General features: G+C 34.7%; 5 protein-coding genes and 1 long non-coding RNA gene across 7 annotated transcripts in view; 2 read left to right on the top strand and 4 right to left on the bottom strand.

The window, feature by feature from the left end:
* The window catches only part of LOC146164434 (uncharacterized), a 6,206-nt gene extending 5,896 nt beyond the window's left edge, over positions 1-310 (top strand). For both annotated transcript variants that reach the window (XM_083382015.1, XM_083382016.1), the window contains one exon: positions 85-310. In XM_083382015.1, coding sequence (XP_083238141.1) covers positions 85-168 — 84 coding nt within the window. In that variant the 3' untranslated portion in view covers positions 169-310. The remainder of the gene's footprint in view (positions 1-84) is intronic.
* A 9,023-nt stretch (positions 311-9,333) lies between these two features.
* On the bottom strand, positions 9,334-11,107 carry LOC146164433 (uncharacterized). Its single transcript, XM_083383219.1, has one exon. It carries the CDS (start codon positions 10,706-10,708, stop codon positions 9,434-9,436), a length of 1,275 nt encoding a protein of 424 aa, XP_083239345.1. The 5' UTR covers positions 10,709-11,107; the 3' UTR covers positions 9,334-9,433.
* Positions 11,108-18,143: 7,036 nt separating this feature from the next.
* Positions 18,144-24,372, bottom strand: LOC146164432 (uncharacterized). The gene is made up of 8 exons (XM_083383220.1): positions 24,123-24,372; positions 22,594-22,722; positions 22,140-22,316; positions 20,955-21,063; positions 20,560-20,674; positions 19,871-20,151; positions 19,541-19,725; positions 18,144-19,366 (listed from the first exon to the last, which is right to left on the bottom strand). The coding sequence occupies exons 1-8, from the start codon at positions 24,181-24,183 to the stop codon at positions 19,254-19,256; spliced, it is 1,170 nt and encodes a 389-aa protein (XP_083239346.1). The 5' UTR covers positions 24,184-24,372; the 3' UTR covers positions 18,144-19,253.
* A 5,264-nt stretch (positions 24,373-29,636) lies between these two features.
* On the top strand, positions 29,637-32,553 carry LOC146164431 (uncharacterized). The gene is made up of 5 exons (XR_014494612.1): positions 29,637-30,657; positions 30,859-30,965; positions 31,081-31,156; positions 31,432-31,531; positions 32,167-32,553. It is a non-coding gene; the product is annotated as an uncharacterized LOC146164431 (long non-coding RNA).
* A 2,085-nt stretch (positions 32,554-34,638) lies between these two features.
* LOC146164430 (uncharacterized) lies at positions 34,639-36,236 on the bottom strand. Its single transcript, XM_083380726.1, has 2 exons — positions 35,057-36,236; positions 34,639-34,754 (listed from the first exon to the last, which is right to left on the bottom strand). The coding sequence occupies exons 1-2, from the start codon at positions 36,234-36,236 to the stop codon at positions 34,639-34,641; spliced, it is 1,296 nt and encodes a 431-aa protein (XP_083236852.1).
* A 16,149-nt stretch (positions 36,237-52,385) lies between these two features.
* LOC146164429 (uncharacterized) lies at positions 52,386-59,079 on the bottom strand. The gene is made up of 8 exons (XM_083381827.1): positions 58,920-59,079; positions 56,814-56,942; positions 56,344-56,520; positions 55,171-55,279; positions 54,800-54,914; positions 54,098-54,378; positions 53,769-53,953; positions 52,386-53,594 (listed from the first exon to the last, which is right to left on the bottom strand). Exons 1-8 carry the CDS (start codon positions 58,978-58,980, stop codon positions 53,482-53,484), a joined length of 1,170 nt encoding a protein of 389 aa, XP_083237953.1. The 5' UTR covers positions 58,981-59,079; the 3' UTR covers positions 52,386-53,481.
* Positions 59,080-66,017: the final 6,938 nt, after the last annotated feature.

Raw genomic sequence — 66,017 nt, 5'->3', positions numbered from 1 at the left:
CTCCGCAGCCCTGTTAAGCAACCATATTGAATTTGTCAATTAAGAATTAAAAATTATTGTTGTTGTTAATTCTTATCGTTACAGAAACAAAACAAGACTTGTGACAGCAGCAACACCTCTATCAGCAGTGGAAGTGGAACTTTTCCATATCTTTCTTCTGAGGAGTGAGGAGCAATAACGTCCATATATTTGATGTTTTTTGGTTTGTCCGCGTACAACTTTTCATATCGTGTGCTCCTAATTTTAATAAATAAAGACCTTGAGTACTACGCTGTATTGTGATTAATTGAATATTATCCATGGCGTAATATTGCAGACATTTTTAGTAATGAACGTAAATTATTATGTTTTTTTTCGCATAGACATTGTTTTTACTTACATTTACATTGTCACCATAATAACGTGTTGATGACTGTTTATGCAGGCAAAAATCCTTCTCATGTAACTTAAAAATGTTGTTTACACATTTACGGAAAAAATACGTTTGTTTGGAAGTTATTAAAAACGTTTCTTGCGCAACAATTTAACGTAATGGCGACATAGTTAAATAAAGCTATTAAGGACGTTTACCACAACGTTAGTTTAACGTTTCTGGCTGTCTACACGTTTACGTAAAAACAACGTTTGTTTTGAATGTCATAAAAACGTTTCGACTGGCATTAGGTAACGTTACGAGGACGTATATAAAAAAGTTATTAGGACGTTGATGGAACGTTAACAGTTACGTTTACCACAACGTTATTTTAACGTTTCTGGCTGTCTACACATTTACGTTAAAACAACGAACCAGAATAACGTGACTACAACTTTTTTTTGATGTGAATATAACGTTTAAACAACGTCAAATTGTTTGCTGGGAGGCCAATTCTTCCTACAGCGATATACCATTTTGCCATAGAATGTTGAAAGATGTTACCATGGTTTGTATACACGAAACTAAAGCAACATCAACTACAGTTCATTGTCAGCTGCAGATACAAAAGGTCACATATCTTGCCCTACCGAACATGCCTTTTATATTTAAAGTTGGATAATAATAAATTTTGCTTTATGCGCTTCATTCGCTTTGTCCAGTTGGGTTGTTTTGTCGAGTAGGATTTACTTATCTTTTTCGCGCCGCACGCGAATCTAATTTTGTTTGTAGAATGTCCTAGACCAGGGGTCGGCAACCTTTTTGTAGTCGCGGGCCAAAACCAACCTCAGAAAGGTCTCTGCGGGCCGCACAAAATGTTAACTAAGAATTATGTTATTAAAATGTTAAAACTACCGTGAATCAGGCGGACCTCGGATCTTTTTTGCGCCTAAAAACGCGTTTAATTACATTTAAGGAGGCAGCAATAAAGTATTGGCGCAAAGCGCGAATAAAATGCGTTTGTTTGGTTTAAAATCCAAGTCCACACATCGTCATCCATACTACTAATGAACAGTGTAATAAAACTACTTTGAGGAAACGCAATAACATTAGTTAATAGTTGAGTGGTGGTTAACCTTTTAAAGTCAGGGCACACCTGGCGAGCGAAGCGTGCGCGATTTCATTTTGGTATAATGCCATTCCTTGCACGTTTTCATTAGCCTACATTGCCGACAATAAAAAATAAAAAAAGCTAAAAAATGTATGTCCAATATTTGTGAATACGTTTTCCGTTTGTCCGCGACGCACTTGGCAGCCTTCCACGGCACAACGGTAAAGAAGCGCTGATCTATATTTCAAAAGACAGCGTCAAAACGTAAACAAACCGAATGGAGAAGGATCATTCGAAAATTTTTCGCACATACGTAGTTAAAATAGTTAAAAAGTATTTGAAATGGAATCGTGCCTAGTTTGTCAAAGAGGCGGCGGGCCGGACGAATTTAATCGGCGGGCCGGATCCGGCCCGCGGGCCGTAGGTTGCCGACCCCTGTCCTAGACTATTTTGATAAAAGCGTTTTGTCCAAAGACCCTGGCGTCCCATTACACCCTCGAAAATTAGAGTTAGAGCAACTTAAACGATATAAAGGTGTTTTGCGATTTACGCGAACCGATAACATCTTTGTAGCTTTTGTACTAAAAATAACACCTGTCTAATCTAGAACTTTAACAAAATTAACGAACTGTGAAGTGTTCTAAAGATTACTTTTATGAGCTCCTGTTTAAATGTATGTTTGTTACTTTACATTTTGACATACCTTTGTGAATTGAAGTTATGACATAACTTAGTGACGTCATCTCGTCAACCAATTGTCATTCATTTAAAATTCAAAACAGAGACTAGACTTCAATTGAACTTGCACAAAAATGACTAATCTTAGCGGCTCTTTGTTTATGTTTTACCTGAAAATTTTTGGAAATTTCGAAGAAAACTTTGTGAGCCAGAACACTTGACCAAAATACCATTTCATGTAGGCACCAACTTCAACAGACGCCTGATATCAACGCTAAGCAAAACTTCGTCTAGTTCTAGATGATGCTAATCAGTCAGAGAATAGCAGTTTTACCCGGTTTTAACAATGATTATTCATATTTGTGTAAACAGATTATCTTATTAATGAATTTCAAAGCCAAAAGGTCGATTAGATCGACGTTATCTTGAATAAGACGTTTCGATATGTATTATCAAGATGTTGTCGATCTAATCGACGTTTTTGTCATTGAAATTCATTATAAAGCTACATTACAGATTCATGCATATATTTTACCCATTAATAATAAAACTCAAAGTTGAAAAACCAGAGTAAAACAGGATCAAACAGTTTTTTAAAAAGGAATATATATTGCGCCTATACTGGCATCGTCAGTTCCTTATTCAAATAGAATCTGTCTGATCCTGTTTTACTCTGGTTTTTAAACTTTGAGTTTTATTATTTATATACGCGTCAGCGGAACAGTGATCGACAAGCAGAAACCTGCTGCCAATGGTTTTGGATTCCATAAAGATACGCCCTTCTATATATTTTACCCAAGTACTCTTCTTCTATAACTGTGGTTGGCATTTCTCAGTAGGCCCACGAGCGAAACAATCCAGGCCGTGCAACAAAAATAAGCTGAGTTTCGGCAAAACCATGGCTACTCATTGTAAACTAACATGTACTTTTTAACTTATTGTCACATCACCGTGAGCAACAGAAAACATCTTTGTTAGTACCAAAATTAAGTCATTCAATATTTATGTTGATTTGTTGCTCTGTGTGTCTAGCTTGAATCATATTGCTCGCCGCGATAGAATTGCAGCATTATAGTTGAATAGTTTAACATAACATTATGGAAAAACAAACATACACAAGGAAATTTAAGTGCGGTATGAACAAATATTCTGCTTCCGTCGCCAACTTTGATTTAATAACCAAATAAATATAGTTTTTCACATTCAAGTATCAGGAATTTAAAAACATTAAATACTCCTAATGTAAATATTGTAGTGGTACAAAGTTTCCAAAAATAACGTTTTTAAAGGGAATTTTAAGGGGAAGAAAGTTAACCAACGCAAAAAGTGTACTATTCATACAACTTCTCTTAGATACCACGCGAATCCTATTGTTAACTACTGAAGCGGGTTACAGAAACAATAAACAAAGTCAGTATTGGTTCATATGATACTGCATAAAAGTTTTTCATTTGAATATGGTTAGTGTTTTCTTCTTTAAAACACAACCAAACCGGTAAGCAATGTTTTAAAACATCAAACGTGTACCATTAAAAGTGGCCCATGTGCCGAGGAAACCTTCTTTAAATTTTCGTAAATGTTTTGAAAAATTTATTTAAACATTTATTTTAAACTGTCTTAAAATCTATATCATAGCGTTTACCTAAACTTGTGTCGTCTAGTTTATTGCTTTTTTTAAAGTGTCTTTATATTTGAAATGAATTCAAAATAAAACGCCAAGAACAAATTACTCTCTGAGCTCGGAGTTCTTTCAATAACCTTTGTGTGCCTATTGCCTGATTGACAAAATAATCTCACTACAAACCATCCATTGTATCACACCTCACCGTAGCGTGGAAAAATACCGAATGTTTTTGTGAGTCATGGAAAAAAAAATATTTTCTTTATGTCTTGTCTTGACATTGCGCAAGGAGAAATTCCTTCAGGTAGTTTCGCTTTCGATCCGTGGTTGGAAATGTCACGCTAAAACTTGTCTGGAATTTCATTGTTATAAATGGGGTAGGCTACCTACATCGTCATGCATCGTTTTTTTTTAATTGTCTGTAAACACTAAATTAGGCTATCGTTGAAAGTGTTTGAGACCTTAAATTACTCTTCTATTCGTCTCCTATAGAGAAATCAAAAATTGGATTTATTTTTTAGGCCTTTTTTTATAAATTTGTAACAGTTGCTACACAGCCCATAAACGTATGGCATCACACCTTTCTTAGGAACTAACATACTGATCTTCATCTCGGAAAATACATAACTTACTTGTTATAATACCTGAAGGCTGTTGGCAAAGCCGATTGAACGATTGTTTGCACTGAGCTACAGCAAATTAAACAATGTGGTATAATGCAGTGGTTCTCAACCTTTTTTAGCTTACGGACCGGTAAAATTTCAAAAAAAGTTTTGCGGACCGGTGGACCTTCAAAAACCAAAATCAACTCAAAATGTAATTACGACAAAAGTATATGCAACTTAAAGCAAATAAGGGAAACGTCAAAAAAGCAATTTGCTTCGGTCTTTTTGACATCATAGGCGTTTTACGTACAACACTTGCGCCATTGTGACGAACAATAAAGTCCCAAGTAGTAGACCATTAACGTTATGTTGCGTCACAAAGCAGCAAACTACGGAACAAGTTCTACATTTAATGACAAGCTTTTAACATCTTATATAAAATTGTAATATATTTGGCGGACCGGCGGGGAAGTTGATGCGGACCGGCACCGGTCCGCGGACCGGCGGTTGAGAACCACAGGTACAATGTACAATAAGCGAAGCATCATTATATTTCAATCTCTAGCTAAATAATTAAGATTTTAGCTGTCGTTCTGCTGGGTCTTCTATATCAGCAATAAGAAAGTCTGGGTCTTTCCATACCGCGATGTAACCACCACAACTCTTTCTGAATGGTATATGACACCTGGTGAAACTTTAAAAAGTCCCCTTGTAAAGCGTATTTGTCTCTCGGTCACAGTAAAAATAAAAAAGAACATCCTACTGAAACCCCCCTTTAATAGGTTGTGGAAAAAAAACATGTTTATCAACGCGCTGGGAGCCGACCTGCGCACGACTACAAATTCGTATTAATATAATACAGACTTTTTATGACATATTTTCTAAAAATGTAACAAACATTGCTGTGGGGTAATTAAATAAAAGGGAAGTGGCCTGTATTACCACGTAGACCAGTGGTTTTCAACCTGGGGGTCGCGACTCCCAGGTGGTTCGTTTGCCTTTTCTCTGGGGGTCGCGAAGACGACGATTTAATACCAATCACTATTACGAGAATGTCAATTAATTGCCATAAAAAATATTTGTAGATATTAGTGAATGTTGTTGACAGTGAATGTTTAACCATCAGCAGCCAGGAAGAAAGTTTCGAAACTGTTATTTTAACAGAGTGTGGGCTTACTATTAAGTTCCCGGTATCACTCATAGATAGCCTACGGCAGTGCTTTTCAACCTTTTCTGGAGGTACACACTTTTACGTTTACTGAAGAACTTGTACAGTACACACACCAGCCCTTGTAATTGGTCCAACAACTAAGTGAAAACTCTAACCTGTAATCCAAGTTGCAATTACTTATATTATTCTCAAATTCAATAAAGACAGAAATCAGAAGCTAAACAAGTGTTTACTGTACTGAAAAAAAACTGCTATCCATTGTCGCAACAACGGCGTTGTGACAATAACTAGTTATTGCATCACAATAACCATTTTATTACGAAAAATATTTTGGGTATGATGTCAAGTAGAGCCAGATCTCAGGTGTGCCCTGGAACTTGAGTTTTATTGTTAAGACGTTGCCACATTTATATTTAAAGATTATTTTTCTGTGTTTAACTTTTAAACTTGGCCACAGTTAATGAGGTGCTTCAAATATATTTTAAGTATCCAAGACTGGTAGTGGGGTCATTCCATCCTTAATTTAAAGGCCCGGAACCCATGTTCTTAGATTTTCTTTAAACTTAGTACAATTGAAGATCTCTTTTAAAAAATAAGAATGCAAAAAATCTGAGCGTTCTATGATAAGCGGTTTCGAAGATATGACAGTTTAAAATATTTTACCACTAGGTGGAAATGGGTATTTTTTGATTCCGCTTGAGCACTTTTTGCTCTGTTGTGGCTTAATTTTGCAGTAGAAGCCTGCAGTAAAATTCTATTCCACCATTTATGAGGTTGCTAATTTCAAAAATGATGATTAAAACTATATGTGATGAATTCTTCTACATGTAATTTACATTTAAAGTTTTCTGACTTCCGAAGACTTTTCCGAAGCTCTCTGCAATTTTTTTACAATTTTTATACTGGAAAAATAATCTTGAGACATCATAGTATTTGGAATTTTTAAAGTGATTCTTGGTTATTTGCAATTAGTAATTGGTTTTTATGTTTTAAATTTGTGTTAGTTAAAAAAAATTTAAAACACTAAAAAGTTATAACTGATAACTAGAGGCAGTAAAAGTCATACTTTTTTGGTGTAAAATCAAATAAATATTGTTATGAGCTTCATGTAAGAAGGTTTACGGTCATATTCGCTGTTTTAGGTCATAAAATATGACCTTTTTATTTTACTTAAACTTTTAAGATTTGGTCCTAGTAATTTTGTAGATAAAGTTAAAGCAGTCCCCTCTAGAAGTATTGCAATGAAAGTTCTCATGCTGAATTTCATGAAGCATGATTTTCATTGTTTTCTGTACTTTAATGCTTACTGTTTGATTTCAATTTACATTGTGACATCATCTTGACATGTTGAATATTATAAACACTTGCCATAGGTCAGCCAGGGTTGCCAGTTAAGATTTTTTAAAGCCAAATTTGAAAATTTAGGCTTTTTTTGAACCTCTTTGGATTTTATTTTTTCAAAAAAAAGCATGAAATTTGGCTTTTTTAGGCTTTTTTCGTTTTATTCCAAAATGTCATGAGTGTTATGTTAAGAAGAGATCAAAATAACACAAAAAGTGAAAAAAATTCCAAAAAATATCGCAAAAAGAGAAAAATTGCTAAGAAAAAATTGCGAAAACAAAAAAAATGGCCAAGAAAAAATTCCAAAAAGAGAAAAAAATTAAGAAAATTTGCCACAAAAAGAGAACTTCAATGTACCAGCATGACCATTTATTGCATTTTTTATTTATTTAAGGAAAAACATAGGCTTGTTAGAGTTTGTAGTAGATTGGCTTTTTTTGGCCTTTTTTTAGAGTGAGTTTGGCTTTTTTTATTTTTTACATCTGGCAACCCTGAGGTCAGCCCGTACAGTCAGTTAGATCAGAGTTATAACTTCAGAAATTTGTGGAAGAGATAGCAAAATTTGCAACCACCACAAAAAGCAGTTAGGGGACTACTTTTTATCTAGAAAGATGAAGTGCACTGATGTGTATGGAAGACATAAGAAAAAAAAGCCTATAGGTAGCCGAATCATCAGTTTGGATATGGCACTCTACCTGAAATCACAGGAAATTAACAGAATACCAGGAGACAAATTGTGTCGAAATTGCTGGGGCTTGTAGTTCAAAAATATGTAGGTTGAAAAAGATCCTTCTGGTAAGTCATCAGATTCAAGTACAACAGAAAGTTTAGAGGATTCTTTTAACCAATCTAATTCATTAAAAAGGTCAAATGAAGTACTAAAGCTATTGGGAAAATCACCAGTTAAACTACATTCCCTCAAAAAATGCCAACGCCTATCTTATGTTCAAAACACGGTATCTATGTAGTCCGGAACATCCAGGAAAATTTATCACTTGCAATACCAACAGAAAATGAAGAACAAGCATCAACTTCACAGTCAAAAAAACAACAAGAGGAAAATGCAATTAAAGCAAATGATTTGGATATTTTAATGAACGAGCTTAAAGAAAAAATAGTAACTGCTAATCGTGACGAAAAACTTTCCATTTTGACATTAAAGCTGCACTCCTGGCATTTTGAAAAAACTCGTAAATTTTTTGGAGTGTCTAATTATTATGTTTCGCAATCGGCTAATTTAAGACTGGAGAAAGGAATTTTGGCAAAACCAGACCCCATTGGAGCTAAATATAAACTAAAAGATGAAACAAAACAGCTGATTAAAGATTTTTATTTGGATGATAACCATTCATTTTTTAGAATCCTGCCTGGCCGAAAGGATTTTGTTAGCATAAGACCGAACATACATGAGCAAAAACGCCTTTTGCTGTGTAATATTGATGAACTATATGTATTGTTTAGACAAAAACATCCCTCTCAAAGTATGTTCATCCATGTTTTATAGCCTTCAACCAAAACAATGTATTACTGTATCAGCAACAGGACAAAATCTCTTCTAAATTTCATACTTTTGAATAAAATTGTAACTATTAATTTTTTCTAGAATCCTGTAAAGAATGTTAAATGTAAATATTTTTGCCAATGTATATTGTATGTCAGTACAATAGTTGTACACGAAGTTGTAACCGTGTAGCGTATCAATTGATTTAAAGTGTCACCATTTTTTATTGTTGTATTTTAATTTGTTCCACAATTTGCATGAATTTGAAACTTAATAACCAACTACTAATTGCAAATAACCAATAATCACTTTAAAAATTCCAAATACTATGATGTCTCAAGATTATTTTTCCAGCATAAAAATTGAAAAAAAATTGCAGAGAGCTTCGGAAAAGTCTTCGGAAGTCAGAAAACTTTAAATGTAAATTACATGTAGAAGAATTCATCACATATTGTTTTTATTATCATTTTTGAAATTAGCAACCTCATAAATGGTGGAATAGCATTTTACTGCGGGCTTCTACTGCAAAATTAAGCCCCAACAGAGCTAAAAGCGCTCAAGCGGAACCAAAAAATACCCATTTCCACCTAGTGGTAAAATATTTTAAACTGTCATATCTTCGAAACCGCTTATCATAGAACGCTCAGATTTTTTGCATTCTTATTTTTTAAAAGAGATCTTCAATTAACTAAAATTTAAAGAAAATCTGAAAACATGGGTGGACAAATTTCTGAAAACTTTAAATTAAGGATGGAATGACCCAGTGGTAATAACTTAAAGTGAAATATGTTGACTGTTCTCTTTCGTACATCACTGTATGTACAACATTGGCCACTTTATGCAGCGCTGTAAGTGTAACAGTTGCAAAACAGAAAATGGACAATTTTTGGTACTTATAGATATTGGCTAGTATGTATTCAGCTATCAAATTAGCAACACAGTGCTTCGTCAAATGTCAATGTACACCTGAAATAAATTGTTTTAGAATTTACCCTGAATTTCTGTCATAATAACCACATTTTTACAATCACACTAAATGTAAACTACTTTGTATTATACAAATCCAAAATCAGGGTATCCAAATTTTTCCAGAACCATTGCTAAATTACACATCAACCGAAAAAAACATTTTTTTGCTTTTAACTTACCTGAGCCCCTATCAGCTGCATAACCTCTAGATGAATGGTGATAATCTTTAGACATTCCATTATCAGCATAGCCAATATTTCCTGTGCGACCAACATCTTTTGTTGGCAGATATTCACTTTTATGGACTGGAGATTTGTCGAAAGTTGCTCGTGAGGCAGTGTAGGTGCTACGACCTCTTGGTGGAGAACCCAAATCACCACTATTTGCTCCAGCATATCTACTTGTAAACTCATCTGGAGAAGGATCTCTCACATGTCTTGATGTTGGCGGCGAATAAGATGTATCAACAAATTCTCTTCGATCTTGATAATCCAGATCTCTTGAAGCATCTACCCTCCTACTTATAACAGGTGAGTATTCTCTTACTCCATGCTCTCCACGTTGAATCACAGGTGGAGAATAGTCCCTCCTAGCATCCATTCTGCGAGATCTTACAGGACTTTCTTCCCTGTAAGGTACCCTGGCAACTGGACTTCTTGACCGAGCATGTGATTCATAACGCCCACCATAAGGATCCCTTGACAGAATTTCAGTACCGTAGCGAGCAGTAGCATCATCTCTTCTGTCACTATAGCGATAGCTGTCTGCACCTGAATCAGCCCTTCGATAGTCATAACCAGTTGACCTGGTATCTGAAGCCATTCTCGAGTCGCTGTATCCTCCAGAATGGGAATATCCCCCTCTGCGAGAATCTCTATCATCAGCTTTGTATACACCACGAGAATCACCATAACTGCTTCTTCTGGTATCGTTGTAGCCACTGTCCCGACCTCCTGCCCTGTAGTCATCAAAACCACGGCTAGGCCTTCCCCTGCCATATGATTCATCGTAACGATCTGACCGACCAGAAAAACTTCTGCTGTCTCCTCGTCCACCACCTCGGTAACCTCCACGACGTGGCCTATCCCCAAATGAAGCTTGTTTTTCTGCTTTTCTGACAGTTACACATCTTCCTTGAATTTCGACACCATGCATTCGGCGAATTGCTTCATCAGCAGAAGATTGGTCCTTGAATGATAAAAATGCGAAACCCCTTGAGCGATTGGTTTCCCGGTCTTTCATCACCATTACTTGTACAACTTCCCCAAACATGTTAAAACTTTTTTCCAACACTTCTTCATCACAATTGTGGTCTAGACCACCAATAAAAATTCTTCCTCCAATTTCTTCACGGCTCATTTTATTGATATAATTTTTTCAGTAAAATACTAAACACAGGCTAACTAAATCAGTACAAAAATACAACAACCCAAACATAACAACATTTCTCTACTGTAGCAAATCCCTAATTTCCATAGTAATGTGCAAACTTAACAGGGCTTAATTTTGGGCTTCAATTCTAAAATTCTCTTTAAGTCATGTATATTTGGAACTGATGGTGTTGTCTTTACTTAATTTGTAACTATATTCTCCTGTGTTATTCGAAAGTATTGGATGTCATCAATGGTCAATGGGTTATGGAACTACATCAAGAAATATTATTTCTGGTACCAATGACAATGTTTCAACTTTCAGTAAAGAATAACTTTAGTATTTATAAGGCACATTAAACTATTTTAGTGGCCAGCAAGCATGACATTGTTCCTTGAAAATATGATAATTATATTTCTGATATAGCAAATTGGAAAAGTTAATAATCCATAACTGTTGCATCAAAATAACTGAACTCTATTTACCCTTATGAAACGTAAATTTACAGAATATAAAGATTTTTACTATTAATTGGAGAGTCTTGTTTGTATGAGCACTATTCATGCTGTATATAATGTAAACATACCAAAATCAAGTGTAGGTAGTGCTCAGTTGCATTTCTCATTAACCTTTGTTTTTAAAGCCATAAAGATTCTGCATTTCAGATATTTTAGTCAAACTTATTGCCAATATGTAGAACATGATCAATTACAGGAGAGCGTAAAAGGCATGTATGACATTCATGTAATCAATTACAGGAGAGCATGGCAAATTCCGAAGGAAAATGATAAATACTTTTTGATTTATCAAAAATGTCATGTATTTACTGATATAACTGGCTTTTAAAATAAGCTTCTTTCCTTCACCATCATACATTAGTGCCATGGATTACCTATTTTCATTTATTTTTTACCGAATTCCTCCTGCTGCCACTGGGAGTTTTTATCAATTCATTCACAAATATAGGCCAGATTCAGATAATCAAAATACAAATGTTCAGACTATCAATCAATCAATCAACAGAACAACTTTCAAATGATCAAATTCAAACCAAGCTTTATATGTCATATAACCAAGCCTTTAACTTACCATCATAGCAAATAACTTATCTGTATACTTAATTCCATTTTTTATCAAATCAGTAATATTGTACATGTTGAACAAAGTTGCACTTGATTTAGTACAACTTTCCGTAGTTCCACAAACACAGATTTTTATAATCGTCAAAACAATACTTTTCCTATGAGAGATGATAAATTGGGTTGTTTAAACAGCCAAACAACCACCAACTGCAGTAGTTTACACGGCCAGATTTAGTAAAATTAGTTTTGAGCAAGAATCCTCAAAAAATTTAGGAAAATTTCGAAGCATTACATAGACATAATTTATGAATAAAATGAAATTAATTCATGCTATTTGTCTTACGTTTCGTTTATTTACAAAGTTTTCTAATGATAATTGGTTGCTAAAGTTTATTGTTACACTTCTGTTTAGTATTTAGAATTAGGAAACCACAACATAGGATGAAAAAATGAGATCCCAAATATAATATAATTAATGTGGGTAGTTGATTACAACATTTGTAAGTGTCCATGGCTCTGCAAATTTGATTTATTGCTAAGGCTGAGGACAGTTATGCCTATACTGACGTTCCATACCAAAAAAGTGTTACAAAAGCTTTACATAAGAATAGGACAAAAATTGGATCTTTATAGGAATTTATCAAGCTCTTATAGTTACAACAGACCCAAGCATTACTAGGCCATTTTCATGGTCTCTATGTGCGGCAATAGGAGTAGGTAGTTTTGGCTCTAACTTCATGTCGAAGTATTTTTGTTCTCTGATGTGGGGTATTAAAAGTTGACACACCCAAAATTGAAAAAATACTGTTTTAATTGTCTTAGATCAAAATCTAAAGCCTTTCGGGTGGACACTTTTAAGTTCAATACAAAGACGAGCTGGGCAAATAGTCATTCCTTATCTTTTTTCTAAAACTTTGATCACCTCATTTCAGGGAGAATTAAAGCTTAATAACACTTCAGAATATAAAAATTTAGAAAGATTCTATTTGCCTGGAAATCTGGTACGGTAGCCAATTCATCAGACTTATAGAAAAGGTATCTTCACATAATTATGGGTTAAGAGTATTGGTAATCAAAAAATGCCAAAAATATAATAATACTGACCAACCCAAACACAAACCAAGACCCTAAACTAAATATTGTGTTTTGATGTAATAATTATTTGAATGTTGGGGACAATCTTAAGTTCGGGTGGGCATAAAATTAATTATGGCGATGGTGGGGTTTTTCCATTGAATACATTTGCCCACCCCTACTATATACCAATGCAAATATTGTGTTGTATTTACAAAATTATATATATATAATTGAGAAGGGAGTTAGGTTGAAACCACTTGAAACAAATAACGCATTCACTGATTTGGTGGTTTTCACCTGACTGTGTTTAAGGATTTTTGTAAATACTGCATAATATTTGCATTAGTTTACAGGTTAGTCGTAGCCCATATTTAGAGGTCTGAGTTCGGATTGCACCCAGCTTAATATTAGTAAATTTAGTTTTCCAAGTGTTGTATTTTTTTTATAAAGGGGATAAATAACAAAAAAATGTATAACTGGGAAATTTAGCTAAATAATAAGACCTATCCAAACCCACACCCTGACTCAAATAATGTGAGTTGCTTTAATACCTAATTAAACGCATTGTGCGCTAATACACCAATGTGTTATGTAACAATAAACATTGGAGCAAAACTATTTAAAGCCCAAAATCATTTGGGCTTTTTGCCAGCGTTCAAACAATAATTAAATTAACACAAACTATTTCCGTTATGGTGCACGTTTGGGTTTGGGCCAGTCTGCATTCTGGGGCAGGTGTACACCTAAATTTTTCATATATTGAAAATTGATTGTGTACCATACTTTTAATTTGGTTGGGGTTCAATATGGGGTTGACAGACTAATATCCTATTCCATTTTGTTATGTGTACAAAAAAAAACTTAACTACTTTCAAGCGACTTCAAGAGATATTAAAACCAATCTGTAGAAAGGCATACTGCTACATTTGCATAACTAATAGACTTTACGGTACTTTGGTTCAGCAGTGGGAATAATTCTGATGAACATTGTTCTTTTTCAACAGGTAATCAAAAATAGCAACTAGATCATCCTAAAAAAACAACATTCACAACTTCCTCTAAATATTGTTTAGCAGTTTGAGAGAGTAGATGGACTTCCAGGCGTTGTGCAACTTCTGGTAACTTTTCAATATATGCATGTGCAAAGAAAGTGGAATTTTACTGCTTTTAAATTGTGCAAACATATAACAAATTATATTGGGTAATTAAATTTTATCAAAAGGACTAATTGATTTCAGGTCAAACCAGATTTTAAAACACAACAATCTTTCATTAAGTCAGATATTTTTCTAAAGCTAATAAAAGCATTGTTTAGCACATAGTTGTTGCATTTTTTTTTAACAGTTAACATCCACGATAAAATAAATTTTATCTAGAAAAATCTACATTTTTCACAAAATAATCTAAAAAGTCTTTTTGAAAATTAATTTCAACATTTGTACTAAAAAATCATAATGCTGTATCTAGCTACATCAAGGCCACTGTGGAAAGTATGACAGAGGCACCCGTGAGATTTTTTGGCGCTCTTTCACTATTGTACGTGAAAAGTTATGCAAAAAAAAATAAAAATACCGCATACCACAACGCATATTGTTTGGGTTAGGGTGCGGGTTAGCGTTTGGGTGAGGGTGGGTCAAGTAATATTATGTTTATTCATAATAATAACTTGTCCAACCCTCAACCAAACGCTAACCCTAACCCAAACAATATGTGTTGTGGTATGCGGAATTTGAAGAAAAATTTTTTTTTTTTTTTACGTACAATAGTGAAAGAGCGCCGATTTTTTCAACCTTTCACGAAAAACTTCAGTGTCACCCCTCTTTATATGTTTACAGAGCAAATTTTTGTATTTTAAATAAAAAAAAAACACATTCATAATCCAAATTGTATAATCCTACATCTAGACTTGAATCCAAATTGAAATAATCTAGATTGGCGTTTGGCAACTATGTTAACTTGTTAAGCAATGAGCTTATAGCACGCTCTGTAAAATAAAATTGGCAGAAGTACGTCAAGTCTGATGGGAATTTATAACAACCTTTTAAATGCAATTAAACTACAAATTATAATTCTTCAGGTCGTATTATTGAGTTTGTTTACCTCTTATTCTACGTTTTTGCATTAATTAGTTAAAAAAAAAAGGCAAACTATAACATAGGAAAAATACCAGTTGACGTTTTATGCCATAGGAATACGTTCGTTTCACTGATCTCTATAAAACCTTTTTATATAGATCAGTGGTTCGTTTACGTTTAGTATTCTATGCCGTGAATGTCGATCACTGATCTCTACGGTTTGTCGGTGGCTTTATCACAGTTTGCTACACTTTATTCCATGGATCAGCGTTTTTATTAGCATTTTACTTCGGACAGATACCGGCTTAATACTCCTATATTTTTTACTTCGACCAGTTTTTACAAATTATTTTTTTATGAATAAGGCAGGGAATCAAACCGAACTCGAACTGGCTTGGGGCTTACTTTTTCCCGACCCTTAGCAGAACTCAAACCAAAACAAAAGTAGTTCACTTAAGAATAAAGTCACAACTTTAAAGAGGCATATTAATTGTACCACACAATAAAGTATTTGGCGCAAATGAAGTTTATAATACAAATAAGGTCTTATGCAATGCAGACTGTAGAACAGTGGTTCTCAACCTTTTTGTACCCGTGGCCCCTTTTTGATGCTTTTATAGATGTAGTTGATAATGAGTACTCATTTAATTGCCTTTTGTGTCGCGATGTACCAAACTTACAACTACAATGTAGATGCTACATTCAAATTGAAATGTTCATCTTCTGCTTCTAACATACAAGCACTCCAATTGGTTCCTTGAGTAACAGACAAGACTTTATTCGATACTGCAATTCATAATAACGAAATCTGCTTCAGTCACAAAAGCACTCGAGTTTGATGTCTGGGTAAAAGCCATAAAAGCCATTTTATATTGATTGAACACGCTATTTACAGACGAGATTCAGTTAACAAAATTTCTGCGAACAAAGAAGGATTTACGTCATTAATTCTTAAGGGCTCTGCACACCAGACGCGGTTGACGGTGACGGCTGGCGATAAGCGGCGGCAACGGTTAATCGCGTTTCTTCCGCGCGACGTTTGCACAAAAACGGCGTTCACACCAGCTGTGCGTTTGGCGCCAACGCGGCGACGAAGAAGTGTTTTTGTCTTGCAAACACAGCGGGATAGGAAATGGATCATCTTGTACTGAACAAAGGCTTTGCCAAAGTCAAAAGGGCACGAAAAGTAACGGCAAGGGCGGATCCCTCAAAACCTTCTTTGCACTTATTTCTGACACGAAACATACAATTTTTACGTCAAAACGCGATTGCGAAACAGCCTCTGACTTCCGTTAAATGACAACAGTTTTGGGAAACTGATTTATGTTTACACCGCGGCGTGGATCGGCGTTTTGAAAACATATGCAAACGGATGTTAATGCCTTGACGCATAAAAATTGGTGTCAAAAAATTGAATCTTGCACATTTGCTGCAAGAATAACGCAAACATTGAAAGGGATTGCAAAGAGTTTAGGCCATAGATTTTTACGGAAAATTTTCCGTTACGACACAGCGATTAAAACAAAAATTCTCTGTAGCAAAACAACAATTAACGAAGTGGCTGCTATACTTTAAAATAGTCGCGGACCGCGATTAACCAAGCCTGAGGGGTTAAGTCTGTCGGCTCGCGTATACCGTATCGTATAGTCACCTTATGAAGATGGAATACATTTAAAATGTTTTTCAATGTAATTGAAAACTTAATTTGATAGTATAATAAACTGAACGACAATTTCAAAATCTCACTACAGCTTTTGTTAATTTTGTAAATGCCGATTTTGCGCTAATTAAACAATTTTAGGTTTTTTCTCTTCCAAATGATTAGACTATAGTTGGCAACCGACACATCCATCAAATTGAGGTAAAAAGTGTTCATAAATGGCCGTGAAACGCTAACTAGCACCTTTCTCCATAAGCCGTATTGCAAATTTTAAGCACTTTTGGTCCTCCTCAAGATGACGGACGCGCTTTCTAATTGGCTTCAATTTTCTACCACTATAGCTACGCATCAAGCTTTCGTAGAGAAGCCTATACTTTGAGCTACTATAAATCGCATGAAAAAAAATAGATGACGTCACAGAGTTTAGGTCATAATGTGACGTCACAAACTTACGTCAACACGTGGCGTCACAAAGTTAATCTAAACTTGACATCATAAAAAAGTAATCTTTAGAAAACTATACACATTTCGTTCATTTGTTAAAGTTCTAGGTTGGATTTAGTGTGTACTTTCAATACTAGAGCTATACTTAACAAGGATGTTATCAACTCGCGCAATTTGATGTTATCGACTCGCGCGATTATATTGTTTAAGTTGCCAAAACTTTCATTTTAGATGGTGCGAGTAGACGCAGTACGTCGCCTTTGAGTTAAAACAAAATTCTCCAAATAGGTCAAGACGTACTAGAAAAAAAAAACGCATTTAGGTAGTTAAAATAGGCAAAACAAAACAGTTTGGGGGAAGGATAGCCACATGGCCGCGCGATTTTTTTTTGCCGTAAGCTAAAAAGTGATCTGTTCGAGAATCACTAATTATTGTGACCAACAACTCTTTTCGAATATGGAGCTTCAAGTTTTTTTTCTGATACATATGTTCGGAATCCTACCACAACTCAGCCCTTTCCATAATTGTTTATAATATTTACAAATTTACCAAAATTCCGTTAAAAAATGAACTCTGTGCACCTTCACAGAATGATAGACTGGCTGTCAAATACATCATGCTTGTCGTTAAAACTCCATGATAATTGGGCATCAAAAATTTCGAAAGAATGAAAAAATAAATTCGTATTTGGAATACTTTTAGAAGCAGCTGCGATAAGTTTTATCATTTATCCGCTTTAAGTTGACAAAAATTGTAATTTAAATAGGGCCGGCATAGTATTAATGTTTTTTTGATATTTGAAAACTGGGAAACATTCCGAAAAGTGTGCAAACGCATTTGGTAGTTTTCCAAACTTTCGTGATAGAGCGCCACATGCATGGCGCCTTAAAGCTGAAACAATTCCCTTTAACATTCTAAAACACACTACCATAAGCCAAATAGGATTCCCGCCAAAAGCGATATTTGCGGTTGGTCGTTTAAACAGGTAAAATGTCCAAAAGTGCATTTAATACAAAATGACCTGTGTATTGAACGAAAATGCTGCGAAAAATAAGTATACGTAAAGATTCTTCGGAAAGAAAAGTTTACTTGGTTTCTTTAAATAAAATATTGTGCAATAAATCTAACGGAATGCCCCGGCTGTACCGGTGGGATTTTTTTACGACCTTGACTTCTATCTATACAACGGCAATCGGTTAAGTTCGTTAGTATAGCTGTCAATCACGCAGCTAATTAAAACTGAACTACGAAAACGCAGCCTAGTATAAAACTAGTAGCTCTAATTAACATCAAAATGACAGCTATCTCGTTCGAGGTTCGAATCTGTTTTTTTACAATTTAGGTTTGAAGTGCTTGTGTAAAACCTTTAACAAATTTCAAAACACCGCTTTTTGGTGATATCAGGTTTTGGAAAAAAATATAGATAAACTCTCAAATTCTGTTGTTTTTTACGATGATAAGAAACCTTGAATACGACAGAGCATTATACTAAACACTAACTAGGCTATAAAAGAACAAGTGTTTTACTTTGGTAACAAGGTACAATACAGGTTATATATACAAAGCATCATGTATTTCACGGCTACATTCTATATTCCTAACGTGATCAGATTTTAGGCCTACATATCTTGCTGAGAAAAGTGAAAATGAGTACGGTACAAAATACGTGCTTTAAAACATACGCAGCCAAATACATAAAAAGATATAAAAAAAACGTGTTCATGTACTTCTATAAATGTAAATTATGTTTAACAGTGACAAAAATGCTTTAACACATGAGCCGATCATTTCTTTTGCACTGAGAACCATTCCAGGATGTATATGCTGGTATTTGTTTTAGAGATCGACCTTAAATTAATGTTTCGCCAAAAAACATAATTTACAAGACAAATTTCTAGAACGGATAAGACATTTCCTTGAAGGGAGGGTCACTGATGTGAAAATTACCATGAAGAAATCTGCTGTTTCTGCTGTTGGTCAGATAAAATGTATAAATTTTATCCTAAGCTAATTTAAAATTGTTGGTAGAACTATCGTATATTTAAAGACAAAAAATCGCAACGGAAATTTACAGCTCTGGATCAAAAGAAATCGTGGGATTTTCCTGAATCACATGAAAAGCAAGTCATAATTAAATACTGGTATAGATTACATAATCGATTGTAAAATTAAACATCACTACATATTACAAATTATTACAAGACCAATGCTGAGGCGACTGAAAGAATCCCAGCGTAAAACGAGTAAACAATCTCCCTGTGTAGATTCACTGCCGAGGAAGTTGTGGTCATTGCTACTGTAGTTGCATCTAAAAACAAATTTGCAGATCATGAGGACTATATCGTATGTAAAAAAATAAACTCGATAGTGGCATTTAAGTAATTTTCTCGACCCAAAAACTACCGTTTAAAACATAAAATATCGTTATACAATACAGTACCAACTGATTCATCAATGCTCAAATTACACATTTCAAATATACCAGTGCAGCCTGGAAGCTGGAAGGAAAGTAGATAGCTTTCAACGATGTTGAAAGCCGTTTCGATATCATCATAGAGGGGTGTGTAAGGTCCAGGTATTAAACCCTTGATGAGCAGTAGTGCGGCGGTTTTGCTGCAACGTGTCTGCCAGGCGTTTTTAACTTGAATCAAAATAGCATCTACTTCGCTGTGAACAACAAAAAGTATGATATTCTTATAGGCATGGAACGGAAAGTAAATCCAATAGATTTTTAACCGGTTAGGATTACTTAATAAAAGTTGTATCTAATAAAGTGTAATTATTTTGCCTGCCCAAAAAATATTTAACTTACGTGCAAAGTTCATCATGTGAAGAGGCAGCAAGAATTTTTGGTAGAGCGTCAATTGACCATTTTATCAGGTCGTTTAAGATGTTATTATCGCATACTGGTTCCCCCAAGGTCAGGTTAAGGTTAACAGTGTTTATTAGATCCGTTAGATTTTGCAACAGAACTGCATTGTTATTAAGGCAAACAGCTTGAAGAATTTGCTCTTTAAGAGTGTCGTTTAAGTTGGGGATAAGGTTAAAAATAGCATCGATATTACTGAAAGTCGCTGCATACTGAAGCACCATCTACAAAAAAATACGTTAACCTATTAGAAAAAATGAATAAAATGGGTAAATGGTATTTACATAAAGAAATATAACATGTTACGTAGCCTATGTTGCATTTTTATATAGTGTCGTAATGTTGTAAAAATATATTGTAGTTTGTAGCTAATGCATTGTGATTTGACTACGTTTCGCGTATGAAATACCTTAATATTATATCCAAGTTCCACACAAAAAATATAAACATTTTACTCGTAAATCACATTTAAGGAAATATCTCCTGCCCAATTTACTAAATTCGCAAATCATCGCAAGTGTGTGTAGCACAACGCAATTATAATTAAATTTGTCCCTAATCCAAGTTACAATTAGTTTTTACAATTGTATGCGTTCCAAACAAGTTTTGTTTTACTTTAAAACATTACTTGCCGGGTATTGCGAAGATAATGCAAACGGAATAGAATCTAAAATGGAAGGGCAATGTTGACCCAGGCACTTGTTGAGCAGGGTAATACCGCATGTCATCCCATTGTTAATATGAATTCTGAGAAAACAAAAACATAAAAGGTAGGTTATGCAATTGAATATCTCACCCTAGTTAAATGTTTAATGTATTCCACTTTGTCAAATTGCCTATCTTGCTTACTTTTTAATCAGGCGTAATGTGATTCAATATGTTATGATACATTGGTCGGTAAAGTTATGATATTAACATGACCTTAATTACGGTTTGTCGACCAAAATAATTTGTATAACTAAAATACTTTTGGCAGTTTTTACGCATACTTGACGTTTGAGTATTTTATCACCTTTTGTTAACTTACTTGCAAGTCGCAGTCCCATCAGAGTATGGCAAACCGTTCACGAAGGAATTGAGGCATTGATCGACAGCGAAAGCTTCTTTAAGTGTGCAACCAGGAAGGATTGGTATATCTGAAATGGTAAACCAAAACTTGCGATTTCAAGGTCCATTTAACATAACTTTTATAAATTTGACATTTTGTAACTTTGTTATTGTAGCTCGTCGTTAAAAACAGTGATTTTAAACAATAAAGCTCGAACTTGAATAAAGATATGGTTAATAGCAGTTTAAAGTTAAAAATTCACTTGAAAGGCTTGTCAGTGTGATAGCAAGAGCATATTTTTCAGCGTGATTTCTTTGTAAACCTTAAAATGTATTTGCTTTTTACTTTATTAAGCCACGTAAAATAATTACACAAAAACACAAATTACAACCAAAGGTTAATGTTAATTCACAACGAGAAAGGTGCGAGAAACTGCTAGAAAAATCGTCTGAAAAACCATGACTAACACGTCACAATGACGTAATGTGTATTTGGTTCGGGCTACAAAGTTCAAAACTCCTATAGACATATATACTGGGAGTTGCAAAAAAAGTTTGTCGGAACGAATCGATTAATCCAGGATGACGTCAAAAATAAATATATAAATAAATAAATAAAGCTGTTATCGTTTTGGATGTAACAAGGCTAGCCCAATAGCACACCGTTTTTTCTTCTTCCTGTATATAAAATGTAATGTATTTGCTTTGGATCAGTGTTAGAAATAATCTCTTAAGAAGTTTTCATATCGCGAAAAGAAAGAAGATAAATCGAAAATATTTATATAAAATATATATATATATAAATAAATTGGCTATATTAATTATAGTCGTTCAGTGTAAATTACACAACAAGTAATTAATTTATTCCTGTTGTCCGGTCCTTCAATTTCATACCTATAGGCTAAAAGTAAACATAAAAATATGGCCTTGTAAGTAATAACAAGTATGGCCTTTTAAGTAAAGTAAGAAAATGACATATAAGGTAAACACTAAGGAAAATACCTATAGCAAAACACTAAGAAAAATACCTATAGCAAAACGCTTAAAGGAGTCAAAAGTTAAATAAGTTTCGCTTTTGCGATGATAGTAAAACTGTTTTTAGTAAACAGAGTGCAAATGTTATGTATCATGTAAAATGTAACGCCAAGACAAGGAAACAACCTACCGTCAGTGGGTGGCGTTGCGGAGCATCCAGCTGGAAGAATCCAGTTGTTGCAAGTAAATGTGTTACATTGACTTGTGTTGCACGTGTCGTAGGTGCTAACTTGGAAATCGGTTGCAGTTTGTTGACATGTGGGGGTGGGGGTTGCTGGCGTAACACAAGATCCAAATTCCTGAAACGCTGTTTAAAAAAGTATATCACTTGAAAGAATTGTCCAACCAATAACTGTATAAATAGCTAGGTGTTTTAATTGGACATTTCAAAAGTTCAATGCTATCCGTTTGCAAACAATGAAGTTACATAAACACCAATTTCTCAAGGCCTGTACATTCCAAACAGGTATCTGCTCATTGAATAGTGTAATCAGTTTGCTTTTTTATTAACTTTACTTTTAGCAGATTACGCCCCATCAGATGTTTTGCAATGTTGTTTAGTTTTACCTTTGGTTTTCACCTACCTCCGGCACCAAGGTTGTAAACAGAATGTCTGCATTGTTGGGTTGTATCATTACATATTTGACCCTGCCACTTGTTGAACACGCCTGAAGAATTGGTGGTTCTTTGACCGCTTAAACAAACAAGTTGGGCTGAAACATTTTAAGAAGTGCCATTATATTACGTGGGAATATGATAAGTATAGGTGTATGGAAACAGGAATAAAATATTGCTTAGAATGTTAGACCAAATCAAACGTTTGTGCTGAGGTAACCCAGTTTCGACTTTTTAGTACTCGCAAGTTATTACTAACGCATAAGGGTGGCGTCTTAGTAATAAATGCACTTCTATCAGTTATTCTTTTAATAGGATGCAGAATTAGTGAAATTGAACACTAAATCTATTGTAACAAAAACAGAATTTGGAGTTTGCTTCCTTCCCTAAACATATAAATGCGACGAAGCGGAACGGCCGTGCGAAACAGCATATTCATGAGAACAAAATCCTTGACTTTAAACAATTTTTTAAATTAAACTGATTTTAAATTAAGAGTAGGGATATCGGATACTTGACATTTTATTCCGACACCGATATCCGACATTTTAGACAAAAAAAATCACAATCTGATCCGATCCAAAATTACGTCATTTCTATGCTCAAACAAGTAATACAATGAAATTGAAACGTTTAACGGCAATTAACGGCAAATATATATATATATATAAATATATATAAATAATATTTATTGTTCGTGTCCACTACAAACAAATACAATAAAAAGTAGTATTTATTCGGTTTAAGTACACTACGGCTTACGATACACGAATGTGTAATGTAGCTTGATAACGAACCCAAAGCCAAAAAGGTCGAATAAATCGACCTCGTCGTGATACCTACTTGTATTATCATCATTTTGTCGAGTTTATAAAAGTTTTATAAAGGCTATTTAGTCAACAAAATGCTGGTATTTTATCATATAGTTTAGATCAGGGGTCGGCAACCTTTTTCTAGTCTCGGGCCAAAACCAAACGTAAACAAACCGGATGTAGAAAGTATTTCGCACTCACGTAGTTAAAATAGTCAAAAAGTATTTTAAATGGACTCGTGCTTAGTTTGTCAAAGAGGCGGCCCGCCAATGTGGAAGTACGGCATTGGACACCAGAAAAGATTCGCGCTTTGTTTAATATAAGTATAAATACCCATTTTTTGGATTGGATTTGCAAAACTGTTATAGTTTAAAAGCCCATTTTTTGGAATGGGTTTGCAAAAAAAATTTAACTTAGTTGAAGTACGGCATTGGACACCACAAAAAGAATCACGCTTTGTTTAATATAAGTATTTTGGATTGGGTTTGCAAAAAAATTATAGTGAAAAGCAATAAATTCGCGTTAGGAACAAAATAAATTTTATGTCGAGGAAAATATAAAATAACATATTAGTTACAGGTACGACGTACATACAATAGCTATTTTATCAGAAAGCCGTTTTGGATCGTCCTGATTCACTTTACCACAGTGTTAAAGTAAAACGCCTTACTCATTTTCTACCATACCTTGAGAGTGACAAATGGCAACCACAGAGAACATAAAAATATAGGCTGTCTTCATCGCCATTACGAAATGATGGTCAATTGAATAATTTAATTTAAAAATAGTACAAATATACTACTTTTTCTGCAAAAAAGTGATTACCGATAATGTACATAATTTCGTTTGGCTGAAGTATTTAAAGTTTAAAGCATAGCTCTTCTTTAATAAAATTAATAAACAGTTTGCTACAAATGCTGTGTAGACCTACAGACCTACAATAAATTGCAAAGAATATTGACACAGATTACTTCACACTAATATTTCATAACCTTAATATATATATATATATATATATATATAAATAAGTAAACTAATTATTTTGGCCTTCAACTAGAATTTAGCCTGTTCATTGCTGTGCTGACTAAAGATAGGTGAAACACATATATAGCTGGTGCTGGGACTTTCCGAAATAAGTCGACAAAGGGCCTTTCTTCATACAGAGGAATAGAGTGACTCAAGCTTGAAAAACACTTACTCTGGATAAACAATAAACCTTTATTATATTTTATTTGGATTGGGCGTCGTACGTTTTGATTTCTAAATTTATCCGCTCTTTTTATTTGATTAGGTATTGTACCGCCACAATTAAGGTGGCTGTTTCAAAGGAAAATGCCGAATTCTCCCTTCAATTCAAACAAAAAACTTATTTATCTTCACTCCTACTTCAACCACCCTTATTTGCGAGAAAACCTAATTTTTGAATGTGTTAGACCGGTAAAAGAAAAGACGCAGTGCGTCCTATATGGAACTTTCTAAAATGAATGTTTTGCAAACTTTATAAGTTATATTTGCGTTTTGTTTTTCGTATTTTTGATATGAACATTATACACAAAAAGTATGACCGTATATAAATTACTATTAAATGAAATAAAATAAATGAACGATAAAATATATCAGGCTACTGGAATTAAGTATTGTTTTAAAGGTTTTCATTGTGGCTTTAAGCTAACGCTCTTACCCTTTCTAAGATGCAATTTTACCCAAATTTATCTGGTAAATACATTTTTGCGCGAAACCATAACGTCTTTGTATTAGCGATTGTGTAGTATGCAACATCGCTCTTCAAACTTTACTAAGATACGTACGGTCGTACTGTTTCCGCGAACATTCCAAGCTTATAAAATCAGTCTTTTAAATGTAAAGTTTTCAAATACGCAATTTGAAAAAACGCAACTTTTCGCAATTTTCGTCAAATACGCAATTTTTTCACGCTTCGCGCCCATTTTTCCCAGTCTCAACAACACTCCATTTCATTTGCGCATAAGTCCGACTATAGTAGCAAGTTTCTGAAGCTTATTAGTCTTTGACCATGCTTTGCGACGTCATTTTTTAACATTTTATGCCCCGATCAAACAAAAATGGTTGATCCGCTCCTGTAACCTTAAGTTTGTGGCCCGCAAAGAACATGCATGAAATATTGTGGCCCGCGATGCTGTCAACCTTGGACCACCCTGTTATAATATAAGCGTACTGATCCCGGTTGTTGTGTTTTACGACAAATAATAACATAGACAAACAACTCCAGGTTAAAAGCCCTGGTACCAGCAAACCGATGAACACAATAAGTTTATAGGCTACAACTGCCACAACAATCGCGATTTAGTGTGTTGTGCTATTTACCTCGAGCTGCAAAAGGGCGCTCTTTCTGTTCCACTTCCATTAATATAATCGTTCAATAAAATAGTTATCAGTTCATCATATTTAGTACATATATACTTATGGCGTAGTCGGTATTCGGAAACAATTATTATTTGTATTTAGCTAAGTGCAGTTTAGCTACGATGGAGCGTCATTTCAGTGCAGATTTCTGCTTTACCAAAGTAACGCGAAAATAGTGAACAAACCTGTCTAACGCACAAGTCAAGATCCCGCGAGGCTGTTACAACGAGATGCAAATTCCACGGTCTAATTAACACGTGATTGAAATCTTCTTCCTTCGTTTCTTAGCACTAATGCGAAACGTGTTACTGAAAGTGATAGTTTCGCACAGCTTTTAACATCAGAGTGGTAAATTTTTAACCCATCTCCAAAATTGCGTCAACTCGTAAATAGTGTGTATGGTTTTGGTAACTATAAGACCTTAGCAAACCATCTAATTTCTTCATTTAGTTGACATTGATTCCAAACAAAGGCCAATTCTTCTTACAACGATATACCATTTTGCCATAGAATGTTTAAAGATGTTACCATGGTTTGTATACACGAAACTAAAGCAACATCAACTACAGTTCATTGTCAGCTGCAGATACAAAAGGTCACATACCTTGCCCTACCAAACATGCCATTTAAAGTAGGATAATAATAAATTTTGCTTTATGCGCTTCATTCGCTTTGTCCAGTTGTATTGTGTTGTCGAGTAGGATTTACTTATCTTTTTCGCGCCGCACGCGAATCTAATTTTGTTTGTACAATGTCCTAGACCAGGGGTCGGCAACCTTTTTGTAGTCGCGGGCCAAAACCAACCTCAGAAAGGTCTCTGCGGGCCGCACAAAATGTTAACTAAGAATTATGTTATTAAAATGTTAAAACTACCGTGAATTAGGCGGACCTCGGATCTTTTTTGCGCCTAAAAACGCGTTTAATTACATTTAAGGAGGCAGTAATAAAGTATTGGCGCAAAGCGCGAATAAAATGCGTTTGTTTGGTTTAAAATCCGAGTCCACACATCGTCATCCATACTACTAATGAACAGTGTAATAAAACTACTTTGAGGAAACGCAATAACATTAGTTAATCTAGTTGAGTGGTGGTTAACCTTTTAAAGTTCGGGCACACCTGGCGAGCGAAGCGTGCGCGATTTTATTTTGGTATAACGCCATTCCTTGCAAGTTTTCATTAGCCTACATTGCCGACAATAAAAAATAAAAAAAGCTAAAAAATGTATGTCCAATATTTGTGAATACGTTTTCCGTTTGTCCGCGACGCACTTGGCAGCCTTCCACGGCGCAACGGTAAAGAAGCGCTGATCTATATTTCAAAAGACAGCGTCAAAACGTAAACAAACCGAATGGAGAAGGATCATTCGCGCGAAGCGCGATAATTTTTCGCACATACGTAGTTAAAATAGTTAAAAAGTATTTGAAATGGAATCGTGCCTAGTTTGTCAAAGAGGCGGCGGGCCGGACGCATTTAATCGGCGGGCCGGCCCGCGGGCCGTAGGTTGCCGACCCCTGTCCTAGACTATTTTGATAAAAGCGTTTTGTCCAAAGACCCTGGCGTCCCATTACACCCTCGAAAATTAGAGTTAGAGCAACTTAAACGATATAAAGGTGTTTTGCGATTTACGCGAACCGATAACATCTTTGTAGCTTTTGTACTAAAAATAACACCTGTCTAATCTAGAACTACAAAATTAACGAACTGTGAAGTGTTCTAAAGATTACTTTTTATGAGCTCCTGTTTAAATGTATGTTTGATACTTTACATTTTGACATACCTTTGTGAATTGACGTTATGACATAACTTAGTGACGTCATCTCGTCAACCAATTGTCATTCATTTAAAATTCAAAACAGAGACTAGACTTCAATTGAACTTGCACAAAACCGACTAATCTTAGCGGCTCTTTGTTTATGTTTTACCTGAAAATTTTTGGAAATTTCGGAGAAAAATTTGTGAGTCAGAACACTTGACCAAAAGACCATTTCATGTATAGGCACCAACTTCAACAGACGCCTGATATAAACGCTAAGCAAAACTTCGTCTAGTTCTAGATGATGCTAATCAGTTAGAGAATAGCAGTTTTACCCGGTTTTAACAATGATTATTCATATTTGTGTAAACAGATTATCTTATTAATGAATTTGAAAGCCAAAAGGTCGATTAGATCGACGTCATCTTGAATAAGACGTTTCGATATGTATCATCAAGATGTTGTCGATCTAATCGACGTTTTTGTCATTGAAATTCATTATAAAGCTACATTACAGATTCATGCATATATTTTACCCATAAATAATAAAACTCAAAGTTTAAAAACCAGAGTAAAACAGGATCAAACAGTTTTTAAAAAAGGAATACATATTGCGCCTATACTGGCATCGTCAGTTCCTTATTCAAATAGAATCTGTCTGATCCTGTTTTACTCTGGTTTTTAAACTTTGAGTTTTATTATTTATATACGCGTCAGCGGAACGGTGATCGACAAGCAGAAACCTGCTGCCAATGGTTTTGGATTCCATAAAGATACGCCCTTCTATATATTCTACCCAAGTACTCTTCTTCTATAACTGTGGTTGGAATTTCTCAGTAGGCCAACGAGCGAAACAATCCAGGCCGTGCAACAAAAATAAGCTGAGTTTCGGCAAAACCATGGCTACTCATTGTAAACTAACATGTACTTTTTAACTTATTGTCACATCACCGTGAGCAACAGAAAACATCTTTGTTAGTACCAAAATTAAGTCATTCATTATTTATGTTGATTTGTTGCTCTGTGTGTCTAGCTTGAATCATATTGCTCGCCGCGATAGAATTACAGCATTATAGTTGAATAGTTTAACATAACATTATGGAAAAACAAACATACACAAGGATATTTAAGTGCGGTATGAACAAATATTCTGCTTCCGTCGCCAACTTTAATTTAATAACCAAATAAATATAGTTTTTCACATTCAAGTATCAGGAATTTAAAAAAGTTAAATACTCCTAATGTAAATATTGTAGTGGTACAAAGTTTCCAAAAATAACGTTTTTAAAGGGAATTTTAAGGGGGAGAAAGTTAACCAACGCAAAAAGTGTACTATTCATACAACTTCTCTTAGATACCACGCGAATCCTATTGTTAACTACTGAAGCGGGTTACAGAAACAATAAACAAAGTCAGTATTGGTTCATGATACTGCATAAAAGTTTTTCATTTGAATATGGTTAGTGTTTTCTTCTTTAAAACACAACCAAACCGGTAAGCAATGTTTAAAAACATCAAACGTGTACCATTAAAAGTGGCCCATGTGCCGAGGAAAACTTCTTTAAAATTTCGTAAATGTTTTGAAAAATTTATTTAAACATTTATTTTAAACTGTCTTAAAATCTATATCATAGCGTTTACCTAAACTTGTGTCGTCTAGTTTATTGCTTTTTTTAAAGTGTCTTTATATTTGAAATGAATTCAAAATAAAACGCCAAGAACAAATTACTCTCTGAGCTCGGAGTTCTTTCAATAACTTTTGTGTGCCTATTGCCTGATTGACAAAATAATCTCACTACAAACCATCCATTGTATCACACCTCACCTCACCGTAGCGTGGAAAAATACCGAATGTTTTTGTGAGTCATGAAAAAAAACTATTTTCTTTATGTCTTGTCTTGACATTGCGCAAGGAGAAATTCCTTCAGGTAGTTTCGCTTTCGATCCGTGGTTGGAAATGTCACGCTAAAACTTGTCTGGAATTTCATTGTTATAAATGGGGTAGGCTATCACTGTCAGAACGGTGTTTAAATTTGAACACCAAAACGGTCTATACACGTTTAAAATCTAAACACTTAAACACCTAATTTAAACACCTTTGTGTTTAATTTTAGTTTTGGTGTTTAAATTATAAACACCTGAACGATTTTATGTTAAACACCTGATATTTTAACGTGTTTAACAACGATTATTGGGTGATTTTAAGCACAATTGACGAATTTAAACAGGTTTACGATTAAACACTTCATAATTTAACACGTCAATTATTAGACATGTTTATAGCTCAAGTCATTTATGTTGACGTTATAAGATGTTGATTAGGGGTATTGGTATTTTAAAGCACTGAACAGTTGTTTTATGTACGATTTCGTCAAATATTTAACTATACAAGTTTGCATGTATGATCGATTGATCGTACCAGATCACAATAAACGGAATGACTTAAATTATGGTTTCACTTAACATCTGTACGGCTTATTAGGCGTCATTTCATTTTTTTAATATAACGACAATCATAAAAATACGGGTTTGTGTTCTTGACGTGCCATTAAATCCAATATTTGATTTCATTATGTAGCTTGCGAATAACTTTGTACCACCCAAGTAAAAAGCGAAGCTGTGCGGTTGCGCCGCCATGACCTACTTAAATTGCGCCAGCAATAAAATGCGTGACGAACACAATCTTTGGGAAGGACTTTTTTCTAGGGCAATGCTGTATCGCCGTGAAGCTTATATATTTTTCAAGTTTAAATTGTTTAACGTATGACGAACAGTAAGTATTATTTATTAAATGTTTGATTTACGATATATTTTAACTATTTATAGTAAATTTTGTTTTGTTATAGAACAAGTTTTTGTCATATTGTACATATTAAGTACATTCAATAAATCAACTCATGATTGAAATTATTTGAAATTGATTCGGTCCGATGAACATCAACAAAGCATATCCACTGGTCTGTGACTGTGACCAACGCGGGAATTCAAAATGCCGAAAAAAAGTTTAACTTTTAACCAGTACAAGTTATACATTACAGTTAAAGACGGTTTTGCGTATTTTTGGCTTTCGAGTTACTAAGATTGAGGTAAAACAAATACTAATGTGTATAGTGGTGATTTATATATATATTATTTATTTTAATTTGCTTTTTCATAAATGTGTAGTGATAATGTTTTGTTAGCTGTGCAAGACGCTTGAAGACGGGCAGGTCTAGAGTGTGAAATTTATGTTTAAAAAAAGTTTTCCAAGCGAAAACGAAATGTCTGAAATTGGATTTTTGTTTCAGAATTTTAGGTATTTCATTCATAAATCCAAAAGCAATGAAAGTTGTAAGACTACTTCATAATAGTTTGGTGCCATACACATGTAGACATGGAAAATTAAACGAAACAGGTTTGTAAGCTATTTCTTGTCTAAAGTAGCACTTTAATTATTCTGTTAACAAGCAAGTATGCTTTTATTAAATCATTATTATTAAAGGTATTTAGATTACACTGCTTTGTTTCAGGGCAATCAATAACAGCAAACCATTTGCTCTTTTCAACCTCAGAAAAACTTGGTTCACAGGAGATTAGGTTAAAAATGTAAGTAAATTTTACTTACATGTTTTACATTAATATAGTTTATTCCCATTTGGCTTTTATTTTGTTAGTAGCAGCCAGCAAATTATTTTTTTTTATCTCTGTAAAATTTCTGAAGTACTTTAATATGTGTTTTAGTTTCAATTTATCATTTCCATAGTTTAAATCTTACATTGAAGCTTTAAATGTAAAATTTAATATGTAGTACTTTTGGTATGCTACTGACGCTTTAATAAAATGATATAGTTTACATAATTAGAGTTTTTATTTATTTACAGGAATTTTAACTGCAGTGTAAGATGGTAAAATAAAAGTCTGTGACAAAGTTCAAGTGGAAAACAACAAAAGAGTATAGATCTACTAAAATTGATACACAAGGTAAACAAACTAAAATTTTCTTCTTCCCAAGTTCATTTATCGAACCTTAAAATTTGTGGTAAATACATATAATTAAATAGATATTTAATTTATGTGTTGTGTTCCATAACTTGTGTATAATGTTTGATCTGCATGTCCCAGTAATGGGCGACTTTTTTTGGTCAGATTGTTTATCACTAGTTTAAGCAATTATTTTGATAAAACATAATGGTCAATGCAATATTCTGGCTCACATATTTACTTTTTATCTGAAATTATTTAAAGATTTAATTGGGTTTTTATAGTAGGGTGAACCTTTTTTTTAATTGTAGTGGGTCATAAAGATATTAATACAATAAAAATGAACTTGTTTTGTAATCATTGCGATGTCTTTAGGTTACAGTGTAACATAAATAATACATTTTCTAATGCTATGCTCAAAGAGTACATTGCCACCAAACCTAGTAAATGTCATAATAATATGCTTTTGTAGTGATTGGTGACAAACTAAAACATATTTTTATGACATGACATGTAGTGGTTCTGGTGAATAACTTGAAAAATTTACTATGAGCAAATGAATAAAGAGTTGTTCAGTGATAGTGTATAATTTAATCACTGCAGTGTATTATATTGATCTAAATTTTATTTCTTAGGCAGCCATGCTCAACTCGTCTTCTAAAAAGAAAAACTCTTCGAGGCCTTTATTGGGCAAACCTTTGGAGTGGACGGCACAGCAGCTTTTCTGCATTGGTATATTAGTGGATGGAATGGACATTAAATTTGTGGAAGAACAACACTTGTTGAACAAATTGTTAAATTATATTTCATTGATATTCGAGCCTGTTAATATACACGGGATTTAAGTTATCCATCCTACTGCTCTGTGTTTTTATATGTTTTAAACAATGTACGAAAGGCCCCACCTTGAAAATTTGCCAAACATAACAATTATAAATATTAAAAAAAGGTTTCAAATTTGTAAAATATCTTCTTTTTCTCTGTTTTTCTTTTTATCACATACGCATTTTGTTTGCATAAACACCTGCATTGTATTAAAAATGCGATATTTATATTATTATTCGTTTTGTTTGGTAAAATAAAATTGTATACCTCATAATATATTGTAAAATTTGTTTGGAAACACTGAATACTAGCATTAAACACCTGGCAGAATAAACAAAGCCTAAACACCTGGAATTTAAACATGTTGAATTTTAAACGTGCTGACATTTCGCCCCTTTCAGGTGTTTAATTTTGGTGTTTAACCGAATGACAGTGATACCTACATCGTCATGCATCGTTTTTTTTTAATTGTCTGTAAACACTAAATTAGGCTATCGTTGAAAGTGTTTGAGACCTTAAATTACTCTTCTATTCGTCTCCTATAGAGAAATCAAAAATTGGATTTATTTTTTAGGCTTTTTTTATAAATTTGTAACAGTTGCTACACAGCCCATAAACGTATGGCATCACACCTTTCTTAGGAACTAACATACTGATCTTCATCTCGGAAAATATTTCGAACTTACTTGTTATAATACCTGAAGGCTGTTAGCAAAGCCGATTGAACGATTGTTTGCACTGAGCTACAGCAAATTAAACAATGTGGTATAATGCAGTGGTTCTTAACCTTTTTTAGCTTACGGACCGGTAAAATTTCAAAAAAAGTTTTGCGGACCGGTGGACCTTCAAAAACCAAAATGTAATTACGACAAAAGTATATGCAACTTAAAGCAAATAAGGGAAACGTCAAAAAAGCAATTTGCTTCGGTCTTTTTGACATCATAGGCGTTTTACGTACAACACTTGCACCATTGTGACGAACAATAAAGTCCCAAGTAGTAGACCATTAACGTTATGTTGCGTCACAAAGCAGCAAATTACGGAACTGTCGAAGTTCTACATTTAATGACAAGCTTTTAACATCTTATATAAAATTGTAATATATTTGGCGGACCGGCGGGGAAGTTGATGCGGACCGGCACCGGCGGTTGAGAACCACAGGTACAATGTACAATAAGCGAAGCATCATTATATTTCAATCTCTAGCTAAATAATTAAGATTTTAGCTGTCGTTCTGCTGGGTCTTCTATATCAGCAATAAGAAAGTCTGGGTCTTTCCATACCGCGATGTAACCACCACAACTCTTTCTGAATGGTATATGACACCTGGTGAAACTTTAAAAAGTCCCCTTGTAAAGCGTATTTGTCTCTCGGTCACAGTAAAAATAAAAAAGAACATCCTACTGAAACCCCCCTTTAATAGGAACATGTTTATCAACGCGCTGGGAGCCGACCTGCGCACGACTACAAATTCGTATTAATATAATACAGACTTTTTATGACATATTTCCTAAAAATGTAACAAACATTGCTGTGGGGGAATTAAATAAAAGGGAAGTGGCCCGATTACCACGTAGACCAGTGGTTTTCAACCTGGGGGTCGCGACTCCCAGGTGGTTCGTTTGCCTTTTCTCTGGGGGTCGCGAAGACGACGATTTAATACCAATCACTATTACGAGAATGTCAATTAATTGCCATAAAAAATATTTGTAGATATTAGTGAATGTTGTTGACAGTGAATGTTTAACCATCAGCAGCCAGGAAGAAAGTTTCGAAACTGTTATTTTAACAGAGTGTGGGCTTACTATTAAGTTCCCGGTATCACTCATAGATAGCCTACGGCAGTGCTTTTCAACCTTTTCTGGAGGTACACACTTTTACGTTTACTGAAGAACTTGTACAGTACACACACCAGCCCTTGCAATTGGTCCAACAACTAAGTGAAAACTCTAACCTGTAATCCAAGTTGCAATTACTTATATTGCGCTATATGTTTATTCTCAAATTCAATAAAGACAGAAATCAGAAGCTAAACAAGTGTTTACTGTACTGAAAAAAAACTGCTATCCATTGTCGCAACAACGGCGTTGTGACAATAACTAGTTATTGCATCACAATAACCATTTTATTACGAAAAATATTTTGGGTATGATGTCAAGTAGAGCCAGATCTCAGGTGTGCCCTGGAACTTGAGTTTTATTGTTAAGACGTTGCCACATTTATATTTAAAGATTATTTTTCTGTGTTTAACTTTTAAACTTGGCCACAGTTAATGAGGTGCTTCAAATATATTTTAAGTATCCAAGACACTGGTAGTGGTAATAACTTAAAGTGAAATATGTTGACTGTCCTCTTTCGTACATCACTGTATGTACAACATTGGCCACTTTATGCAGCGCTGTAAGTGTAACAGTTGCAAAACAGAAAATGGACAATTTTTGGTACTTATAGATATTGGCTAGTATGTATTCAGCTATCAAATTAGCAACACAGTGCTTCGTCAAATGTCAATGTACACCTGAAATAAATTGTTTTAGAATTTACCCTGAATTTCTGTCATAATAACCACATTTTTACAATCACACTAAATGTAAACTACTTTGTATTATACAAATCCAAAATCAGGGTATCCAAATTTTTCCAGAACCATTGCTAAATTACACATCAACCGAAAAAAACATTTTTTTGCTTTTAACTTACCTGAGCCCCTATCAGCTGCATAACCTCTAGATGAATGGTGATAATCTTTAGACATTCCATTATCAGCATAGCCACTATCTCTTGTGCGACCAACATCTTTTCTTGGCAGATATTCACTTTTATGGACTGGAGATTTGTCGAAAGTTGCTCGTGAGGCAGTGTAGGTGCTACGACCTCTTGGTGGAGAACCCAAATCACCACTATTTGCTCCAGCATATCTACTTGTAAACTCATCTGGAGAAGGATCTCTCACACGTCTTGATGTTGGCGGCGAATAAGATGTATCAACAAATTCTCTTCGATCTTGATAATCCAGATCTCTTGAAGCATCTACCCTCCTACTTATAACAGGTGAGTATTCTCTTACTCCATGCTCTCCACGTTGAATCACAGGTGGAGAATAGTCCCTCCTAGCATCCATTCTGCGAGATCTTACAGGACTTTCTTCCCTGTAAGGTACCCTGGCAACTGGACTTCTTGACCGAGCATGTGATTCATAACGCCCACCATAAGGATCCCTTGACAGAATTTCAGTACCGTAGCGAGCAGTAGCATCATCCCTTCTGTCACTATAGCGATAGCTGTCTGCACCTGAATCAGCCCTTCGATAGTCATAACCAGTTGACCTGGTATCTGAAGCCATTCTCGAGTCGCTGTATCCTCCAGAATGGGAATATCCCCCTCTGCGAGAATCTCTATCATCAGCTTTGTATACACCACGAGAATCACCATAACTGCTTCTTCTGGTATCGTTGTAGCCACTGTCCCGACCTCCTGCCCTGTAGTCATCAAAACCACGGCTAGGCCTTCCCCTGCCATATGATTCATCGTAACGATCTGACCGACCAGAAAAACTTCTGCTGTCTCCTCGTCCACCACCTCGGTAACCTCCACGACGTGGCCTATCCCCAAATGAAGCTTGTTTTTCTGCTTTTCTGACAGTTACACATCTTCCTTGAATTTCGACACCATGCATTCGGCGAATTGCTTCATCAGCAGAAGATTGGTCCTTGAATGATAAAAATGCGAAACCCCTTGAGCGATTGGTTTCCTGGTCTTTCATCACCATTACTTGTACAACTTCCCCAAACATGTTAAAACTTTTTTCCAACACTTCTTCATCACAATTGTGGTCTAGACCACCAATAAAAATTCTTCCTACAATTTCTTCACGGCTCATTTTATTGATATAATTTTTTCAGTAAAATACTAAACACAGGCTAACTAAATCAGTACAAAAATACAACAACCCAAACATAACAACATTTCTCTACTGTAGCAAATCCCTAATTTCCATAGTAATGTGCAAACTTAACAGGGCTTAATTTTGGGCTTCAATTCTAAAATTCTCTTTAAGTCATGTATATTTGGAACTGATGGTGTTGTCTTTACTTAATTTGTAACTATATTCTCCTGTGTTATTCGAAAGTATTGGATGTCATCAATGGTCAATGGGTTATGGAACTACATCAAGAAATATTATTTCTGGTACCAATGACAATGTTTCAACTTTCAGTAAAGAATAACTTTAGTATTTATAAGGCACATTAAACTATTTTAGTGGCCAGCAAGCATGACATTGTTCCTTGAAAATATGATAATTATATTTCTGATATAGCAAATTGGAAAAGTTAATAATCCATAACTGTTGCATCAAAATAACTGAACTCTATTTACCCTTATGAAACGTAAATTTACAGAATATAAAGATTTTTACTATTAATTGGAGAGTCTTGTTTGTATGAGCACTATTCATGCTGTATATAATGTTAACGTACCAAAATCAAGTGTAGGTAGTGCTCAGTTGCATTTCTCATTAACCTTTGTTTTTAAAGCCATAAAGATTCTGCATTTCAGATATTTTAGTCAAACTTATTGCCAATATGTAGAACATGATCAATTGCAGGAGAGCGTAAAAGGCATGTATGACATTCATGTAATCAATTACAGGAGAGCATGGCAAATTCCGAAGGAAAATGATAAATACTTTTTGATTTATCAAAAATGTCATGTATTTACTGATATAACTGGCTTTTAAAATAAGCTTCTTTCCTTCACCATCATACATTAGTGCCATGGATTACCTATTTTCATTTGTTTTTTACCGAATTCCTCCTGCTGCCACTGGGAGTTTTTATCAATTCATTCACAAATATAGGCCAGATTCAGATAATCAAAATACAAATGTTCAGACTATCAATCAATCAATCAACAGAACAACTTTCAAATGATCAAATTCAAACCAAGCTTTATATGTCATATAACCAAGCCTTTAACTTACCATCATAGCAAATAACTTATCTGTATACTTAATTCCATTTTTTATCAAATCAGTAATATTGTACATGTTGAACAAAGTTGCACTTGATTTAGTACAACTTTCCGTAGTTCCACAAACACAGATTTTTATAATCGTCAAAACAATACTTTTCCTATGAGAGATGATAAATTGGGTTGTTTAAACAGCCAAACAACCACCAACTGCAGTAGTTTACACGGCCAGATTTAGTAAGATTAGTTTTGAGCAAGAATCCTTAAAAAATTTAGGAAAATTTCGAAGCATTACATAGACATAATTTATGAATAAAATGAAATTAATTCATGCTATTTGTCTTACGTTTCGTTTATTTACAAAGTTTTCTAATGATAATTGGTTGCTAAAGTTTATTGTTACACTTCTGTTTAGTATTTAGAATTAGGAAACCACAACATAGGATGAAAAAATGAGATCCCAAATATAATATAATTAATGTGGGTAGTTGATTACAACATTTGTAAGTGTCCATGGCTCTGCAAATGTGATTTATTGCTAAGGCTGAGGACAGTTATGCCTATACTGCTGTTCCATACCAAAAAAGTGTTACAAAAGCTTTACATAAGAATAGGACAAAAATTGGATCTTTATAGGAATTTATCAAGCTCTTATAGTTACAACAGACCCAAGCATTACTAGGCCATTTTCATGGTCTCTATGTGCGGCAATAGGAGTAGGTAGTTTTGGCTCTAACTTCATGTCGACGTATTTTTGTTCTCTGATGTGGGGTATTAAAAGTTGACACACCCAAAATTGAAAAAATACTGTTTTAATTGTCTTAGATCAAAATCTAAAGCCTTTCGGGTGGACACTTTTAAGTTCAATACAAAGACGAGCTGGGCAAATAGTCATTCCTTATCTTTTTTCTAAAACTTTGATCACCTCATTTCAGGGAGAATTAAAGCTTAATAACACTTCAGAATATAAAAATTTAGAAAGATTCTATTTGCCTGGAAATCTGGTACGGTAGCCAATTCATCAGACTTATAGAAAAGGTATCTTCACATAATTATGGGTTAAGAGTATTGGTAATCAAAAAATGCCAAAAATATAATAATACTGACCAACCCAAACACAAACCAAGACCCTAAACTAAATATTGTGTTTTGATGTAATAATTATTTGAATGTTGGGGACAATCTTAAGTTCGGGTGGGCATAAAATTAATTATGGCGATGGTGGGGTTTTTCCATTGAATACATTTGCCCACCCCTACTATATACCAATGCAAATATTGTGTTGTATTTACAAAATTATATATATATAATTGAGAAGGGAGTTAGGTTGAAACCACTTGAAACAAATAACGCATTCACTGATTTGGTGGTTTTCACCTGACTGTGTTTAAGGATTTTTGTAAATACTGCATAATATTTGCATTAGTTTACAGGTTAGTCGTAGCCCATATTTAGAGGTCTGAGTTCGGATTGCACCCGGCTTAATATTAGTAAATTTAGTTTTCCAAGTGTTGTATTTTTTTTATAAAGGGGATAAATAACAAAAATGTATAACTGGGAAATTTAGCTAAATAATAAGACCTATCCAAACCCACACCCTGACTCAAATAATGTGAGTTGCTTTAATACCTAATTAAACGCATTGTGCGCTAATACACCAATGTGTTATGTAACAATAAACATTGGAGCAAAACTATTTAAAGCCCAAAATCATTTGGGCTTTTTGCCAGCGTTCAAACAATAATTAAATTAACACAAACTATTTCCGTTATGGTGCACGTTTGGGTTTGGGCCAGTCTGCATTCTGGGGCAGGTGTACACCTAAATTTTTCATATATTGAAAATTGATTGTGTACCATACTTTTAATTTGGTTGGGGTTCAATATGGGGTTGACAGACTAATATCCTATTCCATTTTGTTATGTGTACAAAAAAAAACTTAACTACTTTCAAGCCACTTCAAGAGATATTAAAACCAATCTGTAGAAAGGCATACTGCTACATTTGCATAACTAATAGACTTTACGGTACTTTGGTTCAGCAGTGGGAATAATTCTGATGAACATTGTTCTTTTTCAACAGGTAATCAAAAATAGCAACTAGATCATCCTAAAAAAACAACATTCACAACTTCCTCTAAATATTGTTTAGCAGTTTGAGAGAGTAGATGGACTTCCAGGCGCTGTGCAACTTCTGGTAACTTTTCAATATATGCATGTGCAAAGAAAGTGGAATTTTACTGCTTTTAAATTGTGCAAACATATAACAAATTATATTGGGTAATTAAATTTTATCAAAAGGACTAATTATCTTTTAGGTCAAACCAGATTTTAAAACACAACAATCTTTCATTAAGTCAGATATTTTTCTAAAGCTAATAAAAGCATTGTTGAGCACATAGTTGTTGCATTTTTTTTAACAGTTAACATCCACGATAAAATAAATTTTATCTAGAAAAATTTACATTTTTCACAAAATAATCTAAAAAGTATTTTTGAAAATTAATTTCAACATTTGTACTAAAAAATCATAATGCCGTATCAAGCTACATCAAGGCCACTGTGGAAAGTATGACAGAGGCACCCGTGAGATTTTTTGGCGCTCTTTCACTATTGTACGTGAAAAGTTATGCAAAAAAAATAAAAATACCGCATACCACAACGCATATTGTTTGGGTTAGCGTTTGGGTGAGGGTGGGTCAAGTAATATTATGTTTATTAATAATAATAACTTGTCCAACCCTCAACCAAACCCTAACCCAAACAATATGTGTTGTGGTATGCGGAATTTAGGAAAATTTTTTATTTTTTATTTTTACGTACAATAGTGAAAGAGCGCCGATTTTTTCAACCTTACACGAAAAACTTCAGTGTCACCCCTCTTTATATGTTTACAGAGCAAATTTTTGTATTTTAAATAAAAAAACACATTCATAATCCAAATTGTATAATCCTACATCTAGAATTGAATCCAAATTGAAATAATCTAGATTGGCGTTTGGCAACTATGTTAACTTGTTAAGCAATGAGCTTATAGCACGCTCTGTAAAATAAAATTGGCAGAAGTACGTCAAGTCTGATGGGAATTTATAACAACCTTTTAAATGCAATTAAACTACAAATTATAATTCTTCAGGTCGTATTATTTTGTTTGTTTACCTCTTATTCTACGTTTTTGCATTAATTAGTTAAAAAAACAAGGCAAACTATAACATAGGAAAAATACCAGTTGACGTTTTATGCCATAGGAATACGTTCGTTTCACTGATCTCTATGAAACCTGGATAGCGCAACTAGCGGCACGCGTGAGCGGTTTTTGAAGCCAATTAGAAGGCTGAAACGCCATCTTGTAAAGGTCCTAAAATGCGCAAAATTTGCATTACGCCTTATGGAGAAGGGTGTTAGTGACAGCGTTTTCTGACTATTTAGGAATGCTTGTGACTTAAAATTAGTGGTTTCTAAGGCCGCAAGCCATACTTCAATTATTTAAAGGAGAAAAAATAAATAAAACTGTATAATTAACGCAAAAATCTGCTTTTTAAAGACGATTAAACCAGTGTATTTTTCCCATTTATTTTTAGACTACTTATAACTTAAAGTTGGTGGTTTCTAAAGCGACAAGCCAATATCTGACTATTTAGAAACAAAAAAAACGTTAAAAGCACCTATTTTTTGTGTTTTTTTACGAGACTAAACCAGTATGACAGTTTTACACTCAACTATACTTATCTTTTATTAAATCTTTTGTTCAATTCTTTCTGCTCGTTGGTTACTTTTGAGTTAAAACTATAATACTACTAAAATAATGCTCTGCATTTTTGTTATGTAAAGGCTTCTATTTAAGTTTTATTTTATTTTGTAGACAAACATGGAACAAAACTCGTGTTCGGCTAGGATATCCTTAACCAGGTTATAATTTAAAAAACCCAAGGATGCATTTTATTGGATGTCCTGAAAGTTATCCATATTTTTGCATATACTTCTATAGACTGACACAGTCGGTTTTAAAAGTAACTTGGTTGCTTGCAGCAAAGGAAAAAACGGGTAATACTAATTTACGGAATGATGAATGGTCGGAATGGTCGGAACGCTCACTAATTTACGGAATGGTCGGAATGGAATGAATAGGGCCGAAACTAATTTGATGAATGGTCGGAACGGAATTAACTGTCGGAATGAAATGAACGAAGCTGTAGGAACAGAATGAACTGTTGGAATGAAATGAATGAAGCTGTAGGAACAGAATGAACTGTCGGAATGAGATGAACGAAGCTGTTAGGGTTAGGGTTGGGGTTGGGCTTAGGTTAGGGTTAGGGTTGAACTTTCGGAATGAAATGAACGAAGCTGTAGGAACAGAATGAACTGTCGGAAAGCTTCGTTCATCTCATTCCGACAGTTCATTCTGTTCCTACAGCTTCGTTCATTCCATACCGTCAGTTCATTCTATTCCGACAGTTCATTCTGTTCCTACAGCTTCGTTCATTTCATTCCGACAGTTCATTCTGCTACTACAGCGTCATACATTCTATTCCGACAGTTCATTCCGTTCCGACCATTCATCAATTTAGTTTCGGCCCTATTCATTCCATTCCGACCATTCCGTAAATTAGTGAGCGTTCCGACTATTCCGACCATTCATCATTCCGTAAATTAGTGTTACCCGGAAAAAACGCAATAATTGAAAAATATTTAACAACAGTAGCAATAAACAAATAGTACAAATTTAAAACAACAAGTGAACATGTGATTAATAAAACTTATTGATTGTTAAATAAAACTAGCTTGCTAAGCTTTTTTCTTATTTTTTCTCCCACTATTATTTTTCAGAGGTTTCCTTTCCAAGATGGTACAGCCTTATCTTACTGTAGCACTTCGATACAACTTTGATTAGTTGAAAGACATGATTATCCATCACTGTACTGTCAAACATGTGACTATCTAAATCAGGAAATAATTGGGATGCATTAATACTGTGTAATACTGATGTTGCAATGGCATCTGGAATTCCTGTATTAATCGGTAATTTTCCACCAGAACATGCCAACAATCTTAAGAAGCATTTTTCGGTGTCAGAGCACACCCTAATTACACTTTCTGATGGTTTCATAAGACCTCCTCTGTCTTTGAATGTCAAAAAACTGGGTTGTGCTCATTTTCTGGGAACCAAGTGCCAAGGAGCAGGTAAAACATGTTGTTTGTTTTTTTGCCATCTTTGCAACATACCCTGCTATGTATGTAATAGCTGCTTTTTTATATTTTGATAAAATTTTTATGTTTGGACTGTCACAGTAATCATGGTCTGTTGAAATGGGCAGACTTTCAATGAGGTCATATTTTTTAATTAATGCCACATCAGTTAACTTTACCTCCGTATAATTTGTTTTACAGGTGTCGCTTATTGCATCCAGAATTGTTGTTGAATCCTGGTTGGAGCAATTACCATTTGTACCTTTAATACAGCTTCTCATCAAAAGACGCTTGAAGGCTGCTGTGAACTGTTGTGCTGTTGGGTTATTATTGCAGCCACCAGCAGTTCGGACAGCACTGAAAAACAATTCTAGGTGATCTTGGCTAAACTTGTACATTAACAAATAACTTCGAACAAACCTTTTGTGCTCTGGATACAGGCTAAAAAACCAACAAAACCAGTTTTTCTTCTGGAAATGTGCTTTGGAGTGCTGTCAGTTGTTTTTAACTGCATTATGTAAGTAAAACATTCTGAAAGAAAGGGATCCCATACAAACTTATTCGCAATCCGAAGGGCAGACTTAAAATCTTTGGCGAGGGGATTTCTTGAATTTAAAATGTCAAATAAACGATCAAACATTCGTAAGAACCTGACAGTTGGTGCACATCCCTTAAATTCCTTTAGTTTTAAATTCTCTGCACAATATTGGATGGCATCAGCCACCCTAGAACTCATTGCCTGTGCTGCAAGGTTTACCTTCATTTTTTGCTGCTGCCATTTGATGTGTGCCAGCTTAAGCTTGTTGCCCAAACGCAAACCTTCATTTTGGTGGAGTTTTTGCAATGTAATAATGTATTGCCATTTGATTTTTCCTCCATCTCCATTCACCAAAATTCCCCAATCAGCAAAAGTATTTCGCACAAGTTTAAGCATATGGCAAACATCAAGAAGAACATAAATCCGCTCGGTTTTGTTCGAGGGATGTTTAAAGTTTGCTGTTAAGCAACCTGGTATCATAGATGCACCAAGTTCTCGTAAAAGTGAAATGACAAGAAGGACCGTCGCATGTCAGAGATACTACCTTTGCACCAGTGTATGAAACACGCTGAATACATATTTTGACGATGTTTGCACGCTCTGCACCACTTAAGCCATCTACAAAAAAATATGCACATGGCACCTTCCAACCACTATTAATACATACAACCATTAAAACGAGAACATCCTTCGCATATGGTAAAGAGTCGTCATCATAGAGACCATTTCCATGATCTACAAAACCACGAAACTTTTTACCATCCCAAGCAATATGTTTCCTAATAGACATCTCGTCAAGCATAAGGGAGCACATAACTTGTTTACCATTGTTGTGGGCGATTCTCACATTTTCTTTAATTGCAATAAAAGCTGGTTTTGTAAATCCTGGATCCGCATCTATTTTGCCGTACCATTTTCGAATCTGGGCTTGGTGAGGTAATGAAAAATCGAAACTTTTACGGACAAATTCATATGCTTTAGAGCAGTGGTTCCCAAACTGTGGTACGCGTACCACCGGTGGTACGCGAGAGTCTTTCAGGTGGTACGCGACTAACTTCAGCATACGTATAAATTTCGAAAACGTTCAACTTTTTAAACTTTCAGATTGGGTAATTTGCCGTGCTGCGTTTTAGTTACCTTTAACTTGAGGTTTCGCACGTTTATGACGTAACACTTATCTTGTTCAAGATAATAAAACGCTAATTGTTAGCTGGTTTAATATATATGTAGTAATAAACTAATAGTGAGCGGTGTAGTTGTAGTATGTATCGACCAGCTGGTGAAGAAAAAACAACTATCGCATTGAACCTTGGGTTTTGTTTAATTTATGGCTTCTTTGTCTTCCTGGTATGGCGTTTGGTAAAGTTTAATTCTGCTTACTTATTTTGTATAATATGCTAAAATAGTTAAAGCAGCGGTTCGCGGTTCTTAACCGGGGGGGGTGGAGGGCGCGCCCCCCTAGGGGTGCGCCCAGGAATTCTAAGGGGGGCGCGAGCTCGACTTTATATATTTTTAATTTTTGCAGTGATTTTAATGGTTTCGTTTGGGTTAGGCATAATTCCTACATACAAACTCTGTTTTTTGCCAACTTTAACATTAAAACTGCAAAAATTTTCGCGCTGCGCGCGAATCTTATAGTTCCCTTTTAGAAAATCCATGGTATCACCGTCCTATTAAATTAACTTATAGATAAACGATAAAAGCTATCGCCCTTTCGGACTATTTTTCATCCATATTTTATATATGATAACAGGCTATAGCAACAGGGGGAGTCGAACTTTTTTTGCGCGAAACTATATTGTTTTTGCAATATTGCCGTTGTATTGTGTATCGTTACATCTTTTGAAACACGATAACGCAATGTTTAATATTTGCGCTTGACATTTTTTGCGCTCGACATAATAACTCTTACAACTGTGGAGTAAATGCCCTCGCAACACGTTTGTCAAAATCAGCTCGATAAAATCAATGTGTCGAGCTCGCGCAATTTGTTGCGTGCCCAATGCGAAACGCCTCTTCGGTTGCAGTTTAGCCAATTCGACCAACTAAAACTCAAAATTTTTCGCGCTTCGCGCGACCAACAATCCCTTCCTTCACTATTTTCCTGTTTTCTCAGTGATATTTAATTGCAAAATGTCGAAATATTAGGGGGGCATGAGAAAATTACCAAAGGGGGGCGCGGCTGAAAAAAGGTTAAGAACCACTGAGTTAAAGTTTGAGATATTCTGGTAAGGTGTAACTTAGGTGGTACATCAACACTTTACAAAAGCTCAAAATGGTTCGCGAGAAAAAAAGTTTGGGAATCACTGCTTTAGAGGAATAAAATTGTAGAGTAAGTGCAAATGATTTTAAAGCTGCTGAATATTTAAATCCTTTGCCAGATTTTGTTTTTTTGATTCTTGTTAATAGTTCAAATGGTACCTCTGCTAAACACTGCTTTAACATGTCTTCACAGCGAGTTGAAATTAAATTTTTATCCTTTAAAATTTTAATAATCCCCTTTAAAGAATTGACCTTCAATTTTAATCTTCTCGCTTTTTGTCTTGCAACTTTCATTTTCTTTTTTAATCGTATAATTTTTTCATTGCTTTCTTTCAATTTGTTCTCTTCGTTTTTTGAATAAATGTTCAAGCAGTAATGATGGTCATGTATTATGTAGTTCTTGGGAATCTTAAGTTGGTTGGTTGATCCTAGCACTTGTAGTCTGGCATTTGGTAGTTTTCTTTCTTTTGTTTGCTAAAAAAAGTTTTACACTTTATTTAAACTTCAAGTGTGTTTTAGTTTTTTTTAAATAATATTTAATACATTTTGCTTAGGATACACAGTGGTGTGTCACAAATGTTTACTTTTTACATAGTATTTTTAATGTTTAACTATAAATGTCGTTCATTGTAATACCCTAATTTGTTATATGGGTCATTCCACATTTAATTTAAAGTTTTTCAAAATTTTTGCACCCATCTATCAAAGACCTCAAAGGGAAAATAATTTTGCAACAGACTCCAGCTATAGTGGCACTTTTAATTTTTATGGCTTGTCTAACTTTGACAAACTAAATCAATGGGTTCGAAAAAATTATATTTAGAAATAGCTAGATATTTTACAGGACAATCAAGAAAGTAATTAAATTAATCAATACATTTGTACAATGTACATTTGTACAAAATATAAATATTATTAGGCATATTGCCACATAAAGACCAGTGGTTCTCAGCCTTTTATAAGTCATGCCCCCTTTTATAAGTCAGGTCTCTGGACATACCGCAAACCAAAACAAAATGGTTTAACTAACTAAAAATTAAAATATGACATGTCTGTTGCCCCCTGAAGACTTCTTTGTGGCCCCCTGGGGCCTGAGGGACACATTTGAAAAATGCTCCTTTATTATTATGTGTATTTCATGAAACAAAACCATTTAATTAAAATTTTTTTATACCTAGTTAATAAATATTCAATATTAGTGAATATTTGAAATTTATAAATTAATAATCTGTGTTGGGTTTCCGGCTCTTTAAATTAAGCATGGAATGACTATCCAGGTAATTTTGGAGTTGATGCGAGGTTTCTAATAACTAAACTACTATAGTATAGTATAGTAATTTAGTTATTAGACATGTCTATCAGCTCTGATATTATCAGTATGGTATGTTTATATACATATATATATATATAGAATGTATATATCTACCTTTTTTAAGTATTTTGGAAATTTTTTATGTCTGGTCAGAACCGCATCGCTGGCAAGTCGCACTTTATATCCAGTCCGAATTATTTTTTTCTCAGCAAAATGGTCGGAACACACCATCGAATGTTTCGTCGGCGCCCAATTGCTACGGTGAATGTTTGCCACCCAAAGATTTTTTCTTTCCTGATCTGCTGGAAATCTGTCAAGAGTACTATTACATAACTCATCTATAATAGAGAAATACTTCTAAAATTCTACGGAAGTGATTTGTAATAATTATATAGAAATTGATGTGACTTCTGAATGCTAATTACTGACCAAGAAAACCATTTTCAAAGATTGGCTATACTACTACAGTTATTATGAGTTTTATAACCAGTAAGACAACACTCAAACTGGATATTTCTGACATCTATTATAATTATCATACTTGAAAAGTTCTCGGAAATTTTCTCTTTAGGACTGTTTCTTCATCCGAGCTACCATCACTGTCACTTCTACTAGCTTTTTTGCGTTTGCGCTTTAGGCAACCAAACGCACAGCATTGCATGCCTGGCATTTTTATACTTTATTTGGATAGTTAAAGCAAAACTGGTCAACTGCAATACATATTCAAATATTATCATCAGCAGTCGATTCTCATTACCCATCTATAGTTGGGTAATACTAATTTACGGAATGACGAATGGTCGGAAATGTCGGAACGCTCAATAATTTAAGTGTTACCCCGTTAAAACAATTATTAAACCAACGCACAATATTTGGGTTACAGTGGGGGTTAGCGTTTGGGTGAAGGTGGGTCAAGTGTTATTATATTTAATAAGAATACTGTGAGCGTTCCGACCATTTATCTTTCCATAAATTAGTGTTACCCATCTAGTTTGAATTTGCTACTTCAAAAGTATTTATATACATGCCACTGTCAGTGCCTCCTAAGAAAAAAATAGACAGAAAATGGCCAATCTGTTCACGTTGTGCTCAAAATTACTATTAATAAATTTCTGGCCGGTAACTGTCTATACTCCAGAGTTTTACCAGCAGCTTCTCAATCAAAAACTAAGCTGAAAGGTTGGGTGGCATTGAAGTGGGAAAAAAATCATACTGACCTAGAATTATACCACAACGATGACCCGACAAAACTTTTTAAGGAATTGCAATTACTTAAAATTTCAGAAATATATAAATTAGAATTTGGGAAATTTATGCACAAATTCCACAGCAATGCTCTACCTCCCACATTTAGCTCTTACTTTACTAAAATTTCTGATATACACGATCATGTTACTAGGTTAAAGGATACTAGGCAATTATTTTTACCTCGCACAAACACATCACTAGAGCAGAGATCACTTGGCTACTAAGGACCAGTGGTATGGGGAAATATTGATATCAATTTAAAATCATTATATATAGTGAAATGGGGCACCTTGACTGGTAAACCTGTTGGTTGTATCGGTGCCTCCTGGCATAATATTCTTATTGCATTTGTTGTTGTATTAACGTTATGTGCCAAAATAATAAAATTGAATTGAACGCACATAATTTGTGTTAGGGTGTGCGTTAGCGTTTTGGGTTAGGGTGGGTCAATAATGAATATAATAATACCTGAACCACCCAAATCCAAAGGCCAACTCCCACCCTAACCCAAATATTGTGCGTTGATTTAATAATTGTGGTAGGATTCTAGACCAGCGCCGTGCCTATATATTGAATATACACCCCATCCGTCAGAAATCAGTGCAGTTCTAAGCAAAAAGGTCTACGACAATCAGTGCATTCAAAGGATCAAAAAGTCCGACTTTTAGACTTTGAGGTCTTGGACAATGCACTAATTTGCATTAAGAAATGTGCATAAGAAGATTAAGTTTAACAATACTTGACCTAACCAAACCCAAACGCTAACCAGCGCCCTAACCCAAATAATGTGCGATAATTTAATAATTATAACGCTTCAGGCCCCAATACCTCAATTTGTGACGTAATAATCTTAAATACAATGGACGAGAAACTATCTTATGCCCATCCGAGTATGGGCTTTTTTCCCTAGCATTTAAAGAATTATTAAAATAACGCACATTATTTGGGTTAGGATTCGGGTTAGCGTTAGGGTTTAGGTGGGTCAAGTGTTATTAATCCTATCTCATACTTTTTGTTACCTTTTCTGAACTTTAATGAATATTTTCAATTTATCTACGCCGGGAGTTTACCTAAAGGTCCAAATCAGTGCATTGCCACGACCTCAAGGTCTAAAAGTCTAGACTTTTCTGCCATTGGATGCCCTGATTGTCGTAGACCTTTTTGCTTAGAAATGCACTGATTTCTAACGGATCGGGTGGAATATATATAGGCACAGGTTTCGTCGTTCTAAAAATGCCGATTTTTGCGTTAATTATACAGTATTAGGTTTTTTTCTCTTCCAAATGATTAGAGTATGGCTTGCAGCCTTAGAAACCATTAAAAGTAACAAATGTTAATAAATAGTCGGAAAACGCTGTTACTAGCACCTTCCTCCATAAGCCGTAATGCAAAATTTACGCACTTTAGGACCTTTTCAAGATGGAGTTTCAGCGTTCTAATTGGCTTCAATTTTCAACCACTAGTTGCGCTATCCAGGTTTTATAGAGATCAGTGGTTCGTTTACGTTTAGTATTCTATGCCGTGAATGTCGATCACTGATCTCTACGGTTTGTCGGTGGCTTTATCACAGTTTGCTACACTTTATTCCATGGATCAGCGTTTTTATTAGCATTTTACTTCGGACAGATACCGGCTTAATACTCCTATATTTTTTACTTCGACCTGTTTTTACAAATTATTTTTTTATGAATAAGGCAGGGAATCAAACCGAACTCGAACTGGCTTGGGGCTTACTTTTTCCCGACCCTTAGCAGAACTCAAACCAAAACAAAAGTAGTTCACTTAAGAATAAAGTCACAACTTTAAAGAGGCATATTAATTGTACCACACAATAAAGTATTTGGCGCAAATGAAGTTTATAATACAAATAAGGTCTTATGCAATGCAGACTGTAGACCAGTGGTTCTCAACCTTTTTGTACCCGTGGCCCCTTTTTGATGCTTTTATAGATGTAGTTGATAATGAGTACTCATTTAATTGCCTTTTGTGTCGCGATGTACCAAACTTACAACTACAATGTAGATGCTACATTCAAATTGAAATGTTCATCTTCTGCTTCTAACATACGAGTAACAGACAAGACTTTATTCGATACTGCAATTCATAATAACGAAATCTGCTTCAGTCACAAAAGCACTCGAGTTTGATGTCTGGGTAAAAGCCATAAAAGCCATTTTATATTGATTGAACACGCTATTTACAGACGAGAATCAGTTAACAAAATTTCTGCGAACAAAGAAGGATTTACGTCATTAATTCTTAAGGGCTCTGCACACCAGACGCGGTTGACGGTGACGGCTGGCGATAAGCGGCGGCAACGGTTAATCGCGTTTCTTCCGCGCGACGTTTGCACAAAAACGGCGTTCACACCAGCTGTGCGTTTGGCGCCAACGCGGCGACGAAGAAGTGTTTTTGTCTTGCAAACACAGCGGGATAGGAAATGGATCATCTTGTACTGAACAAAGGCTTTGCCAAAGTCAAAAGGGCACGAAAAGTAACGACAAGGGCGGATCCCTCAAAACCTTCTTTGCACTTATTTCTGACACGAAACATACAATTTTTACGTCAAAACGCGATTGCGAAACAGCCTCTGACTTCAGTTAAATGACAACAGTTTTGGGAAACTGATTTATGTTTACACCGCGGCGTGGATCGGCGTTTTGAAAACATATGCAAACGGATGTTAATGCCTTGACGCATAAAAATTGGTGTCAAAAAATTGAATCTTGCCCATTTGCTGCAAGAATAACGCAAACATTGAAAGGGATTGCAAAGAATTTAGGCCATAGATTTTTACTGAAAATTTTCCGTTACGACACAGCGATTAAAACAAAAATTCTCTGTAGCAAAACAACAATTAACGAAGTGGCTGCTATACTTTAAAATAGTCGCGGACCGCGATTAACCAAGCCTGAGGGGTTAAGTCTGTCGGCTCGCGTATACCGTATCGTATAGTCACCTTATGAAGATGGAATACATTTAAAATGTTTTTCAATGTAATTGAAAACTTAATTTGATAGTATAATAAACTGAACGACAATTTCAAAATCTCACTACAGCTTTTGTTAATTTTGTAAATGCCGATTTCGCGCTAATTAAACAATTTTAGGTTTTTTCTCTTCCAAATGATTAGACTATAGTTGGCAACCGACACATCCATCAAATTGAGGTAAAAAGTGTTCATAAATGGCCGTGAAACGCTAACTAGCACCTTTCTCCATAAGCCGTATTGCAAATTTTAAGCACTTTTGGTCCTCCTCAAGATGACGGACGCGCTTTCTAATTGGCTTCAATTTTCTACCACTATAGCTACGCATCAAGCTTTCGTAGAGAAGCCTATAACTTTGAGCTACTATAAATCGCATGAAAAAAAATAGATGACGTCACAGAGTTTAGGTCATAATGTGACGTCACAAACTTACGTCAACACGTGGCGTCACAAAGTTAATCTAAACTTGACATCATAAAAAAAAAAAAATCTTTAGAAAACTATACACATTTCGTTCATTTATTAAAGTTCTAGGTTGGATTTAGTGTGTACTTTCAATACTAGAGCTATACTTAACAAAGATGTTATCAACTCGCGCAATTTGATGTTATCGACTCGCGCGATTATATTGTTTAAGTCGCCAAAACTTTCATTTTAGATGGTGCGAGTAGACGCAGTACGTTGCCTTTGAGTTAAAACAAAATTCTCCAAATAGGTCAAGACGTACTAGAAAAAAAAGGCATTTAGGTAGTTAAAATAGGCAAAACAAAACAGTTTGGGGGAAGGATAGCCACATGGCCGCGCGATTTTTTTTTGCCGTAAGCTAAAAAGTGATCTGTTCGAGAATCACTAATTATTGTGACCAACAACTCTTTTAGAATATGGAGCTTCAAGTTTTTTTTCTGATGCATATGTTCGGAATCCTACCACAACTCAGCCCTTCCCATAATTGTTTATAATATTTACAAATTTAACAAAATTCCGTTAAAAAATGGACTCTGTGCACCTTCACAGAATGATAGACTGGCTGTCAAATACATCATGCTTGTCGTTAAAACTCATGATAATTGGGCATAAAAAATTTCGAAAGAATGTAAAAATAAAAACGTATTTGGAATACTTTTAGAAGCAGCTGAGATAAGTTTTATCATTTATCCGCTTTAAGTTGACAAAAATTGTAATTTAAATAGGGCCGGCATAGTATTAATGTTTTTTTGATATTTGAAAACTGGGAAACATTCCGAAAAGTGTGCAAACGCATTTGGTAGTTTTCCAAACTTTCGTGATAGAGCGCCACATGCACGGCGCCTTAAAGCTGAAACAATTCCCTTTAACATGCTAAAACACACTACCATAAGCCAAATAGGATTCCCGCCAAAAGCGATATTTGCGGTTGGTCGTTTAAACAGGTAAAATGTCCAAAAGTGCATTTAATACAAAATGACCTGTGTATTGAACGAAAATGCTGCGAAAAATAAGTATACGTAAAGATTCTTCGGAAAGAAAAGTTTACTTGGTTTCTTTAAATAAAATATTGTGCAATAAATCTAACGGAATGCCCCGGCTGTACCGGTGGGATTTTTTTACGACCTTGACTTCTATCTATACAACGGCAATCGGTTAAGTTCGTTAGTATAGCTGTCAATCACGCAGCTAATTAAAACTGAACTACGAAAACGCAGCCTAGTATAAAACTAGTAGCTCTAATTAACATCAAAATGACAGCCATCTCGTTCGAGGTTCGAATCTGTTTTTTTACAATTAAGGTTTAAAGTGCTTGTGTAAAACCTTCAACAAATTTCAAAACACCGCTTTTTGGTGATATCAGGTTTTGGAAAAAAATATAGATAAACTCTCAAATTCTGTTGTTTTTTACGATGATAAGAAACCTTGAATACGACAGAGCATTATACTAAACACTAACTAGGCTATAAAAGAACAAGTGTTTTACTTTGGTAACAAGGTACAATACAGGTTATATATACAAAGCATCATGTATTTCACGGCTACATTCTATATTCCTAACGTGATCAGATTTTAGGCCTACATATCTTGCTGAGAAAAGTGAAAATGAGTACGGTACAAAATACGTGCTTTAAAACATACGCAGCCAAATACATAAAAAGATATAAAAAAAACGTGTTCATGTACTTCTATAAATGTAAATTATGTTTAACAGTGACAAAAATGCTTTAACACATGAGCCGATCATTTCTTTTGCACTGAGAACCATTCCAGGATGTATATGCTGGTATTTGTTTTAGAGATCGACCTTAAATTAATGTTTCGCCAAAAAACATAATTTACAAGACAAATTTCTAGAACGGATAAGACATTTCCTTGAAAGGAGGGTCACTGATGTGAAAATTACCATGAAGAAATCTGCTGTTTCTGCTGTTGGTCAGATAAAATGTATAAATTTTATCCTAAGCTAATTTAAAATTGTTGGTAGAACTATCGTATATTTAAAGACAAAAAATCGCAACGGAAATTTACAGCTCTGGATCAAAAGAAATCGTGGGATTTTCCTGAATCACATGAAAAGCAAGTCATAATTAAATACTGGTATAGATTACATAATCGATTGTAAAATTAAACATCACTACATATTACAAATTATTACAAGACCAATGCTGAGGCGACTGAAAGAACCCCAGCGTAAAACGAGTAAACAATCTCCCTGTGTAGATTCACTGCCGAGGAAGTTGTGGTCATTGCTACTGTAGTTGCATCTGAAAACAAATTTGCAGATCATGAGGACTATATCGTATTTAAAAAAATAAACTCGATAGTGGCATTTAAGTAATTTTCTCGACCCAAAAACTACCGTTTAAAACATAAAATATCGTTATACAATACAGTACCAACTGATTCATCAATGCCTAAATTACACATTTCAAATATACCAGTGCAGCCTGGAAGCTGGAAGGAAAGTAGATAGCTTTCAACGATGTTGAAAGCCGTTTCGATATCATCATAGAGGGGTGTGTAAGGTCCAGGTATTAAACCCTTGATGAGCAGTAGTGCGGCGGTTTTGCTGCAACGTGTCTGCCAGGCGTTTTTAACTTGAATCAAAATAGCATCTACTTCGCTGTGAACAACAAAAAGTATGATATTCTTATGGCATGGAACGGAAAGTAAATCCAATAGATTTTTAACCGGTTAGGATTACTTAATAAAAGTTGTATCTAATAAAGTGTAATTATTTTGCCTGCCCAAAAACTATTTAACTTACGTGCAAAGTTCATCGTGTGAAGAGGCAGCAAGAATTTTTGGTAGAGCGTCAATTGACCATTTTATCAGGTCGTTTAAGATGTTATTATCGCATACTGGTTCCCCCAAGGTCAGGTTAAGGTTAACAGTGTTTATTAGATCCGTTAGATTTTGCAACAGAACTGCATTGTTATTAAGGCAAACAGCTTGAAGAATTTGCTCTTTTAGAGTGTCGCTTAAGTTGGGGATAAGGCTAAAAATAGCATCGATATTATTGAAATTCGCTGCATACTGAAGCACCATCTACAAAAAAATACGTTAACCTATTAGAAAAAATGAATAAAATGGGTGAATGGTATTTACATAAAGAAATATAACATGTTAAGTAGCCTATATTGCATTTTTATATAGTGTCGTAATGTTGTAAAAATATATTGTAGTTCGTAGCTAATGCATTGTGATTTTACTGAATTTCGCGTATGAAATACCTTAATATAATATCCAAGTTCCACACACAAAAAATATAAACATTTTACTCGTAAATCACATTTAAGGAAATATCTCCTGCCCAATTTACTAAATTCCCAAATCATCGCAAGTGTGTGTAGCACAACGCAATTACAATTAAATTTGTCTCCAATCCAAGTTACAATTAGTTTTTACAATTGTATGCGTTCCAAACAGGTTAAAATAATTTTTTTGTTTACTTTAAAACATTACTTGCCGGGTATTGCGAAGATAATGCAAACGGAATAGAATCTAAAATGGAAGGGCAATGTTGACCCAGGCACTTGTTGAGCAGTGTAATGCCGCATGTCATCCCATTGTTAATATGAACTCTGAGAAAACAAAAACAAAAAAGGTAGGTTATGCAATTGAATATCTCGCCCTAGTTAAATGTTTGATGTATTCCACCTTGTCAAATTGCCCATCTTGCTTACTTTTTAATCAGGCGTAATGTGATTCAATATGTTATGATACATTGGTCGGTAAAGTTATGATATTAAAATGACCTTAATTACGGTTTGTCGACCAATATTAATTACGGTTTGTACACTTGACGTTTGAGTATTTTATCACCTTTTGTTGACTTACTTGCAAGTTGCAGTCCCATCAGAGTATGGCAAACCTTTCACGAAGGAATTGAGGCATTGATCGACAGCGAAAGCTTCTTTAAGTGTGCAACCGGGAAGGATTTGTATATCTAAAATGGTAAATCAAAACTTGAGATTTCAAGGTCCATTTAACATAACTTTTATAAATTTGACATTTTGTAACTTTGTTATTGTAGCTCGTCGTTAAAAACAGTGATTTTAAACAATAAAGCTCGAACTTGAATAAAGATATGGTTTAATAGCAGTTTAATGTTGAAAATTCACATGAAAGGCTTGTCAGTGTGGTAGCAAGAGCATATTTTTCAGCGTGATTTCTTTGTAAACATTAAAATGTATTTGCTTTAGTTTACTTTATTAAGCACGTAAAATAATCACACAAAAACACAAATTACAACCAAAGGTTAATGTTAATTCACACCGAGAAAGGTGCGAGAAACTGCTAGAAAAATCGTCTGAACAACCATGACTAACACGTCACAATGACGTAATGTGTAGCCTACTTGGTTCGGGCTACAAAGTTCAAAACTCCTATAGACATATATGCCTATACTGGGAGTGGCAAAAAAAGTTAAAAAAATATATAAATAAATAAATATATAAATAAATAAATAAAGCTGTTATCGTTTTGGATGTAACAAGGCTAGCCTAATAGCACACCGTTTTTTCTTTTTCCTTTATATAAATGTAATGTATTTGCTTTGAACCAGTGTTAGAAATAATCTCTTAAGAAGTTTTCATATCGCGAAAAGAAGGGAGATAAATCGAAAATATTTATATAAAATATATATATATAAATTAGCTATATTAATTATAGTCGGTCAGAAATGTAAATTACACAACAAGTGATTAATTTATTCCTGTTGTTCGGTCCTTAAATTTCATACCTCTAAAATTAAAACATAAAAATATGGCCTTGTAAGTAATAACAAGTATATGGCCTTTTAAGTAAAGTAAGAAAATGACATATAAGGTAAACACTAAGGAAAATACCTATAGCAAAACACTAAGAAATATACCTACAGCAAAACGCTTGAAGAAGCCAAAAGTTAAATTAGTTTCGCTTTTGCGAAGATAATAAAACTTTTTTTAGTAAACACAGTGCAAATGTTATGTATCATGTAAAATGTAACGTCAAGACAAGGAAACAACCAACCGTCAGTGGGTGGCGTTGCGGAGCATCCGGCTGGAAGAATCCAGTTGTTGCAAGTAAATGTGTTACATTGACTTGTGTCGCACGTGCCGTAGGTGCTAACTTGGAAATCGGTTGCAGTTTGTTGACATGTGGGGGTTGGGGTTGCTGGCGTAACACAAGATCCAAATTCCCAAAACGCTGTTTAAAAAAGTATATCACTTGAAAGAATTGTGCAACCCAAAACTGTATAAATAGCTATAGGTGTTTTAATTGGACATTTCAAAAGTTCAATGCTATCCGTTTGCAAACAATGAACTTACATAAACACCGTAATTATGCAACAGTTTCTCAAGGCCTGTACATTCCAAACAGTGTAGGTATATACTCATTGAATAGTGTAAACAGTTTGCTTTTTTATTAACTTTACTTTTAGCAGATTACGCCCCGATGTTTTGCAATGTTGTTTACTTTTACCTTTGGCTTTCACCTACCTCCGGCACCAAGGTTGTAAACAGAATTTTTGCATTTTTGGGTTGTATCATTGCATATTTGACCCTGCCAGTTGTTGAACACGCCGGAAGAATTGGTGGTTCTTTGACCGCTCAAACAAACAAGTTGGGCTGAAATATTTTAAAAAGTGCCATTATAGTACGTGGGAATATAATAAGTATTGGTGTATGGAAACAGGAATAAAATATTGCATAGAATGCTAGACCAAATCAAACGTTTGTGCTGAGGTAACCCAGTTTCGACTTTTTAGCACTCGCAAGTTATTACTAACGCATAAGGGTGGCGTCTTAGTAATAAATGCACTTCTATCAGTTATTCTTTTAATAGGATGCAGAACTAGTGAAATTGAACACTAAATCTATTGTAATAAAAACAGAATTTGGAGTTTGCTTCCTTCCCTAAACATGTAAATGCGACGAAGCGGAACGGCCGTGCGAAACAGCATATTCACGAGAACAAAATCCTTGACTTTAAATATTTTTTTAAATTAAACTGATTTTAAATTAAGAGTAGGGATATCGGATACTTGGCATTTTATTCCGACACCGATATCCGACATTTTAGACAAAAAAAATCACAATCTGATCCGATCCAAAATTACGTCATTTCTATGCTCAAACAAGTAATACAATGAAATTGAAACGTTTAACGGCAATTAACGGCAAAAAAAAATTAAAAAAAAAATAGGATTTATTGTTCGTGTCCATTACAAACAAATACAATAAAAAAATAGTATTTATTCGGTTTAAGTACACTACAGCTTACGATACATGAATGGGTAATGTAGCTTGATAATGAACCCAAAGCCAAAAAGGTCGAGTAAATCGACCTCGTCGTGATACCTACTTGTATTATCATCATTTTGTCGAGTTTATAAATCGCATAGTGCAACACATCAACACATGCTATGGTAAATGCATAGCTCTTTTGGGCGGGTAAAAACATAGGAAAAACGGATAGAAGTTAAAAAAATATTTACGTTTAGTTAAAGTAAATAAAGATATAGTTTAAGTGTGGTCAAGGTTTGATCCTCCTCGGACGTTCAAATGTATTTAAATTAATAAAAACTGAAAAAGTAATAAACTGAAAAGTTCTAATATAGCGTATGCCGCACGCGGGTCGGACAGACAAAAAACAAACAAACATTTTGAATGCCAGTAATAAAATTACCTATTTTAAACACGGTGTTTGAAGGGGGTGTGCTCTTAAGCAGTGTACATAATGAGTCACTAAATGGGTTACTTGCTTGATATTTTTACTAGATATCGAACATCGAAATCCGAATTCTCTCCACGGCTGAGAAAATTAGCTTTATGCAATTTAATGGAATGACGTGACCGTTTTGCAAGCCATGTGTTATCAACTTGTAGCCATACAAACTATGGTCTGATGTGGCGGAGTTGTGCACCACGTTCTGGTTACTAGGAACATAGAAACTAGTAATAAGGCTATTTAATCAACAAAATGCCGGCATTTTATCATATAGTTTAGATCAGGGGTCGGCAACTTTTTTCTAGTCGCGGGCCACCAAACGTAAAAAAACGGATGTAGAAGGTTTATTCGCGCGAAGCGCGAAAGTATTTCGCACTCAAGTAGTTAAAATAGTCAAAAAGTATTTTAAATGGACTCGTGCTTAGTTTGTCAAAGAGGCGGCGGGATCTGGCCCGCCAATGTGGAAGTACGGCATTGGACACCAGAAAAGATTCACGCTTTGTTTAATATAAGTATAAATACCCATTTTTTGGATTGGATTTGCAAAACTGTTATAGTTTAAAAGCCCAATTTTTAGAATGGGTTTGCAAAAAAAATTTAACTTAGTTGAAGTACGGCATCGGACACCACAAAAAGAATCACGCTTTGTTTAATATAAGTATTTTGGATTGGGTTTGCAAAAAAATTATAGTGAAAAGCAATAAATTCGCGTTAGGAACAAAATAAATTTTATGTCGAGGAAAATATAAAATAACATATTAGTTACAGGTACGACGTACATACAATAGCTATTTTATCAGAAAGCCGTTTTGGATCGTCCTGATTCACTTTACCACAGTGTTAAAGTAAAACGCCTTACTCATTTTCTACCATACCTTGAGAGTGACAAATGGCAACCACAGAGAACATAAAAATATAGGCTGTCTTCATCGCCATTACGAAATGATGGTCAATTGAATAATTTAATTTAAAAATAGTACAAATATACTACTTTTTCTGCAAAAAAGTGATTACCGATAATGTACATAATTTCGTTTGACTGAAGTATTTAAAGTTTAAAGCATAGCTCTTCTTTAATAAAATTAATAAACAGTTTGCTACAAATGCTGTGTAGACCTACAATAAATTACAAAGAATATTGACACAGATTACTTCACACTAATATTTCATAACCTTAATATATATATATATATATATATATATAAATAAGTAAACTAATTATTTTGGCCTTCAACTAGAATTTAGCCTGTTCATTGCTGTGCTGACTAAAGATAGGTGAAACACATATATAGCTGGTGCTGGGACTTTCCGAAATAAGTCGACAAAGGGCCTTTCTTCATACAGAGGAATAGAGTGACTCAAGCTTGAAAAACACTTACTCTGGATAAACAATAAACCTTTATTATATTTTATTTGGATTGGGCGTCGTACGTTTTGACGAGCGAGTCGACTGCTAACTTTGTTTGGATATTTTGTTTTTTGCTGGCAATTGTTATTACATCAGGCTCCTAATTTTATTATCTATAAAGAAGCCTGCGGAGTCGGTTAAAAATAACTCGACTCCAACTCTCGAGTTCGACTCGGACCAAATGTGCAATTTCGTCAAATTCTGAGTCCGGCTGCCACTCTACAGCCTTTATTTCACCCATGTACGGAACTAAATTAAAGTGGATTTTCAACTATCCCCTCATAGGGGTGTCATATATCTCATCCACCCACAAACCATTGCTGGAAAATATCCACCATATGCTATTCCGCCTTTTCAATTTGCAGTTGGCGGCGTTATCAGTTTTAAAATTGTTACTGCGCACGTCGGACTCGCGACTCGGGACAGGCAGTCCGACTTTAGCAAAACAAATCGACTACGGTACGAGTCCCAAATCTAACTCCGACTCCACAGCCCTGCTTTAAAATACGATGTGCTTAATAAGACAGGCCTAAATAAAAAAAAAAATAAAATAGGCCCTTTTATGTTGTAAATTATAAAAACACACGGTATGTTAGTTAGAGTTCGATGGAAACATAGAATAAGGCCTGAAAGCAACAACAACTAACTCGGAATAAATCCACAATTTAACGGAATAAGACCTAAATAGACAAAATAACGCTCAAAAGAGACGGTTAAGGGACATCTTCTTGGCGTCGGCCGTTTTGGTGTCGACGTTTGGGTGCCGTAGTTTAAAATGCCGTTAGGGCCCCGCTGTTTTGGCACTGCATTGGTTGCCTCTGTTTGGGGTTAGGTGCGAGTAATGGGTAGAATAAGAATTTGGTTTATGGTTCAAATTATTAGGGGAGTTAGTGTTGAAGTTATGGGTGGAGTTTGGGGTTAAGTAAAAGGTTTTAAAGGCCTTATTCTTGCAATTTAGGCCTTAATCGGACAAATTTAGGTCTTATTTTGATTTAAACGTTATTACAAGTATTAGGTTTTAGTCCTATTTTAGTCTTATTCCGAACTGTTTTTTATACCGAAGTTGATGTTGTTTCAATTGCTCTCTTATGGCGAAAGCCCCGCTAGATACATGTTGCAATAGTTCCTCTTTCTTTGTTAGCGAAAAGCCAACATAAACCATTGGAACTTCAATACCGGTAGGGGTTACGAATCCAGTCAAATTGCTTAGTGTTTATTCACAGAAAATAGTGATTAGAGTTATTTACAAACATAATCCTTTATTAAAAAAGATAAACCTGAATGGTCATCTTTGATTAAAGAATCATCTCCAAATAGCCTAATTTAACTCCTTTTCCAAATCCCTATTTTTTTAAAAAAAGCTTTAATTTTATCTGTGGATGAGTGTTTTCAATTTGATTCTGCATTGACAATTCTAAACTATTCAAATGTTGGAATATGTCATTTAAATTTTTAACTTTGAATTCCAGAATTGACCAACGCCATAATAAAACCCAATACTTTTTCGGTATAAGATCCAAGTGGCCTAAATAACATCCTCATCCGCAGGAAATGGATATAAAACCCCGCCTTATAAGGGCCATGTTTTTTTAACGGCGGTGTTTGTAGACGCTGTTTTAAAACTGGATTGTTGGTCCGATAGGGGTTTGGGTATGTTATCTATTGGTCCTTTATCGATCTTATTCCGAACTGTCCTTTATTCCGATGTTGATGTTATTTTAATTTTGGTCTTATTGCTGGAATCCACTTTTAGTCGCAAATTCTAAAATAATACAGAATTTTTGTAACATTTTTTCCCATTGTCTCGCGGCGCACCGGTTGAGAAACGCTGATCTAACGAGCGTATGTAATATTCTTTCCTTATGCGCCAAACTGTTGTTTTGTCTATGACTAGCTGTTCGTGTTACGTCATAATGCCCCTAAAGTGGCGTGCTGTTCACTGCGTTGAAGCAGGTCATTCTACATTAAACGATTTCGGCCGTCCGCGAAACGAACAGATTAAGCGGCGAACGGATTGAAAACCACTCCTTTTGACCGATTAAGAAACGAAAGAACTTAATTCATTCCCGCACCAAAACGAGAGAGAATGAATTAACGAAACAGATTCGAATCCGGCTTAAACGTGCATATAAACGGGCTTGATGATCATTCATAATTGTGTAAACAGATACTCCTATTAATGAATTTCAAAGCCAAAATGGTTGATTAGATCGACATTATCTTGAGTAAGATGATTTGATACGTATCATCAAGATGATGTCGATCTAATCGATGTTTTTGTCATTGAAATTCATTATCAAGCTACATTTCGTGCATATAGTGTACCAAAGTACTCTAATTCTTCTATAACTGTGGATGACACTCCTCAGTAGGCCCACGAGCGAAACAATCTAGGCCGTGCAACAAAAAGAAGTTGAGTTTCGGCAAAAGCATGGCTAATCATTGTGAACTAACATGTAATTTTTAGATTATTATCACATCACCGTAAGCAACAGAAAACATCTTTGTTAGTACCAAAATTAAGTCATTCAATCTTTATGTTGATTTGATGCTCTCTGTGTCTAGCTTGAATCATATTGCTCGCCGCGGTAGAATTACAGCATTAGTTGAATAGTTTAACATAACATTATGGAAAAACAAACATGCACAAGGAAATTTAATATGGTATGAATCGCGCAAAGAAACACATATTCTGCTTAACTTCCGTCGCCAACTTTGATTTAATAACCAAATAAATATAGCTTTTCACATTCAAGCATCAGGAATTAAAAAAAAATTAAATACTTTTAGTTTAAATTTAGTAGTGGTATAAAGTTTTCGAAACTAACGTTTTTGAAGGGAATTTTAAGGAAAGAAAGTTAACCAACGCAAAAAGTGTACTATTCATACAACTTCCCTTAGATACCACGCGAATCGTATTGTTAACTACTGAAGCGGTTACAAACAATAAACAAAGTCAGTATTGGTTTAGGATAGTGCACAAAAGGTTTTCATTTGTATATGGTTAGTGTTTTCTTCTTTAAAACACACCAAACCGGTAAGCAATGTTTAAAAACATCAAACGTGTACCATTAAAAGCGACCCTTGTGCCGACAAAACCTTCTTTAAATTTTCGTAAATGTCTTGAAAAATTTTTTTAAACTTTCGTTACTAAAATCTATATCATAGCGTTTACCTAAACTTGTGTCGCCTAGTTTATTGCTTTTTGTTAAAGTGTCTTTATATTCGAAATTAATTCAAAATAAAACGACTAGAACAAATTATTCTCTGAGCTCGTAATAACTTCTGTCTGCCTATTGCCTGAATTTGACAAAATAATCTCACTACAAACCATCCATTGTATCACACCTCACTGTAGCGTGGAAAATTACCGAATGTTTTTGTGAGTCATGGAAAAAATCCTCTTTTTTTAATGTCTTGTCTTAACATTGCGCAAGGAGAAATTCCTTCAGGTAGTTTCGCTTTCGATCCTTGGTTGAAAATGTTACGCTAAAACTTGTCTGGAATTTCATTGTTATAAACGGTACCTACATCGTCGTGCATCGTAAACTAGCTATCGTTAAAAGTGTTGAGACCTTATAAATTACTCTTCTATTCGTCTCCTAGAGAGAAATTGAAAATTGGATCCTATTGATTTATTTTGTATTTTTTTTTTTATAAATTTGTAACAGTTGCTGCACAGCCCAAAAAACGTATGGCATCACACCTTTCTTAGGAACTAACATACTGACCTTTATCTCGGAAAATATTTCGAACTTACTTGTTGTATTGCCTGGAGGATGTTAGCAAAGCCGTTTGAATGGTTGTTTGCACTGAGCTACACCAAATTAAACAATGTGGTATAATGTACAATAAGCAAAGCATCATTATATTTCAAGATCTTGCCAAATAATTAAGACTTTAGCTGTCGTTCTGCTGGGTCTTCTGTACCAGCAATACGAAAGTCTGGGTCTTTCTATACCGCGATGTAACCACCACAACGCTTTCTGAATGGTATGACACCTGGTGAACCTAAAAAGTCTCTTTGTAAAGCGTATTTGTCTCTCAGTCATTGTAAAAATAAAAAAGAACATCCTACAGAAACCCCCCTATAATAGGTTGTGGAAACAACATGTTTATTAACGCGTGGGGTAATTAAATAAAAGGGAACGGGGTAATTAAATAAAAGGGAAGTGGCTTGTATTACCACGCAGGCAAACATTCTTGTGCCGTAAACAAAGGGTTTGTGACTTAAATTACGTTAAAAGTGCTCTTTGTGCGAGGTGGGCGGTTAACATTTTATCAAGTTGCACGGCCTGATTAGGTTTTGATGGACCTGGAGCTATATGCTATTGCTAGTGCAGTTGTTCCAAACCTTTTTTGGCTTGCGGCACCCTACAGGAATTTTAAATAGTTCGCGCTCACATTTGTCCTGAGTGTTTAACTGTAACGTTACAATAAACGATATTGAAACGGCACATTAACTGTGCAACAAGGTTGAATTTTTTTTAAATTTAGGGCACTTGCATCAAATATACAGCAGAATGGTCTAGAAATGCTAGTTTTAAGGTCGGCCAATTGAAGTTTAAAAAAAGTTATATATTAAATTATATATACATATTTGGCCGAAAGGCTTGTCAGTAAAAAAAAAAGAATTAAAACAGTCCTATACAATAAAATTTATCATGATCGCAATGCGTGGGCACGGCAATATTTTTTGGATCGCGTTGCAATATTATAAATGCTTCAAATGCTTACTGCAGCCCATTTATATCCAAGCTTTGATTTGTGCTCGGCAGTAAGTAAGCTGTTAAAAAATAAAATTTTGTAATATTGTGCCAAAAGCAAAATATCCGACTGTAAAATAGATAAAACGAACACCCGTATATCTTATTATAAGACACTGAATTCTTGATTTATGTGTCATAATAAATTTTTGGGCGAAATTGGTTAGAATAATCTAATTGGTATGTGACTCCAGATTGGGTGGCAATGCCGTTTAAGCTATTCTTATGTTGAATTGCATTAGAATGGCAAAGTAATAGTTAAAATGCTTGATTTAGGGGTAGGCAACCTTGTTTCAAAAAAAAAAAAAAAAAAAAAAACCGTCCATCAAAAAAAAACAACGAACACGGCAAACTGTAACATCAGTAGTTTCAATAGAACTGTTGTAAACAATGCAACTTTACATAAATTACCTTGATAAAAACTAAACTGTGTGTTCGGTAAAGCTGTCTTCCGTTTTGGCGATTTAGCAGACGTTTGTGCAAATTTTTTCTGTTAAGCAAACCTACAGTTTGTCTATGTAATCGAAAAACATTTTACATATTTTTTCTAATTTTTCAGGCACTTATAAACAAAAAATGCTCGAAATTTGATGTTGTAATTTCGTTTTACTGTACACTTAAAATAAAATAAAACAAGACTTCGGTGATCGGTTGTTGTATATTTCGCTAGGGGTTATAGCGCGGTGCTACTATTTTTTACCAGGGGTGCAGAATCACCTCAATTAATATCCTTTTGTTCCTCTAAGTTAATTTTTATCAGATTCTGCAAAATTGTGCTCTTGAGCAAACATACGATTTGTTTATATAATTGAAATTTTTTTACATTGTTTCTAATTTTTTTGGGCACTTTAAAAACAAAAAGATGGCTTAAATTTAAGTTTTTGCCCCCTAAAACACCCCCTCGTTTTTCCTTGTTATGAAATGTTTACATTTTTTTAAAGTTTAAAAAATGATAACGGTGGTGAAATTTTCCGATATTTAGGTCATTCATTTATATCAGGGGTGGGCAACTTACGGCCCGCGGGCCAGATCCGGCCCGCCAACACCAATAATCCGGCCCGCGACCTATTTGACAAACTGGGCACGAAGTCATTCTCCATATTTCTGGCTGATTCAACTACGAAAAAGAAAATATTTTTTTCCGCTTTGGGTTAATCTTGTTCCTCCATCCAGTGTAAATCGCAAAACGCCCTAGTTTATCCTTGATTAACTGCCATTGCAGTTATAATAAGATGCGTAAAAGTCTACACATTTAACATTAACGGCCCGCTGAGACCTTTTTTAGTTTGGTTTTTGGCCTTTGCTTTTTGACCCTCCAGACAATACCAGAGGGATCAGAGTAAACATTTTGTTACCTTAATCTGTGTATGCCATGTATCCATCGGGAATTTAAATATCAGACTTTTTTACATTTTTTAAAACCAAAATTACCAAACTAGTGACACTTTTGTCCCACTAAAAAGGAACCCCTGTGATTCCGGGACCTAAATTTAATTTTTTTACTGCTTAAACTATTTTTTTTACTGTTTAAATAACTTTGTAAGGGGCACAGCGCCAGGTTGTGGACACAAAGAAAAGGTAAAATAAGCATCTTTATTTGTTTCTTCTTATTGTTGCCTTAAATGTTTCGTTTATTGTTATGCCGCTGGAAGTTTGTCTCTCGACCTTCGTGTTGCCGAACTGTTATGTTTACAACGTTTATTGAATTTTAAGTAGTCACCTTTATTTTTTGTGCTCTATATATTTGTTTATTTTCTGTTTATTCTTTGTGTATTTTTATCTCAGCGCGAACGGAAAAT

The sequence above is a fragment of the Ascidiella aspersa genome, chromosome 2 (assembly GCF_963924565.1).
Source record: "Ascidiella aspersa chromosome 2, kaAscAspe10.2, whole genome shotgun sequence".
Classification (NCBI taxonomy): Eukaryota; Metazoa; Chordata; class Ascidiacea; order Phlebobranchia; family Ascidiidae; genus Ascidiella; species Ascidiella aspersa.
This window is presented reverse-complemented; position numbering and strand designations above follow the sequence as displayed.

What these genes read in the sequence shown, in the direction of transcription:
- LOC146164430 (XM_083380726.1), bottom strand. Translation starts at nt 36,236, where the DNA reads ATGAGCCGTGAAGAAATTGTAGGAAGAATTTTTATTGGTGGTCTAGAC. An exon ending in TGCAGCTGATAGGGGCTCAG is followed by an intron (nt 34,755 to 35,056) that starts GTAAGTTAAAAG and finishes TTACACTTACAG; the next exon opens with CGCTGCATAAAGTGGCCAAT.
- LOC146164429 (XM_083381827.1), bottom strand. Translation starts at nt 58,980, where the DNA reads ATGGCGATGAAGACAGCCTATATTTTTATGTTCTCTGTGGTTGCCATT. An exon ending in TGCCATTTGTCACTCTCAAG is followed by an intron (nt 56,943 to 58,919) that starts GTATGGTAGAAA and finishes AAAATATTTCAG; the next exon opens with CCCAACTTGTTTGTTTGAGC. An exon ending in CGCAACGCCACCCACTGACG is followed by an intron (nt 55,280 to 56,343) that starts GTTGGTTGTTTC and finishes TTACCATTTTAG; the next exon opens with ATATACAAATCCTTCCCGGT.
- LOC146164433 (XM_083383219.1), bottom strand. Translation starts at nt 10,708, where the DNA reads ATGAGCCGTGAAGAAATTGGAGGAAGAATTTTTATTGGTGGTCTAGAC.
- LOC146164432 (XM_083383220.1), bottom strand. Translation starts at nt 24,183, where the DNA reads ATGGCGATGAAGACAGCCTATATTTTTATGTTCTCTGTGGTTGCCATT. An exon ending in TGCCATTTGTCACTCTCAAG is followed by an intron (nt 22,723 to 24,122) that starts GTATGGTAGAAA and finishes AAAATGTTTCAG; the next exon opens with CCCAACTTGTTTGTTTAAGC. An exon ending in CGCAACGCCACCCACTGACG is followed by an intron (nt 21,064 to 22,139) that starts GTAGGTTGTTTC and finishes TTACCATTTCAG; the next exon opens with ATATACCAATCCTTCCTGGT.